General features: G+C 35.9%; 2 protein-coding genes and 2 pseudogenes across 3 annotated transcripts; 2 read left to right on the top strand and 2 right to left on the bottom strand.

The window, feature by feature from the left end:
- Positions 1-26076: 26076 nt before the first annotated feature.
- On the bottom strand, positions 26077-26800 carry LOC104610085 (vacuolar-processing enzyme pseudogene; annotated as a pseudogene).
- Positions 26801-27790: 990 nt separating this feature from the next.
- On the top strand, positions 27791-52802 carry LOC104610024 (serine/threonine-protein phosphatase PP1-like). Its single transcript, XM_010276482.3, has 5 exons — positions 27791-27931; positions 28077-28511; positions 48054-48613; positions 48715-48936; positions 52417-52802. Exons 2-5 carry the CDS (start codon positions 28337-28339, stop codon positions 52438-52440), a joined length of 981 nt encoding a protein of 326 aa, XP_010274784.1. The 5' UTR covers positions 27791-27931; positions 28077-28336; the 3' UTR covers positions 52441-52802.
- LOC104610081 (70 kDa peptidyl-prolyl isomerase pseudogene) lies at positions 35360-38677 on the top strand (annotated as a pseudogene). The gene is made up of 3 exons (XR_016081142.1): positions 35360-35398; positions 37272-37869; positions 37913-38677. The product of XR_016081142.1 is annotated as a 70 kDa peptidyl-prolyl isomerase pseudogene (transcript).
- A 10685-nt stretch (positions 52803-63487) lies between the features above and the next one.
- On the bottom strand, positions 63488-64075 carry LOC148804068 (uncharacterized). The gene is made up of 2 exons (XM_088899194.1): positions 63872-64075; positions 63488-63811 (listed from the first exon to the last, which is right to left on the bottom strand). Exons 1-2 carry the CDS (start codon positions 64073-64075, stop codon positions 63488-63490), a joined length of 528 nt encoding a protein of 175 aa, XP_088755320.1.
- Between the last annotated feature and the right edge of the window lie 8014 nt (positions 64076-72089).

Genomic DNA, 72089 nt, shown 5'->3' with positions numbered 1-72089 from the left:
AACTGCTGAATCGTTCAACCTAGGCAACGGATTGTGGGTCACAATTAAAACTAAGAAAAATTAAAAATTAGAAAGTGACATTTCAGTCCCAAGTTTCATTAGATAAGGTATTCTTTCTTTTTTACTTTTTGGCGTTAGAGGGTTTACCAATGAAGTTTCCCCTTTCTTTCTCAAGTCTCACCTCTTAGACTCAACAGGGGTGGAAGGAACAAGATTTAATATCTCATATAGAAGGTTGGAAATGCCACCATTTTTAAAAATATTACAAGAAATGTCCATTCGGTTTTAAGAAAAATTAGGAAGCTTTTCAAACAATTTTCTTTTGGCACTTTTGTTTACAACTCTCGACCTTTCACTAAACATGCTCATATTATACACTAAAAGGTTAAACTTCTAAATGAATGTTGTATATGAGAGAGCACCCTACTTGTGGGGCTATAAACGAATTGGATTCAAGTTGGATTGAGCAAAATCCAAATCCAGTCTAATTATTGAAAACTTGCATTCGAATATGATTCACTATTAAAATCTTGCATTTGAATCTAATCCAAAATCCAGTCGAATCTGGTTTTAATTTGACTTTGTGTTCATTTATAAAATAAAATATAAAAAGTTAATTACTTTTCAACTTTTATATATAATAAATTAATATAAATATAACATATTGAATTTATAAATATATATTTTTATAATTTTAAATATAATTATATAATTTTTATATATTAAAACCAATCAATATTACAACATAATCAATTTCTAATTTTAATTCAGGATCGGAAGGAGTCAAATTTGAACTCGATTTGATTATTAATTTGATGTACATTGAAAAATCTAAGTTATAGATGTGCTCAATATTTTTCTATAATTTTTTTATATTTCTATGTGCATAAAAATAATTATGACATGTTGCACTTTTTTTGTTTAATATGATAAATATACAATATTACATATGTACCCAATTGTTTTGCAAAACTTATGTATTTTTATTTTTATCTTTTATTAATTTTTATTATTTAAATATGACATTAAAGGTCAACATATTTGACCCAAAAGTATAACTACTAGTCTCCACCAAACAGGAAAATAATTTCATTTTTTGTTAGTTTTAGATTATGTATTTCATTTTCATAGTCAATAAAAATAACTTTTGTTTATTGCCATTATTTTTTTAATTTGATCAACAAAAATATCATAAATATGTCTATTTTTTTCTATATTTCTTATTTTTTATATTTATTTATATTTTAAAAGTTTTATGGTCTAACTATGACTTTATGGGTTAACCATTGGATTCAGACGCTGAACAGTTGAATTCTTTAGTCACCACTAGGGGTGGATTTGAGCTAAGCCGAGCTGAATACTTGGCTATTCGAGCTCAACTCGCAGGAATAGTATCAGGCTCGAGCTCAATTTGAGTTAGAGACTTGAGCTCAAGTTTGGCTCGGTTCATAGCTCACAAGTTTGAGCTCAACTTGTCTTGAGCTCAATTATAAGCCAAGTTTTTTTGAAAAATAAAAATTATATGTATAAAATTATTTTTTATTTTTTAGACAAAAAAATTAAGAATTATAAAAATTATTTACTATTATAACCAAAAAATAAACAAATATATATAATATAAATGATTATAAAATATATAATATTATAATGTTATATATTATACATACAAAAAAATAATTATAAAAATTATTTACTATTATACATACATACAAAGTATATAATAAAAATGGTTTATTTAATACTAGGCTTGTGAGCCTCACAAGTCGAGCTTCATTGGGCTCGAGCTCGGTTCGATTAGCAAATGAGCTTATATATTGGGCTCGAATTCAGCTCAAATCTCGGTTTAAACCGAGCCGAGCTCAAATAGCTCGTGAAAGGCTCGATTCGTGGCCACCCCTAGTAACCACTTAGATGAAAGATATTGTTAAAATGCATTGGTTTATATTGTTAAAAAATATTAAAATATATACCTAATTAATAGCATTTATTAGTGAAAAAATAACTTTAATATAGGATTTAATAAGGGAGAATAGGAGTTAATACCTTAATATAAAACTTAATGAGAGAGGACTAAATGAAGTGAAAAGTAATAGTTTAAATTATGTTTTCAACCCTCACAATTAGTGATGGACTAAATTCACAAATATGGGTATTTTAGTCTTGAAAAGTTCTATATCCTCATTCATCCCCTTAGATAACTCAAGTTAGAAGGAGCAAGGAGTGGGTTTTAAGAGATGAGGGATAAGGACACAACATTTCAAACACCTTGAGAATGGCATAGTGGTTTACATGACAAGTTACTATTTTGTGTACATATTGGCCCAGTGTGTGAGGGGGATTTAAGAACTACAAAGTGCGCAAAAAGCAATTTGAGAAGGTTAAGTTGAATATAGGTCCCCTTCACTTTTCCGTACATTAATTACCTAGGTAAATGCACTTACCCAGTAAGCGTTTCCTAGTTGCATTTATCCATGTTCTTTTATTTTCCAAGTAAATAAGACAATGACTATTTTAGCCATAAAAATTCATTATTAAAAGGAGTTGTATCAACTTTCCCCGGTGCTCTCAAAATCCAAAATATGTATGCACTAGTAGTGAAAAGTAGCGAGTCAACTTTTGTTCCCTTAGAAAGCAAGGAGTGTTGTGACCACTAGAGGGTACACACATCCTATGGACCGAACACTTCAGTCGATAGGATGCTAGTTCATTGACTCCCTCTGTTGTTGGTTGCTTCATTCCTTATTGTAAACTTGTGTTCTGATCCCATTGGATGTCCTATTCGACTCCGGATCTCCTACCCACAAGAACCTTACCAACGTCTACCCACAATACACTACCCCCGTGCATAATACTATGTAGGAGGATGAGATGTTCTCCATGTGTGGCTGTGATGTTATGTAGGTAGACGTGGGCAGAGTTCTTGTGGGCAAGAGATCTAGACTCCTAGGTGTTTAAGAGAGAGGTAGAGGGAGGGAGGGAGGGAGGGAGGGAGGGAGGGAGAGAGAGAGAGAGAGAGAGAGAGAGAGTTGTGGGTTAAGTTCAGGGATGGAGCTAGGGGACTCAGAGGTGCCATTACCCCCCTATGGTCCAAAAATTCTCACTTTTGTATAGTATTCTGTGTAAATTTCCCCCCTCTCCCCACTCCCCACCCCAATAGTTGTCTGGGTCCGGATGTAGTAGGCATGTTAAGTAAGCACAATGAGTGAACACCTAATAGCTGTGTGGCACCTATCCTAGTTAATAAGCCTTTCATCCAAACTTTTTTGCTCCGTTAGACGGTAATTATCTATTATTTTATTATCTTTGCCAAAATAACTAAAAATAAAAAACAATGAAAAAGGAAAACCTAAACATGTCGGGAGTTGGAACTCATTGGACTCTCTCCAACCTTCTTCCGTTTAGGTTTCTCTCTCCAATTCCGACCTTCAACAACTACAACGAGTGAGGACCAACCTCCATATTCCTTTTGACTATTCTGTTAGACATGACAAAAATATTTTACCTACTTATTAAACACACAAAAATGGAAAGAAAACGTCAATTTAACAAAAAGAAAGTAAATTATAATAATAAGAAATAGTATATAACATAGGCTACTATGGGAATGTTTTTTTCTTGAACATTTTGTTTGAAAATTATAAATTTTAAGTACAGAGTTTAATAAGTTTGATTTAAAATAAAAATTGGTTTTATCTTAATGTTAGATACGTTGAGGTAGAGGTGCAAAACGGGCGGCCCGCACAAAGTGCCAATCTTGGGCCATGCCGCCCTCCCCTGGGATAACTTGGGGGGTCGGCTCGGCACGGCCCACGGCCCAAGCCCGTGCGGGCCCATGCTGTGCCACGGACTAGCCCAGCCCATGGGCCAAGCCTTGGCCCAGGCCGAGCCGTGGACCAAACAAAAGCTATTTTTGCCTATTTATTTAAAAAATTGAAAAAAAACATAAAATTTTAATTTTATATGAATTTTGATGTATACAATTGCTTATATATACAATAATTAAATAAATTAGTAAAATAAAATTGAAAATAATTGTTTAATTTATTAATATATTATGTACTATATACTATTATATAATTATAATTTATATTATATATATATAATTCTTGTGCCGCGGGCTGGGCCGTGCTGACACGTGGGTCGCGGAAGGCACGACCAGCTCGGTCGTGCCGTGTTGGCCCGGCCCATGGACCTAAAACCCCACGCCCAACACTACACGGACCATCGTGTCGGGCCTGGCATGGCCCGCGTGCCATCATGTCGTACCGTGTCGAGCCAGTCCAAAGTCGGGTCGGGCTGTGGCGACACGACCCAATTTACACCTCTACGTTGAGGAAGAATGAAAAATTAGAGAATTCAATCTAGGCATAAGAAATATTCTATAAAATTGTAACATGTAATGCTTTATTATATATTAATTCTCTAAAATTAGAGCATTCACCAAAAATAAAAAATTTTAAGTAAATTACTAGATTTTGCAGAAATTGTTTATTTTAGGATACTTTATAATTAGCATAGATGAATTTTAATGCCTATGGTATTTGTCTTGTGGTTTTTGTTTATTGAGAAAGACATAAACTATTATAGTTTGACAAAGAAAAGACATGACAAAAAAGACATGATTACTTTTGAATCAATTTTCTAGGAACACGCATAAACTATTCAGACAAATTGATAGTCAATACACGTGTTTTACAATAATTGGTATAGTTCTCTTGCCCTTTTGCATGCTAAAAAGTAATGCCCATAGCAGAAGTTCAGAACCCTCTTTATAATTGCAAACACAACGCATGAGGAAGAAGATGGCTAGGAAAAGCTATGGTATGAGAGAACTCCGTTGTAGTTGGTCTGAATTGGAGAGAGAAACCTAAACAGAAGAAGGTTGGAGAGAGTCCATTGAATTTCAACACGTTTAAGTTTTAATTTCCTTTTTCATTGTTTTTTATTTTTAATTATTTTGCCAAAATAATAAAACAATAAATAATTCCTGTATAACAGAGCATAAATGCTTACTAAACGTAATTACTACATCCGGACCCTAGTTTTCCACCCTTATATGCCCATCCATATTTATCCCCCCCACTTCCAAATCCCTTTTGGCAAAAAGATTAGTGTTTCCGCCCCTGGTTGGGTTGCTGTAACTGTGGTTTGACAACAATATAAAACTCTTCTCAATGGACGGAGCAGCAACATACAACTATACAAGGGCCGGGGACGTACATTAAATCTAGCTTTTACTGCCTTATCTTAAACTCTCGGACATTGGCCGGTGGGAAAAGGGAAAACGACCACCGTCGCCCGCCTTGCTGGCCGCAGTTTGTTGCCATGTACACACACAGTTTTTCCATTACTTTTATTTACTTTAATTTACCATTTCTTTTTTTATGCACATTAATGGTTATACACTTGTCCAGTGGAAGTATACTACTTTATAACAAACGTAACCTTTTTTTTTATTTATTTTAACGCACATATATAGGTAATATAGTGATAATTCCGATAACATATAGGCCAGAGCTCCTTATAAAAAGCCCACCCCCTTCCCTTGTCTCTCATCACACCCAAAATAATCCAAGCTTAGCACAAGATGTCCCTCCTCATCACCCATTTGCTTCTCTTGCTCCTTGGAGTGGCTGCTTATGGCCCTCCCGAGAAGATGAATCCGAACCCGCCTATGCCCATTGACAAACCTCCTCCGTTTGAGAGGCCTCCTCCTGAGTACAAGCCACCAAACCCACCTGAGAGCAGACCTCCCCAGTTTGACAAACCAGTTCATCACGACGGTCCTGATCATCATCCAGGCCACCCTCATGAGGCTGAGGGTGCCACTGATTCACACAAGCCACACACCCCTGTTCACAAGCCTCCTCACCATTACCCTGGTCATCCTCCCGTTAACGTTGTTAATGAGGTAAAAGTTCCATACATGCCTCCCGATCCCGAGCACAAGCCGCCTAAAGGAGAGATGCCACCTGCCTATGGCTATGGTCACCCTCCTCCAGTTGGAGTAGAGCATGTCCAAGTTTCAACGAAGAAGCAACAAGGGCACATATCACCTAATAAAGGAGAAAAGCCACCTCCTCATCATGGTCACCCTCCAGTTGAGGACGTCGTTGAAGCTTCACAGAAGCCACAACCACGAAAGATGATGATGCCGTCTGCTAGCACCCCATTTAAGAAACCATCACCACCTGGAAAGAAGCCACCTCCCGGCCATCCTCATTAACAGATATGCACGTAGGCAGGTAGAAGATAGACTATAGATATAAATAAAGGGGCTGGTGTGACCATGTGAGCGTTCTTTTTTTTCTTTCTATATGTTGTGCAGTATTGTGCTATATGTTAAGGTAAGTGTTTGCTATAGATAACTTCTTCCTACTCATGTAATCCATGCATGGCAACCCAGTTGTATTGATCTCCTTATATAATATATAGTTACAGTTTGCTATGTATATGAAACTGTTATAACTGATACCGGCCACATCCAACAAACGCGTTCATGGGCCATGACTTACTGCTTCCTTCCCTGTATGGCTGGAGGAATGTTGTATCCTGAGCGCAACACACAGGGGATTTATTGTCTCCGTTTAATGGCCCAACCGAACTCAATAAAAGAAATATCCTCAGGCCCACAAATTTATCGAAGATGACTTTTAAGATCCAAAATAATAGTGCTTAACTGCACTTCAGCACTGGCATAAATGATAAATCCTTTTCTGTTGTTTTCCAAGCCCAATGCAGATGCCAACTTATTGCTGCCTTACATTCCAGCTATCTGGATGGGCCGAACCCAACCTAAACCTGAGGTCCAAAACTGCAGGCGCATTGTGCTACTGGCACGGCAGAGGAGCTCGGATGGGCTACCCACGGGAGATATTTGCATGAAAATGCAAATCGGTTGAGAGTAGTAAATTCTAGTTTAGCTTCAGATTTAACTGTCTTATTTTTGTGAAAAAGAAAATGATGCGGTTTCCGTCTTGAAAAACAGAGGTAGAAGGGTATCTGTGTGTGAATTAGGAAGCAAGATGATGCAATCCCCATTTTTATATGAGAGAGAATTAAGGTAAGAGGAAATAGTGTAAATTCTACTTCAGATTTTGAGATACAAAATTTGCACTGTCAATGAATTTAAATGAGACAAGTACAAATTTTGTGTCAAATAAGAATGCAAACAAAAGAGATGCAAAGTTGAATCAGATACAGATTTGTGATACAAACAAACAAATAGAAATTAAAAATGGGCCTTTTTTGCAAGGTATCAACTGGTTGATTGATAAGATCTCTGACTGATTGTAATAGACTGGTGGGTGGGTATGTTTGAAGCGGACTCGACTTGAATTTCAAGCGGCACAGCGCAGTGGGCTGGTCCTGGTGGAATCGCGTAAAGTCGAACTCAATATTTTAAAGGTTGGACCAAATCGGCTAATTTTAACTAATTCCACCACTAGTCTGATTTGACCTTGGATCAGGGAATCAGATAATTAGCCTAACAGAGCAAAGCTAGTGATACAAACATTCTTTTTTTTTTTTCTGGTATCGGGTACAAATGCTGAAATGCATCCTATACCACGCATATGTGTTAGCAATACGCCATTATTGATAGATCGATGTAAGAATAAACTAAGAGCCACTTGGAGTGACAAAATTAGGTGTGTTAGTCGGACTGTGTCGGGTCGAAGGTCAACCCAGACCCAGACACAATTTTATAGGTGCAAATCTTGGGCTTGGGCCTAGCTTAACCCGAGTCAGGCCTAATTTTATCAATTTAGACCCAATTCGAGCTTAATCCAATACAATTGGGATTGATCTTTGGCTCCGGTTGGGCCAGGTCTGGTCGGGTTTGGACATATTAACTGTATTTGAAAGAATTTATGAATATAATTGTATGCAGTTATATTTTATTGGATTTTATGGCCCAATTTAAGAATATAATTGATTAGAAAGATCTAATATGTACGGAGTTCATTTATATGTCAAGAAATATGTCTTTTATACAAACATACATGTATATTTTTTATACATACACATATACATCTACATATAATTAAGAAAAAAAAAAAGATATCTTTTTATAAATATAATGTATGCATGTATGTATATATGTATTTATTCAGGTGGGCTCAGGTTGGGTCAAATTCGAGTTGGCTTGAATCAGCCTTGGGCTACCCAAGGCCTCAATCCAACCTAACCGAACCCAAGTTTATGTTAGGCCCAAAGTTTTCTAGCCCAAGTACAGCCTACAGCTCAAAAACTCAGTTCCAATCCATGCAATATCTAAGGTTGGACAGAGTTGGACTTGTGTTGGGCCCACCAAAGTTGCAGGCTTAGACAAAATGTTCTACATGTATGATGCGTTGGAGAGTAGGGGTGTACACAGATTGAATCGAGCAATATCGAAATTCGATTCGACCAACAAATATTGAAAATTAATATTTGAATTCAAATTTGATTAAATATTCGAATATTCTATTTGATTTGAATTAAACCAATTAATTATTTTAGGTAATTAATAAATGTATAAAATAAATATTTTAGTTATATAAATTATTTATATAATTTAATTATTCTATATCTAAATTATATAAAACATTTAAATATTTTATATTATATATAAAAATTAGATAATCGATCAAATTTGAATATTTATCGAATCGAATCAGGTCATATATTTAAAATCAAATCCGATTAACTAATCAATATAAACAAGGAATCCGAATTCAGCCGATTATGCATATTCAAATTATCTGAATTCGATTTGATTATGTTAATCTCGAATTCCAAATCAAATTTTTGAATCTATGGATAATTTATATATACAATATGGTATAACTACAATCGAAACTAGTATAACACTTAACACTTTATATTACTTACTCGGGTGTAGCAAGCTAAAGTTACAGACTACAGGTTATAGGCTAAAAGCCTATTCGAACTATATTTGGACATACTCATTAGCCAAGTTTATCATCTTAAGGCCCCCAAATATTTTCAGCATTAAAGATTGTATTTTTTGGTAGAATTTAATTAAGGATTGTTACAATGTAAAACCTTTAATTTAATTTATTTATTTTGTTAAATTTATTAGTTCATCAAGTTTAGCATATCCAACTGGGTGATAATTTTTGAATGGAAGGAAAAGGTACAGGGTCAAATGTTTAAAGAACTTGAGGAACATACCTTATGGATAACCTATGTTAGTGATTTGACCACTTGTATTATAGATATGATAGATGACTTCTTTGATGTGGTTAGCCAAATTAGCAATACTGAAGAAAAAAAGGAAACAATATTGTAAAGAAAACAAGAACACCAATAATAAAACTTATTAATGCATATATTGGGAATAAAAGAGATGAAGTTGGAGGATATATACTTGGGTGGGCCTCTTCTCAATACCTCAAAGAAGCACTCAAACTGGAGATTTATTGTAGATAAAGCGAGGTCAAAACTTAAGAATGGAAATCAAGAATCCTCTCTCATGCAGGTAGATCTGTTCTCGTTAAATCTACTCTAACTTCCCTTCCCCTTTACCATATGGCAACCTATGCTCTTCCATCCTCCATTTGCAGGGAGCTAAAATCAATTTGCCGTGATTTTTGGTGCGGAAAGGCATTAAAAGAAAGACCCATCTACCTAAAAGCATGGAAGTCGTTTTTACTCCCTTTGGAGAAAGGGAGTCTTGGCTTTAGAGACCCAAGTTTGATGAATAGAGCTCTCTTACTTGAGCTGCCTTGGCATTTTCTCATAGAAATTGATTTTTATGGGTTCAAATACATAAAGAAAAGTATCTTACCTCATCAAATTTCTGGAAGCAAAATCATAAAAGTTCACACTCATTGTTGTGGTCCAACCTATTAGCTTGCTGGGAAGATCTCATTAAGGGTTGTAGATGGTTAATCTCAAACCATTGGGATGTAGATATTTTCAAAGATCCATGGATTCCTAATGGACTGATTGAAAAGCCAAATAACTGGGATCTTGCTTGCAGCAAGGTGGCCATGCTCATGAATCAGAACTCATGGACGTGGAACACCCAACTCTTACATATGCTCTTTGATGAAGACACTAACCAGATTACAAAGATTGTTATCCCTCAGGCGAATCCTTTAACTAATGACAAGCTGATTTGGTCATTTACTCCTCATGGAAGGTTCTCTTGCAACTCTGGATATAAACTGTTGTGTCAAGATGTTTCAGAATCTTCTCATGCTTCCCGGGTTTGCGAAAATCTTAGCTAGAAAGAATTGTGGAAAATGAAAACTTTAATTCCCCGTGTCAAGATGTTCTTATGGAGATGTAAGGGAGCTATTTCAGTTAATGCAGAGTTGGCTAAAAGATCAACTAAGATTGAAGCAACTTGCTACTTGTGCAGAGTTTCGGACGAGACTATAGATCTCCTCTTATTTCAATGTCCAACTATTCAGCCCATATGGTTTTCCTCCTTGGGTATCCGGACTGAGAATACTCAAAACAATAATTTACGTTATTGGTTATAGCATTGGAGACATATTGACAAAATAAGGAATCAACATTCTTGCTTTCCAATGTTTACTCGAGAGGTCATTGTAATGTGGTTCATTTGGAAGCATAAAAACAAAGCTATATTTGAGCAACACCCTTTTAATCCATTATAGACGCTTACAGTGATTGAAGCTCATTGTGCCTTACTTTCCAAATCTACTATTTCAGATTCAAACACTAACAGTGTTCACTCTCAAATTAGCACGGATCCTCAGCTGATTCAGAGGTGGATCAAGCCTCCTACTAGAGTCATTAAAATTAATACAGATAGGCATGGAGTGCTTCTCGCTTGGCTTTTAGAATTGTTATTAGAGATCACAATGGCTATTTCATACTAGGTAGATCTGCTCCCCTCCATTGTTCTTCCCCGGTAGAAGCTAAAGCCTTAGCAATTTTGGAAGGTCTGAGGTGTGCCATTGCAATGGACATTGTGGCTCTCATCATTGAAAGTGATGCAAAACACATCATCGACATTCTCTCTTCGGGTGCAGACCCTCCCTGGAGATTACATTCTACTATTCTAAAATGTAGGCATCTTGCTTCTGGCTTTGTGTCAACCAGTTTTATTCATACATCTCGATCTTGTAATCGCTTAACCCACGGGCTAGCAAATCATGCTGTCAGATACAATCATGCTATGACCTGGTCGACTCCTCTAGATTTCATCAGGTATATATTTCTGGATGAGATGTAACCTTTTGTTTTGAATTTTTTTTTTTTTTTGCCTCTGGCTTCAAAAAAAAATAAAACTTATTAATGACAAAAATACATATCTTAAATATCTCCAATAATGAAGCAAGACTCTAGGGCCCAAGCCCTAGGGTCTTTATTGGAGAATGTGTAGGGGAGATTCTACTCTTGTAGTGTGGTTTCCTCGATATTCCTCAATATTCCTTGTGGTGTGATTTCCTCGATATTCCTTTGTCCCTAGTTTTGCTTAATTGAGAAAAGGGTAAATTACTTAAACCTTCCTAGTGTTTTTTGGCAAGTGCTTTAACATATCCTACACTTTGACTTCTTTGAAATTCTCTATTGATAGTTTGGAGAAATTATACAAACAAATCCCTTTTGTTAGTTTAATGTAAGAACCTAAGTAGAAATGGAATTTTCATGCTTTTGAACACTATAAAATTTATAATTTATCCATGGATGATAATATTTGTGTCTATTTATTGAAATGCCCCCATAATGTTGAGCTCAAATGAGCCTTTTGGGGGGTATTTCAATCAATAGACTCACAAATATTGTCATCCATGGGCAAATTATAGATTTTAAAGTGTTTAAAAGCATGACCACTTCAAAAAGTAGGGGTGCTCACAAAAATTGAAAAATGCAATTAACCAAACCATTATGTTCGGTTTTGTTTCAGTATTTTTGAAAAATGGAAGAACCAATTCGGTTTTTAGTTAAGCTAGAAAAGATCAATGATTAACCGAACCCAATGGTATATATATCACATATTATGTATATATTGTATATAAATATATATGCATTACATATTATTTATAATATATAATTATTATAGATATGTTATATATATTTATAGTATTTATAATATATTATATATCATTTATTATTCATAATATGATAATATATTTATATTTATTTGTAATATATGTTATAAATATAAAAAACTAAAAAACCAAAGAACTAAACCACTAAAAATCAAAATCGGTCAAGCAGTTAACCAGTGATACTGGTTCAGTTCCAAAAAATAGCTCATAGTTCAGCTAATTGAACCGTGAGCATCCCATCAAAAAGAGAATTTTTGGGGGTATTTTGGTGAATAAACACTCTAATATTTTCATTAATGCACATAATAGAAAATTTAAGTGTTTAAAAGCATCGTCATTTTTTATTGGGCTCTTAACATCGAACTAACGAAAGAGGTTTATTTATATAATTTCTTTGAAATGTTGAGGGAGAAATTTGCATATTTTAAAGCATTCTTTACATAGGGTAGGTTTAAGTAATTACCCAAAAAAGATGGGGAAATATGTAGACAATGGCTTAAATTTTGGTTCCTTATTTGTAGGAAAACTCTAGATTTGGGAGTATATGTGGAGGGCGATATTGGGTAATGTGATATAATCTTGATTTTTTATTTAGATATTGAGTCATAGAAAGTTAACTATTTAATAAGACTAATAAACAATTAATTAAATGATAAATAAATAATGAAATTAATAACAAATTATGAATGATTAAATAATTATTTTAACAAATAAGTAACTATCAATTATAATTCATTAATGAATAAAAATTAAATAACTAAGAGAATTTCTTAAAAATTAATAATAAGAAATGATAAATATTTAATTTTTAGATAATTAAATAAGTTGTAAATAATAATTATTAGATAATTAGTATCATATAATTAAAATAGATAATTAATAAAATAATTTGATATTACTAAAAAATAATTATTGATAATGGCTAAATAATTGAGCATGTAATGAGTAGTTAATTAATAATTACAAATTGATTTGTTATTTTACTATTTCTAATAATAAATGAAAAGGGAAGACAACGGTAATGATAATGATATTATTATTATTATTATTATTATTATTATTATTATTATTATTATTATTATTATTATTATTATTATTGTTGTTGTTGTTGTTGTTGTTATTATTATTATTATTGTTATTATTATTATTATTATTATTATTATTATTATTATTATTATTATTATTATTAGCATTCGTAGTGCCTTTTGGCCACTATGAGTGGAATGTAATGCCTTTTGGGCTAAAAAATGCCCCATTTGAATTTCAAAGAATTATGAATGAAATCTTCACCCCATATACTTAATTCATAATAGTATATATTGATGATGTATTGATCTATTCTTCATCCATAAGAGCCCACTAGAAACACCTGAATATATTGCTCCGGGTGAAGAAAGAAAATGGATTAGCAACATTTGCTAAGAAAATGAAACTCTTCCAAACAAAAGTTAGATTTTTGGGATTCTAGATATCTAAAGGAACCATAGCGCCCATCTAGAGAGTAATAGAGTTTGCTGTTAAATTCCCTGACAAAATCAAAGATAAGACCCAACTTCAAAGATTCTTAGGCAGTCTAAATTATGTGGTAGACTATTATAGAGGAATAGCCCAAGACTGCCAATTACTCAAAAAATGACTAAAGAAGAATCCTCCAAAATGGAGCGAGTAGTTCACTTAAATAGTAAGAAAGATTAAACAAAGGGTAAAAACCCTTCCCTGGCTCAATATCCCTCATCCAAAATCCCCAAAGATAGTGGAAACCGATCCTAGTGAAATAGGATATGGAGGAATTCTAAAGCAAACAAGAGATGGGAAAGATGAGATAATTCGGTTCACCTTAGGAACTTGGAATGATACCCAGAGAAAATACTCTATTGTCAAAAAAGAAATGTTCAGCATAGTCCTTTGCATCACTAAATTTCAAAGTGATTTGGTAAACCAACATTTTACTCTTCAAATTGATTGCAAAACAAACAAGAGATGGGAAAGATGAGATAATTCGGTTCACCTCAGGAACTTGGAATGATACCCAGAGAAAATACTCTATTGTCAAAAAAGAAATGTTCAGCATAGTCCTTTGCATCACTAAATTTCAAAGTGATTTGGTAAACCAACATTTTACTCTTCAAATTGATTGCAAATCAGCCAAAGAGATTTTGGAAAATGATGTGAAAAACCTGGTTTCAAAACAAACTTTTGCTAGATGGCAAGCTATTTTGTCGGTTTTTTATTTTGATATTAAATATATTAAAGGATCTGAAAATGCTTTTCTAGATTTTTTGACCAGGGAATTCTTGCAAGGTTATTTAATTAAAGATGACTGACAAAAGACTTCATCTTCCTTTAAGTTTTAATTCCAGGCGCCCTAAAAGGACTAATGAGTCCAATTCGAAATCTAATTATGAAATTGGAGCAAGTTCAAGGACTAATCAATCCCCATTAATATCTCCCTTAATTAGAGAATCATCTTCCGCTATGGAAGAATCTAATTCCAGTCAGTACATGCCTAATTCATCAGATTTCGTGGTAACTATCTCACGAAAAGAAGCTATTGTCGTCTCCACTCAGGTCAATCCAGAAGGAGCTCTTCAACACCTTGCCCTCTCTATCCTAGATGAGCATCATTTCACTATCCATGGTCAAAATAAGGACCAGAAGTATTATGAAGAAATTTTTCTTCATATGGGATCTACACGAATTCAGCACTATTTTAGAGATCTAAATAAAACTAAACTAGCTTATTCCAAGCTTGTGATAGTCAAGTTCATCTCTCTATTTGCCTAGGGTGATGCAAGCAAGCCAAAATTCATCACCAAGCCTATTGATAGAATTCCATTTTTAGATATTCATGGTTCATTCGTTTCTCTGAAGACTTTCAAGGCCCATACCCTGATTGGGCATATGTTTAGTGGACCTCTTGGGGAGCTTCTGATGATATCTTCCCTTACTAAGAGCTCATGGACAAATATAGAGCCTTTGGTAAAGGAAGAACTTATCTGGAATTTGAGCATGTAAAACAATTCAAGTTCTTCAAAACATTTCGTCTCCCCTGGATTCTAAAATGGAGTTATCACCTGGATATTTCTTAGATGCCTCCAGCTATTGAAAGGAAAATTGTGCCGGAAAGTTGGTCACTCACTAAAGTAGAGCCCCCTAGCCCTATCGAATCCATTGAATTAGCCATCGTTTAGAATGGAGTAAGCAGTTAACTCAAATAGTAAGAAAGATTAAACAAAGGGTAAAAACCCTTCCCTGCCTCAATATCCCTTATCCAAAATCCCCAAAGATAATGAAAACCGATGCTAGTGAAATAGCATATGGAGGAATTCTAAAACAAAGAAGAGATGGGAAAGATGAGATAATCCAGTTCACCTCAGGAACTTGAAATGATACCCAGAGAAAATACTCTATTGTCAAAAAAGAAATGCTCAGCATAGTCCTTTGCATCACTAAATTTCAAAGTGATTTGATAAACCAGCATTTTACTCTTCAAATTGATTGCAAATCAGCCAAAGAGATTTTGGAAAAGGATGTGAAAAACCTTGTTTCAAAACAAATTTCTGCTAGATGGTAAGCTATTTGGTCGGTTTTTTATTTTGATAATATTGTAGGGGGTCGAGAAGTTTCTACTTAAGACCTACTAATCAGTTCTCTATAAGAAATTATATTCTTTTCATCCAACAATTGTTTAGGTTTCTCTTTGTAGGGTTTTTAACTCTCTTTTGAGTTGGTTGACTTCTCCCTGGATTCTAAAATGGAGTTATCACCTGGATATTTCTTGGATGCCTCCAGCTACTGAAAGAAAAATTGAAATAAAATGGTGGGATAAATTTGATCTCACAGACGTCCTCAAGCCTACCGCGGAAGAAGACGACATCTTCCAGTCCATCTTTGAATCCTACATGGACAAGCTTTGAAGTTACCAGACTTGGACTCATTAGAAAATGCAGTCTTATGTCTATCTTTTTCTTCTATTATAATCTATCAATAACCTGATTTTAGGTTGAATTTTGAGAATATTTCTGCATTATACAGGTGGTTTATCAGGTCCTGCTTATTAGGAATGGAGTACCTGATCCATCTCAAAGCTTTATTAAGGGGTTTGTAATTTATTACGTGTCTTGATACTCCTTTTTCTATTTCTGTTGCATTTTCTACATAGAAGGCAAGGCAGCTCCACGGGGACTTGCTTGGTCTGATTAGTCCCTTCTCCAATAAATCTTGAATTTCTTTCTTTTAGATTTCCAATAATCTATTATTCATTTGGATTGATCTGGATTTTGTGGGAATTTGTGACTCTAAAATTTTCTTCATATGGTAATTCCACTGTATGCTTTTTCCTATACCAAAATGCACTAGGCATTTCATCGCAAATTTCCTTCATTAACTTGGTTTGTAAGTTTTCAATTTCTAATTGCAATTTAGGTTCTTCAAGCTATTTAATTAGCTATCTTTCTTTTATTTTAGTCTGTAATTCCGCTATAAGCTTGACTTTGCCTTTTACACTCTCTTTTAGAGTGTTAATGGTTGAAGTTCTAGGTTTTTGGCAAAACTTATAAGTAACCGAAATTTCTCCTATTATTGTCGTGATTCCTGAATAATCAATTTGGCAAGGGAGGATGGATAACAAGAATGGAGTTCTCAGAATGACTTCTTGTCTTAGGTCCTTTACCATAAGGAAAGTAGACTTTAGACAAGTTCCTTGGTTGCAAATATGAGCTACCGAAATCTTATATTTTATTTCAAGTTTCTTTCCATCCGCAGCATTTACTTGCTGGGATGTTTTCTCAAAATACCTAGAAGGCACAATTCCTTCTTTAATACAGTTAATATCTATGCCTGAGTCTATTAAAGCTATTACTGAGAAATTGTAATCTTTGATTTTGATGGTAATCTTAGAATACCATTTTTGGTATTTAATTTCTTCTATAGAATATATATAAATTCTTCGTCGTTTTTGACATATTCAGCGAAAACCTGTTTTGATGATTTTTTTGATTGATTTTCCCATAATTTTTTGACTTTTAATTGGTCGACCCTTAATTTGAGGGTTTTTAACTCTCTTTTGAGTTGGTTGACTTCTTCCCCTAAATCTTGTATTGTAGGGGGTTGAGAAGTTTTTGCTTGAGACTTTCTAATTAGTTCTCTATAAGAAATTATATTCTTTTCATCCAATATCTGTTTAGGTTTCTCTTTGTTGGTTCTTTCTACTCTACTTTGTAAGGTTGTTAACAAGTATTTTTTTTTCTTTGATTCCTCATTAGGAATTTCATTAAGTATCTCTAAAAGATATTCTTCATCTAAGGTTAATACATTGAGTTCTTCTGACTCTTCCTTAGTAGTATCTGTTTCACTCTTGCAGGTGCATATATCATTAGCACAACATTCTTTTGAAGAGGTAGAAGATTCTCTTGTTAAGACTTCGGGCTCTCCTTCTTTGTCTAATTCATTGAGTTTCTCGGTGGTGTTTTTATTTTTAAAACATTTGTTAGCATAATGGCCCTTTTGTCTGCATTTAAAACAAGTTGGGGTTGCTGACTTTATGATTTTAGAAAACTTTTTAGGGTTCTTGTGAGGCTTCTTTTCCTTTTTGTAGAAGTTTATTTTCTCTTTCTTCTAAACCATCCAAGGAGAGGGAGGTTCAGTAGCCATTTCGAATTGATAGCAAAAGTCTCCTAATTCTCTTCTAGAATTAAGTTTTTCTTTTTAAACTTGTCTTTTTAGTTTCAAATCATTAGATACTTTCCAATCCTATTTGATTAGTCCGGAAATAAATTGTTCTTTCCAGAAATCCTGTCTGGAGTTGGTTAATCTATGTACTTTGGATAGAAATATATCTTTATACCATCTAAAATCAGATAAGGTTTTGCATCTGAGGTTTATTAATTGTTCTCTTATTATTTCCCATATCTGATGAATTTCCTATGAACTGGCTTAGGATGTTGAGAATTAAAGTCATTACTGCACCAGATACTGGTTGTTCGTGAATAAGGATTCTCTCTCCATCTTCATCTCTTGTTACAGCATTAAGGATGTAATCTCTTTCTTCTTCCATGAGGTAATTATTTCACCAACCTTTTAATTGTCCTGCAAAGGATTTAGTGATAACAGTGGCTATCACCTTTTCATCATTACAAGCCAATTTGCTGGCACAAGCATACATAGTCATGTGTACTATCATATCGTGAATCTGATATTCAAATTTTCCATCTAAATTCCATTCATAAAATGTATTCCAATTATATCCAACTTAGAGTTTCATTGGTTCTTCGAATAAAAGATCAACTGGGATGTGCCTAGAATAATAAGGCTTTCTACTTTGATAGGAGAGTTTATTTATCTCCAGATTTTTAATGGATTCATTCTCAGCTACGGATTCATTATTTGAATCTTCTCCCATGAAATTTACTTATCTGGAGTCTGATAAATCATCTTCCCTTTTGGTTTTAATAAATTTGGAAATCAATCTGACTGATAATTCTTGATAGCTTATTTTTTACAAGTTTAATGGGTTTGTTTTGATTTTCATATTTTCGGGGAAGCTTGGCATAATCGCCATTGGTCTTTCTTTTTTGATTATTGCTTTGGATTTAGAGATTTCTACTGAGCTTAATTAAGATTATATCCTGTTGGTTTGTTTTCCTAAGACATTTAGGCATATGTTCGTATAATTATTTTGTTATATTATTTGAGAACAATATTTTGGCGAAACCTTTTTAGACTCTTTTATTATCGTTGAGTTTTTTATTGGGATAGCTATCAGCTCATCCTTTCTATCTTTACAGCTTCTAAAGGTGGATGTGTTGTTTCCACAATTTTCTCGGTTGTTGTTGTCTTCCAAGCTTTAGACAGCTTTTCTTTAACACATAACTCTAATTCTTCAAAGGGAGGTTGTATAAACTAGTTCTATTTCACAAACCAATCCCATAAAGGGATATTTTCCTTGGCTTTCATCATGTCATCGTACCACACTTCTCTGATACGATATCTTTCTTCCATAGTAAATTTTTTGAAGAACCATGTTTTCTTTAAGGGTTGCGAATTAAAATCTAACCTAATAAGGTCTTTATCTATTTGGATTTCATTTTCTAGTTCCAACATATTAATTTCAAAATCTGCCTCTATAGGCTCATAAGACTTTAGAGACGAATTTTCTCTTCGGGTTGTATGGTAGTCTGATGGTGAATTATTTGTTATTGGCGTTCCATAGGTAGCATAAATAATTCCTGGGGGAGGTCATGATAGGTCTATCGATCTTCCGGATCTTGTGTCCATCAAATCGGTGTCTCCTGATCTCCTGAACCTTGTGTCCATTGATTCGGCATACAAAGGTCATGAGGATGTTGAGGTTCTTCTAAACCTGAGTTCTATAGATCCATCTTGTTCACTGAATATGGAGGCTAATTCAGTGGATTCGATAGAACTAGGGGGCTCTACTTTAGCGAGTGACCAACTTTCCAGCATATTCACTTCATTCCAAGTGATTTGCCTAGGAATCGTAACATTATTCCTAGCGTTGGTTAGGAATAGGGTATCCATTCCCCTATTTCCTGTGGTCCTGGTATTAGGACAAATAGTATTCATAGTCTTGAAGTAGACTCTATACACTAACGCTATATTTTCTGATCCTGGTTTCATATCGAAGCCTTGGGTCTAAATCCTAAGAGTTAAGGCTTCATGGATTCCCGAATCTATTAGTGACATCGAAAAATTTGGGAAGGCATTGAAATAAATTGTCCCTTGATGGAGGCTTCCTTCTATTACTCCTAATAATGAGTCACTAAATTTGTTATGTCTAGAATCAGTCAGACAAGCTAGAGCAGTTGTCAATGGTTTGATGGTGACTTGTATTAAGCCAAAATATATAAAATTGCAGTCAGATCTTTTCTTATAAGTTTCTATTATCTTCTTATCCACAAGAGAAAAGATTTCTACTTCGTTTCCTAGGGCGATCGTTCTTTCTACAGTCCTAATATTCAGGTCTGTTTTTAGGCTGAATATTCCTTTTTTGTATATTTCAGATGGTGCAATCTTAGGGATAGTCCAGTTGTGTACAGATTTTTCTATATTATCGTAGTTTACTTCTTCCATATTTTTTATAGACATGGACTTGGCTAAAGATGGCCTGCTACTACTTTCACCAGAGTCTTTGGGGGAACTAGAGGAGGTCCTAAATATCTTCTTCACCTTATCCTTTTACTTCACCAAATACGGTCAGTCAACTTTCACGGCCTTCACTCTCTTCGGCCTACAATGCGATTACGACCTTGGCTCAAGGGTTCTAGCCTTGGTAAAATTGGCAGGTGTCTAGGCTATCTGATTAGGGTTCTAGCCCAGTGATATCTCCGAAGAAGCTACAGTCTTTGTGTTATAGCCAAAGATTCTAGGATACCTTCTAGTGACCAGAGATCTGAGTAAGGTAAAAACAGGTTTAGATGTTGAAGGACGTATAGTCAATATGGAAGATAGAACATAGAGGGTTTATTTGGCTCTGATACCAATAGGGGTAAGTAATAGTAATGAAGTAGATCAACACTGTAATGAACGGTAATGAATGATGATAAACGATGATGAACAGTAATAATGTGCAGAGAGCTAAACAATACTTGGAAAATTCTATTATGAAAGTATATAATTATTGAAAAACTTCTTAATAGAAATCTAATAGTACTTACAAATATATAGCACACACAGGTACAACATCAGATAATCTTGTAGTAATGAAGTAGATGAACAGTGTAATGAATAGTAATGAATGATGATAAATGATGATGAACAGTAATAATATGCAGAGAGATAAACATTACTCGGAAAATTCTATTCAGAAAGTATATAATTCTTGGAAAACTTCTTAATAGAAATCTAAGAGTACTTATAGAGATATAGCATACACAGGTACAACAACAGATACTCTTACAAGATTACAGAAAATCTCTTAGAAAGAAAGCACTCAAAACGCCTCAGAAAAAACACTCAAACAGGACTTAATACTCTAAGAACTTATAGACTTCTTTCTTAAATCTTACACCCAAAGTCTTGCATACCTTATGCTTGAGAAGAGAGTGATTTATATAGAGGTGCCCAAGCTTTCCAAAGCGAGATCACTTTATTCGATCTTATCTTTAGGGCATCTATAATTGAGATACCATTTATCTTTTCTTATTGCACATCTTTTCCTATATGGACAAGCTTCAAAGTAAGTTCCTAGACTTAGGCCCACTAGATCATCATTTAGAATGGAGCGAGCAGTTCACTCAAACAGTAACAATGAAACCCAAGTCGGATATAATTGAAATACATTCTAGGAATGGAATTTAGATGGGAAATCTGAATATCAGATTCACGAGGTAAATCTTGTATTGTAGGGGGTCGAGAAGTTTCTACTTAAGACTTTCTAATCAGTTCTCTATAAGAAATTATATTCTTTCCATCCAACAGCTGTTTAGGTTTCTCTTTGTTGGCTCTTTCAGCTCTACTTTGTAAGGTTGTTAGCAAGTATTTTTTCTTTAATTCCTCATTAGGAATTCCATTAAGTATCTCTAAAAGATATTCTTCATCTAAGGTTAATACACATAAGCTCTTCCTTTACCAAATGCTCTATATTTGTCTATGAGCTCTTGGTGAGGGAAGATATCATCGGAAGCTCCCCAAGAGGCGCAGTTAGGGTATGGGCCTTGAAAGTCTTCGGAGAAACGAATGAACCATGAATGTCTAAAAATGGAATTTTGCAACAGAAAGACTCTGTACTAAGCGTCTTGATAATCCCAGTAATTGAATATTTTGGGTCTTCTATCAATAGACTTGGTGATGAATTTTGGCTTGCTTGCATCACCCCAAGCAGACAGAGAGATGAACTTAACTATCACTAGCTTGGAATAAGCTAGTTCAATTTTATTTGGATCTCTAAAATAGTGTTGAATTCGTGCAAATCCCGCATGAAGAAGAATTTCTTCATAATATACTTCTGCTCCTTATTTTGACCACAGACAGTGAAATGATGCCCATCTAGGATGGAGAGATGAACTTAACTATCACTAGCTTGGAATAAGCTAGTTCAATTTTATTTGGATCTCTAAAATAGTGTTGAATTCGTGCAAATCCCGTATGAAGAAGAATTTCTTCATAATATACTTCTGCTCCTTATTTTGACCACAGACAGTGAAATGATGCTCATCTAGGATGGAGAGGGCAAGGTGCTGAAGAGCTCCTTCTGGGTTGACAGGAGTGGAGACAGCGGTGGCTTATTCTCATGAAATAGTTACTATGAAATCTAATGAATTAGGCATGTATTGGCTAGAATTAGCTTCTTCCATTGTGGAAGATGGTTTCCTAATTAAGGGAGACATTAATGGGGATTGATTAGTCCTTGAACTTGCTCCGTTCTTATAATTAGATCTTAGATTGGACTCATTAGTCCTTTTAGGGCGTCTGGAATTAGGACTTAGAGGAAGACGAAGTCTTCAGTGGTCATCTTTAATTAGATAACCTTGCAAGAATTCCCTGGTTAGAAAATCTGGCAAAGCATTTTCAAATCCTTTAAAATAAAAAACTGAATCTCTCAAGCGACGCCAACCATTAACTAGAACGAGTTTACAGACAACTGCTCTAGCTTGTCTGGCCGATTTTAGACATAACAAATTTAGTGACTCCTTATTAGGAGTAATAGAAGGAAGCCTCCAAAATAATTAAACGAACATATGCCTAAATGTCTTAGGAAAACAAACCAATAGGATGTTTTAAAGAAGGAATTGTGCCTTCTAGATATTTCGAGAAAACACCCCCTCCTATTTGCCTAAGGTAACTCAGCTACATAATTTAGATTGCCTAAGAATCTTTGAAGTTGAGTCTTATTACGAACATATGCCTAAATCTAGAGCAATAATCAGAAAAGAAAGACCAATGGCGATTATGCCAAGCTTCCTCGAAAATATGAAAATCAAAACAAACCCATTAGACTTGTCAAAAATAAGCTATCAAGAATTATCAACCAGATTGATATCCCCCTCAATTTGGGAAAAGGGAGAAACTTCCAAATCTATTAAAACCAAAAGGGAAAATGATTTATCAGACTACAGATCAATATATTTCATGGGAGAAGATTCAAATAATGAATCCATAGCCGAGAATAAATCCATTAAAAATCTGGAGATAAATAAACTCTCCTATCAAAATAGAAAGCCTTATTATTCTAGGCACACCCCAGTTGATCTTTTATTCGAAAAACCAATGAAACCCCAAGTCGGATATAATTAGAATACATTCTATGAATGAAATTTAGATGGAAAATCTGAATATCAAATTCACGATATGATAGGCACACATGTGCTATTATTATTATTATTATAATTATTATTATTATTGTTGTTGTTGTTGTCGTCGTAACTACATGGGGTTGACCACATGAATCCTATTTCTCCATTTTGTTTGTTTAGTGCCATATCCAAATTTCTCTCAAGATAAACATGTACAATTTTTATCTAAAAAGAGTATAAGAAAAGTCATTGAATGTAGAAATTTGAATATCAAGAAAGCATAATTTTAAGAATCATGTCCACCCGTACAATTAAGTTAGAAATTATGAAAAGGGCAAATTTCTTAAAGTACCTCTATAGTTTAGGAAATTGACTAATTCTACCCTTACTGTTTATATATTATCTTACAATATTCCTAGATTTTTTGACAATTGACATTACCCTCAAGTATTAATAAAAAATAAAATATCAAATTTACTTTTATTATTTCTCAAATTTTTAAAATAAAACCTAATTAATAAAAATTTTCAGAAAAATGAGGAAATGAATCGTGGCTCAGAGATGAATTGAACATGGCCTTGGCCATGGGCGGTGGGGGTTTGTCTCATTCAACTTCAACTTTGATTGGGCAAGTCGGTGGGCACTTACCCATGTTATCCGAACAAGCTGCAGCAGTAGTGGCTTCCACTCAGTTCAATGTTTATACAAATTGGTTACTAACCTATTAATCACTTACTATCGATTGCATTATCTATAATAGTCCATGTTGTGTTTCACTTTTTTCTTCAAATTATTGATACAAATGCAAGGAAAAGGCATTTTAGATGTAAGTAAGGCAGAAAACAGTTTTAATCGAAGGATCCTAATTTCATCGCTTCTGGACAGAACAATGATTGGCATAAAACATATAAACTAAAATTCCTCTGTTTCAATATTATTATTATTTTTTATACAAATTAAAGGGTAAATTACAGATAATAAGTACCTTGTACTCTTGGTAGCAATACATAAATACTCCAAACTTTCAAAAATAAACACTTGGGTCCATTTTTTAACTCATGTTACAGATTATTGTAAAGTTATCAAAATACCCACAATTTTTTAATTGTTTAAATTATAAATTTAAAAAGACTAAAATAACCCTGATTAAAAGTTGGGTTCTATTTGGTCTGGGCACCACTGTTGCTCATCATGGAGAGAAGAAACTATTGTCACAGCGGGTAGAAAAACCGTTGCCGCCGCCTCAGCAAAAATAAGTTTGATAGAAAATAACTTGACTCAATCTCCTGCATCACTGTTGCTCATCGTGGAGAAAAGAAACTATTTCCACCGTGGGTAGAAGAAATCAATGTCACCGCCTATGAAGAAATCCTCAATCGTCGTCGATCCCCTGTTCTCTATCGTCTTCTTCTTTTTTTAAATAAACCAGAAATGCACTACGCACAGGGGTAGTGTATCCAAGAAGAAGAGAAAGGGGGAGGGAAGAAAAACCAAAATCTAAAAAGTCTGAAGGAGAGATCTGCACTTTGAACAAGGATCCATCGAAAAGTCAATTATCTTGTCAGTCTCCCGGTTACAACCTTGTTTCACCTTAGGTATTGGAATCTAAACGGAAAAAAATTAGGCCAAAATACGACCATGTAAACTTTATTATCATTCCATGCATTCCATTTTTCTTTCTTTCTTCTTTCATTTTCATGTTTTACCGATTTAATTCCCCTGCATTTTGCTATGGAGTAGTCGGGATCCGATTGGGGGTAGTAAGCGGAACTAGTGATGAGTTTCCGTTGCACCAGTTCCATTGGAACTTTTGATGCCAACCTAATCTCGACATCAATTTTTTTTTTTTTTTTTCTGGGTTGGGATTTCCATACTGATATATTATTGATTCGTTAGTTACTCAAAGAATCAACCATTTTTTTGTCACTGTTTTCTTTTATCTATGAATCAGTTTCTTCCCCGCTAATTTCATTAGTAGTTTGCCGCTCATTTTGTCCTGTTTTAGCTTTCCCTTCTATGAGGACTAAGCTCCATTGAATGTGAGGATTGGTCAGTTTTGAAGCTTAATTTAGGAATGCTTTTTAGTCATAGTTGATCTACTTGTTTGTGATGTTCAAAACGGATGTATGATATTTGCCTCATTGAATGCTGATATGTTTTGTTTATTTTCATTCTCAAGTATGAGAATGAAACCCCTTGTCTGTTTTAGTGATTCATCCAGTTTTGCTGTAGTTGAGGCGTAAGAATGAAAAAAAGGGAGAAAGGGTTTATATATTAGAAGGGCAAAACAGTCAAAAAGTACATAAAAAAGGTAATTTTGGTTTATAAAATGTTTTAACTGGCAGAATACTAATGAGTGGACCCAATTGTCTATTTGTGAAAGTTAGGGGGTATCTAAGTGTTACTACCCCCAATCCCAAAGCACAGGATACTTATCTGTAATTTACTCTAAACTAAACGCCTGACATTAACAAATAACAACCACATGCTGATAGGGGTCCGTTACAGGCAGCCTACATGCTGCCTCCATTGCATCCTCCGAGATTTCACTGTTGCAAAATGTTTGCAAATGCACAAATGTGCCTCATGCCATATTGAGTCAATGACTTGCAGTGAGGTTTAAACAACCGAACCATTGCTTTTGCTTTTAGGCAACCCCAGTCATCAACCAAGGGCAACACATATGGCCTCATTGCATCGAGGATATAAGCAGCTCTTTCTGTTCGAAATAGAATATTGCCATCCACTTCAACACTACCATCAATAAGGGTTATGCATTAATACCTTTGCTATTTGCTTGATAGCTTCTTTCTTCTTTGATCCATCCCCTGACTTCTTGTACTATATATATATATATATATATATATATATGGGTTAAGGGTATTCGGATGATTATAGTTGGAAGTTCGGTCTTTTGCATTATGATATTGTTGTTGTAATGTGTCTCTTCTTCAGATTGTGAGTTTCACTATCTTCCATTCATGCTATGCTGTACAATTCCCCTAGCCTAATAAACAAGTTAGGAATTCTAGGGGTGGAGAAGGTTCCATTCCAGTACAATAAGTGCCAAAGCCGCTCTCCTCAGCATAAATGTTGAGATCTTCAGGCATCATCATACCTTCAAAAGTACTCCCACTCTCACAAGCTAGCTTCTACATATATAACTATATCTTTGTAAGTTCGTGCTACATGTTTCTTCTTCAATACCTCAATGAAATCAACAACATAGAGAGGAAAGGCATATTAGGCATTCTAAGCACACCTGGGCCTCTGTGGTCAGAGTAATACAGGAAGATTATGTCATTTGGTTTGCTATCAATATAACCTTACCACTTCCACATTGTACAACATTAATTCTTATCACCAACAAGTACTGCATATAGGTTATTTGCAGTGACATGCTTTCTAGTATAGTCCTTAGGAACGCCTGCATAGATAGACATTGAGACCTTGGGGATGGTTGATGATGACACTGTAGGCAACGAGAATGGAACGGTCCACCTGTTTCAACATCGTTAGAACCTTAACCCAGATCCGTCCGTACTGTTTTAATTGAGAAAATCAATTTTTTCGAAAATGCTATATAATGTTACATGTAAATGGAGTGTGATAGAACGATAAGGGAGATTTTAGACAATTGTCAGAAAATTTAAAAGTATTTTAAGAAATTTGTTCTATGAAATTTATTTATTTTTTTAAATGAATTATGAAGCTAAAGAATTAAATTTCACATAAAGAAACAGTTTTTTTTTTTTATTTATTTGAAATAGAATTTAAACCAAACATGGCCTTATTCACCCATTGTGTGCACATTTTACGGTAAGATCTGTACAGAATAAATTAATACATCATATACAATTCCAATCAGAATTGAACATGCACCCAACTCATTTCATGCCTTAATTGGTGGCCCTAAATTTAAGAACAAATTAGAGTAATCATTTACTAAACAAATAAACAATACAGTTACAGAGAACTGGCCTAGAAAGATGGTTCAAGAACAAATCCAATTGAACTGACCATCTTCTTAATTAAATTAATCAGTACAATTCTTTTTTTTTTTAAATGAAAAAGAAGACGGAAGTGAGTCAAACCTAGGTCGCTCTAACGATAAACCATTGTAATACCGAATGGACGGACCCATGCTAGCTTGAAACAATTAATGTTATAAAAAATATCTAAGTAATTTTCATTTATTTCAACTAAAATATTAGCGCTCGGTAATATAATTCCGTTTGACCAATCCAAGCAACATTCCATTATTGCCCATGGTAAGTAATGCATTTTCTAACTTACCATGGGCAATGGTGGAATGTTGTAGAAATATAATATTAATATTAATTGCGACAAATTCCAAGAGTATTTCTTGCTTTAAAATTTAGTAATACAATTAAATGTGGGGGCTGTTTACGTCATTCGAGAAAATTCAACAACTCTAAACAAGGGCAATTCAGTAATTTCATCAGTCTTACTAAATAAGACCACAGACCATTCTTGTGCAGTTCCACACAAATAAAAGCATGTGGTAAGGTTGCCGGCCCCGGTTTCAAGGGTTCCAGGGCCTGACCGGCGGCGGTACCACCATCGGCGTGCGCACTGCGCACTTTCCTCTTGAGCTTTCCTTCTCTTTCTTTCTCAATCGAGGTCAGCAGCAACTTACCACCCATTCTCTCTCTCTCTCTCTCTCATCGGTTCTGCCTTTAAAGTCACGAACAAAATTCGTTCTATACCTTTCTTAATCAGTCGCTCTCTCTGCTGAAAAGAATATCTACTCTTTGCCTTAAACCAGCGATCCAGAGGAATGTTTCAAAAGCTCTTCGATTCTCAGACAGGAAGAAAAGCCAATCCAAAGATAAAGTAAGATAAAGGCTTCTCACCTCCAACGGATGTAAATTTTCTCGAAAACGGGTTGAACAGTCAGAGGAGCAGAAGAAGAACAAAAGAGGGTTTCTGTTTTCTCTTTGAATATTTTTCCTTTTTTATTTTTGAGAGATACTTTTCCATTTTTGGGTTGGTAATCGAGAGGTTGAGTTTAGGGGTAACTGAGAGATGGACCCTGCTGCTCTCGACGATATAATTAATCGGCTTCTGGAAGTTCGATATAGACCAGGGAAGCAGGTCCAACTGTCGGAGACGGAGATCAAGCAGCTCTGCGTCGTCTCTAAGGACATTTTCATGCAGCAACCCAATCTATTGGAGCTTGAAGCGCCCATCAAAATTTGCGGTAATATTATGGCAACACATCGTTCCATTTTATGAGTATCTGTTTTATGTGTACATTCAGTTGCCTGTGCTGAATTTGGGTCTGCTCAATTTGGGCTTGGAACTATAAAATCATGTTCCGGATGTCGGCCAAATTGCATGTTTGCAAATGGATTGTGCTCAATTTCTAAGTTCTACCAAGAAATGTCTTTTAATGGTACTGATTAAGTTACTTTCTGGAAATTAGTTTTACTTAAAAAGTTCAACAAGAAATAGGATTGGTGATTTGGAAATGTTTGTACTCCCTTTTATTTGGTTTTCTGGTCGGGCCAAATAGGTTGGCCAATGAAGACTGAGGTTGAATTCTGCTTTTGTTTATCAGCTCATCCAAGTGACTTATTAATCTATTCTCCTCAGAGACTATATTCCTCTCCCTGCAGTAGTTCATGCTCAATTTGCAATTAGCTAAAATAATTAGATATGGTTATGGGTGACATTGCTTATTTTGAAATGTTTAGTCCACGGTCTCCACATTTGACTTTGAAAATTGCTATTATTTGTAACTAGTAGTAGTGTTCATATTAGTGTATGCGGTGTCATTAATCATATCCTCATTGTTTCATCATTGGTATAGCATTTATGGGTGGGTTTGATGGAATATTGTGTCAGTCCTGTCATAGTGTATCACTGTATCTGGAAGAAATTGTGATGTGAGGTTTATCTTGATCAGTAAATTGAAGTAGTTGATGAAAATGTCAACCAATGTAACCATGTTGGGTATATGTGCTCAGTCATTAATGATGATGGTTTATCTTAGTAGTGAGCAAGGTTCAAAATTTGTCACGTATTGGTGGGCCACCGATACACAAAATATGGGTGTTTTGGGCTTTTGACCTATTTCTGGGGGTAGACAGGCCTAAAACCTACCCTCTGACCTATTTTGAAAGAAAAAAACTTAAAAAAGGGGGGGGGGGGTGCAAGGTTCAAAGTATCGATACATCCCTCATGCCGAATCCGGGTGTATCAATACTTTGAACCTTGGTAGTGAGACTGATTGGGGTGCTATTTATGCAAATCCATATTGATATGATGTTAGTCACATGTGCAATTTGGCTTGTGATTTCTACTACAATGTTGCTTTATGATGGTGGAGGTTTTTCCTTTTTAATTCAAACTTTTTCTTGGTTTTTGAAATTAGATGAGTATATTCCAGTTATATGACATTTGATTGTGTTTTGGCTTAGTGTGCAAGAAATAAAATAAGAGAAAGTAGACTTAGATGGCTAGGTCATGTGCATAGATGGTTATATTCCATTTATATGACATTTCATTGGATGGAACCTAGGAGTAGCTCCAATAGGTGATAAAATGAGAGAAAGTAGACTTAGATGGTTAGGTCACGTGCATAGGAGATCTTTGACAGCACCCATAAGAAGAACTGATTTGTTGCAAGTTGAAGGGGCTAGAAGGGGTAGGGATAGACCAGAAAGGACATGGGTTGAAGTAGTAAGAAATGATTTAAGTGCTAATAATTTAACAATGGATGTGGCGTTAGCTAGAACCGAATGGCGAATGCTCCATTCTAGTATGTGTCTATGTGATAGAAGGGAGCATTGCTTGATATGATGGTAAAATCTCAGGCTAACATGTGTGTGAATATGAGTTTGAGTCTGATGGTATCTACTTCTTGCAAACCATGCCTGAGATTAGAAGTTTACCCAATTCCCCCTTTATCTCTAATGTGTTGGAGACTTGTGTTGTGCCGTTTGTTGGTGTGATAGTAAAATCTTGGGCTGACATTCTGTGTGTGAGAATGTGAATTTGAGCCTAATGGTGGCCACTTTGTGCAAAATATGCTTGCGGTTAGGGATGGGCCATGGCCTTTATCTCTAACATGTATTGGAAGTTGAAATCAGTGATTTAGAAGGCACACCTAGGTGCTTCGGTGAGGCGCATTTTAGGGTATGCGCCTCACCTAGGTCCTAGGCGTAGTACTTTCAATCAAGGTTCAAAGTGTCGACACAAGCCTACCTATCGGTACTTTTTTTTAGGTTTTATTTATTTATTTTTTCGAAACCGATTTAGAGGGGTCGGTTTAAGGCCATCGACACGATACGTATCAGCCGATATGGGCCGATACATATTGATACTTTGAACCTTGCTTTCAATAGGCGCATGCCTGGTGCACCTATGTGTGCACCCGATGTGCCTTGCGCCTCTGCCCAGGTGTGTGCCTAGTGGCTGGGTCGGGGGCTTGGTATAAAGGCGGCTCGTAGAATGAAGAATGCAATATGTTTTAGTGTTTTACATCGCATTAGGTACTTGAAGTAACACAATTAAGGAAAAAAAGAGATTGTTGGTTTTACATGCTTGAGAATGTTTTATATGTTTGATTTTATTTTTAGATTTCATTTGAATATGCTTTATATGTTATGTTTATGTATTTTAATTTTAGATAACAGGTTTTTTAAGACATTTATTTTAATATTCAAGTTTAGATTTTTTATTAATATTATGTTTAATATTTTTTGCGTTTTTTTTTGAATTTTTTGATTTTTCTGACATTTGTTTTTGATTTTTTGCCTTTTTTTTTGTATTTTTGTGCCTTTCTTCAAAAAGGGTCACTAAAAGCCCAAATATTATTTCTCTCTTCCATCAAAATGACTCCACTAATCTCACATATGTAACTCTCCTGGAATTGCCATCAAAATGAAGGATGAAGGCATACCAAGGCCTTGGCGAAGGGAAATATTAACATGGGGATCAAAATGGGGGGGGGGGGTTGCAAAAACTCCAAGAGATTCCTATCATGACCACCGTAGTTAATGTTTGAAAGTTCTTTTCTAATGATTATCCAAAAATTGACCTAGGCCAAGATGCACTTCTTTAAACCTTACAAAGAGCTGAACTTGTTATCAAAAAGTCTTGTTTTGTTCTTCCCAAATACTCCACATGATGGCATGAATTAAAGCTTTTTTCAATGGCTCTTTGCCCAACTTACTTTCCATTGAGCAATGAAATCACAAACAACATGGGGGGGGGGGGGAACTCACTGGAAACTGCCTTATAGATAAAGTTGAGAAAGAATTGCCAAATTGTACGAGCTGTCATGTAGTTGATAAGTAGATGTCCAATGGATTCCCCATCCTTATAATACATGACACAAATACGAGGGGAAAAGTATACCTGCCCTATCCTCTTGCAAGTTGCCATAAGTATATATATATATATATATAGCCACAAGTAGCCTCCCAAATGAAAAGGGAGATTCTTGGGGAAACCAAAGTAAGCGCAACAAGTATCCTGTCTGGAAAGATGGATGATGAGGATCAAACAACTAGCATAAGGAAGAATGATTTGGAAGTAAAATTTCCGTTGAGGTAAGGGACCAAACTAACTGGTTAGGTTTGGAAGGAGAGATATAGACCTTAGAGAGGAGAAGGAGAAGCGAGGAAATGTTGAGATTCTGCCCTACTCAGTTGGAGGTGAACTAGGCCATCCTTTGTGAAGTCTGGTAAGGAGGTAGAAGTTGATATCTGGAAGCCTACTAGACACATGAAATAAGGGTGGAGTTGGGATGAGGTTGACAAGTCTAGTTTAGACACCAATGGACAATGCGTTGTAGGACTTTGTAGCAAGGATTTAAATATCGATATGATACATCCAATACGAGGCGTATCATATCGGTATCGTCTAGAGGGGATACGGGATACGCTACGACTAAACCCGTATCCCCTGAATTGCGCATATCAGAGTGATACACATTCGTATCAGCCCGTATTGTGTTGTATCGACCGATATGCACCGATACGGATCGACGTGTTTCTCGCATGTTTATTTGTAAAAAATGCAATTGGAATGATTCGAACACAAATCACCCAATGTTAAAGCCTTATCCGTGCGCTTGATCCACTAGGCCACTTTTCATCTTATGGAATTTAATGAAATAAAATAACTTTTTTCTATTCTAGTGTCTACATGTAATGCAGACAAATTACACTTGTGTTTAACAATTCCAACAAAATAATAAAAAAATAATATTCAAAACTAATATTTTATAAACTAATAGAATAAATAATTTCTTAAATTCACATTTATATAAAAAATTTGTTTAATCTCAAGAAATTTATGCTAATAAAGATATTAATAATACAATAATTATTTTAGTACTTAATATTTATAAATTTGAGCATGATATGTATCATAAAATTTTATTAATTATTAATTAGTATTTTAATCTGAACTAAATAAAAGTATATATAATATTTAAAAAAACCTCGAGAATATAATATAAATTGAATTTGTCAAATCCATTTATCTACATTTATATCAACAAATGATTTTTTTATCTCAAAATTTATGGAAACAAAAATATTAATAATGGAATAATTATTTTAGTAGTTAAAAATTATGAATTTGCATATGATGTGTATCTTAGAAATTTTAATATATTTGATATATTTTAAGTTAATATTTTAATAATTTTTTGATTTATATTTTAATTATATTTTATAATAACGTGTTTATTTTTTACAAAAATAAAAATATTGTTAACTAATCATTTGAGAATTAGTTTTAGTCGACTTTCGATTAATATTAAAAATTAAAAATAGTAAAATAGAAAATAATCGATATAATAATTCACATATAATAGTTGCATATGTTTTGTGCCTTGAAATTCAGTAGAAAATAACATAATAATAGCTTTATGCATGTATTAATTTGTAAAAAATGTATAATATGTTCTAGGATTCTTGATTGATACATAATCAATAAAATTTTATGATTCTTATGCATCCCGCTATAAAATAAGTGATATAGTAATTCACATATAATAGTTGCTTATGTTTTGTGCCTTGAAATTCAATAGAAAATAACATAATAATAGCTTTCTGCATGTATTAATTTATAAAAAATATATATAATATGTTCCAGGATTCTTGATTGATACATTATCAATAAAATTTTATGATTTCTATGCATCCCACTATATTAATTTTAGTATATTTCTTCACATATACCTTTAGAATATACATTTTCTATGTATCTATACATTAACTATGGCTATTTTGATCTTAAAAATTATGTTATTAATATATTTATGGAATTCATATGCATTTTTCGGCATATCCATATTTTTTCGTTCGTATCCATGCGTTTCCAAAGCGTATCCGTATCCGTATCCGAGTGGTCTGATACGATACCCGATACCGATACTTAAATCCTTCCTTTGTAGGGACCATATTACTGAGGGGAGAGTTTGAAGTTATCTCGTTGCTAAGAAGACTGTTTGTAGGGACGTAAATTGAGATAGATGAAGTCTCCTAATGATATTCCAGAGGCCCATGTTTCTTAGTATTTCATGCATTGTTGAGCCTGCTCCAAGTTTGCCTTGAGATATTTAATAACAACATCACGAGCAGTAAGCTGTTCAATGTCAACTGCATTGGCTGATGATCCACACTCGTAAGGGAGAATGAAAGGGGGGTTGGGTTATCATCATATAGGGATTTGAAGGATGTCATACCTGCAGAGACATGGTAGGATGTATTGTAGCAAATTAGCAATACTCAACCCAAGGAAACCACAAGATCCATTGCTTGGGCCTATCTCTGACAAAGCACCTCAGATATGTTTCGATGCCCTTGTTCATGACCTTAGTCTGGCCATCAGACTAGGGATGATGGCTAGTGGAATGGTTCAGTTTTGTACCTTGCAACTTGAAGTAATCCCACCAAAAATTGCTCATAGATGTCAGGTTCCAATCTGAAAGTATAGCTCATGTAGTGCCATGCAATCGAGTAACTCTCGAATGAAAGCTTCTGCAACCAAAGTTGAAGTATAGTCTTGTGACAATGGGATGAAATGTCTGTATTTGGATAGGTGATCAATCACCACCATAATAACCGTTTTGCCCTTAGAAGATGGAAGACTTGTAATAATTCCATAGAAACTTCGTCCCACACTAGGTTAGGGATCTTTTGGGGCTGTAGCCGTCCACTTGGCATCTGAGCTGTGACAAAATCCTTGACAGTCCACCGCTTGCCCACCCAAAAATAATGGGCTGATAACCTTTGATAAGTTTTAAGAATGCCAACATGACCTCCCATTGCCGAGCTGTGAAAAAGGGTAGCAAGTCAGCAATATGGGCCGAGTGGGTTGGGATAACCATGTGGCCTTTGTAGTAGAATAGAACTGAACTATCGACTGAGTAACCGAGTGTTGAACATGGGTCCTGTGTCCATTTCTCACGTATCTGAGTAAGTGCTTGTCATCATGGGCTTCATGCTGGATTATGTCAAACAAGGAATAGTTGGGCTTAGAGATATTGAACTGGCCCAACTCATGAAAGAAAGAAAGAGCATCTGCTATCCTATTTTCAGGCCTGGGCTTCTATCCAATAACAAAATCATAGCCCAGTAGCTTATATACCCAATGCTGTTGCTTCAGAGTGTGAAGTTTTTGCTCCAAGAGATGTTTCAGACTTTTTGATTAGTGTGAATGACAAGTTTATGTCCCAACAAATAGGCACACCATTTAATAACCACCAAGACTACTGTCATCATCTCCTTTTCATAGGCTAATGTGGCGAATCTGCCATCCTATTTGCAGGCCTGGGCTTCTATTCAATAACAAAATTGTACCCAATGCTGTTGCTTCGGAGTGTGAAATTTTTTGCTCCAAGAGATGTTTCAGACTTTTTGGTCAGTGCAAATGACAAATTTATGTCCCAACAAATAGGCACGCCATTTAATAACCACCAAGACTACTGCCATCAGCTCCTGCTCATAGGCTGATGTGGCTTGGGCCTATGGAGACAACTGTTTGCTGAAATAAAGCAAGGGGCTGGCCTTCTAGCATTAAGATAGCATGGCACTGATCCCACTTCCAGATGCATCACATTCAAGAGTAAATATTCTTGGAAAAATCCAGGAGGATTAGTGTAGATACAACCTTCTTTAATACCTCAGAGGCTTGTTGAGCATAATCATCCCAGTTGAAGGCTTCCTTGCACAGAAGTTGAGTAAGTGGTGCAGCCAACACCCCATATTTGGGTATAAAATGTTTGTGGTAACTTGTATGGCCCAGGAAGCCATCTAGGCTTTTAACAGTTGTGTGTATGGGCCATTTATGTATGCTTTCAATTTTGTCTGGGTCAGCCATCACCTTCTCTGCTAATACTACATGGCCCAAATACTGAACCTCGGTCTGCTCAAAAACACATTTTGAAGCTTTTGCATACAATTGATTGTCTTAAAAGATCCAAGGTAGTAGTGAGGTGCTGTGGATGTGAACATGATGGCTTGAAATGTGGACGGTGTGTTGGTCAGCCCAAAGGGCATGACTAAAAACTCATACCGCCCATCATGCATTCTAAACACCATCTTGTGGACATCCTCCGGGTGTACTTGAATCTGATGATACCTGGAACGTTAGTCCAACTTGGAGAACATTGTAGCTGCTTGTAGGTCATCTAGTAACTCATCTATGAATGGGATTGTAAAACGATCTCGGGTCTTCTATAGTGATTTGATTTGAAGTTCTGTAGTCTGCACAGAACTTCTGTCTATGACAGGATTCCAAAAGCTGATATTTCTAGAATTATGGGGAGTCCTAGATACTTCATTGGCCACTGAGAAACCTCACAGCCCAAAACAGAAGCACATTCCTGTATCTCTCTCTCACTCATGTTGATTCCCACCACACAACTCTTGCTGAAATTTATTTTGAGATTGGACACCCTCTCAAATAGCTGTACTACCAACTTCAGATTCCTAACCATGCTAGTGTCATCTCTTTCACAAAACAAAATTGTATCATTAGCAAACTGAAGATGTGTCACTGAGACCCTATCTCTTCCAACTCTCCAACTTCTCACCAATCCTCTAACATCAGCTCTGTCAATTAACATCCAAAGTACCTCTGCAATCGTGGTGAATAGGAATGGGGAGAGAGGGTCACCTTGTCTAATACCATTAGGGAAGTGATGCACTACTGTTCCATTCACCAGGACTGAACAATGGCATGACTCAAGGCAGCCCTTAGTCCATTTACACTTCTCACCAAATCAAAATTCTTCAATACCTCCAAAAGGAAAGACCAATCCACTAAATCATACGCCTTTTCCAAATCAAGTTTACACACTAACCCTTTCTTTCTATTTCTTCTGTATTCCTCCAAGCTCTCATTGGCTATTAGGATTTGATAAATGATTTGTCTATCCCCAATGAATGCCCCTTGGTTCAAGGATATTAAGAAAGGAAGCACTTCATTTGCTTCTTAGGAATAAGAGCAATAAAGGTAGAGTTCATCCCCGGGTTAATCACGCTTCTTTCAAAAAACTCATTGAACACCTTTTGGACGTCCAACTTTAGAAAATCCCAACAATCCTGATAAAATGCCATTGTAAACCCGTCTGGCCCTAGAGCCTTGGCTCTATCCATAGGAAAGATTGCTTCCTTTATTTCCTCCAACTTGAAAGGTCTTTCCAACCATATCTTAGCATCCTCCGAAAGTGTTGTCCACTCCAACCCATCTAAGCTTATTCTTTGAGAAAGGGGCCTTGTAAAGATTGATTTGAAATGATCCACAAAGGCCCTAGCTATTTCCCCATGTTGAGTCAGAGATTCTCCATCTACTTCAAGCTTAGAAATGAAATTCCTTCTCCTCCTGGCATTTGCCATTGCATGAAAGAATCTCGTTCCCTTATCCACAGGTATCTTGACTTTTGTCTCCAACTGATATTTTCTTTGTCAAAATATATCTTCTAGTTTCTTTCTAGTTGCTGTCTTGGAGTAGTGTGAAGGATATTGCAAGGACGGAGGCATTTTTAAGAAGATCCTTACTGAAGGGGAGAAATGGGAGAATCCTAAGGACCTGGATGAAGTGTTTGTTAAATATGAAGCTAAGCTTGAGGATGGAGCTGTGGTTTCAAAATTTGATGGAGTTGAATTCACTGTCAAAACTGGGTATTTCTGTCCTGCTTTGGCAAAGGCTGTTAAAACAATGAAGAAGGGAGAAAAGGTTCTTCTCACAGTGAAGCCACAATATGCATTTGGAGATAAGGGCAGACCAGCCTGTGGTGATGAAGGTGCTATTCCACCAAATTCTGTGTTTCAAATAACATTGGAGTTGGTTTCTTGGAAGACAGTAACAGAGATAACAGATGACAAGAAGGTGCAAAAGAAGATCCTCAAGGAAGGGGAGGGCTATGAGCGCCCCAATGATGGGACTGTTGTTAAAGTGAAATTAATTGGGAAGTTGCAAGATGGAACAATCTTCTTGAAGAAGGGTCATGACGAAGAGGAACCATTTGAGTTCAAAACAGATGATGAAAAAGTAATTGATGGACTTGATAGAGCTGTGATAACTATGAAGAAGTATGGTTTTGGTTCAAAACATTTGAGCTGTGATGGACTTGAGTTCAAAACAGGTTGCTCTTGTGACAATTGCACCGGAGTATGGTTTTGGTTCATTCGAATCAAAGCAGCAATTGGCTGTGGTCCCTCCAAACTCAACTTTAATTTATGAGGTTGAGATGGTTTCCTTTGTAAAGGAGAAAGAGTCATGGGACATGAACACAGAGGAGAAAATTGAAGCTGCTGGGAATAAGAAGGAAGAAGGAAATGTTTTATTCAAAGCAGGCAAATATGCAAGAGCATCCAAGAGATACGAAAAGGCTGCAAAGTTTATAGAATATGACTCTACCTTTGGAGAAGAGGAGAAGAAGCAAGCTAAGGTGTTGAAGATCACGTGTAACCTAAATAATGCTGCCTGTAAATTGAAACTCAAGGACTACAAGCAGGCAGAAAAGCTTTGCACTAAGGTGTTGGAGCTTGACGGTAGGAATGTGAAAGCACTTTACAGGAGAGCTCAAGCATATATTCAACTGGCAGATCTAGACCTGGCTGAGTTTGATATTAAGAAGGCTCTTGAAATTGAACCAAATAATAGAGATGTGAAGCTGGAGTACAAGGTTTTGAAGGAGAAGTCAAGGAGTACAACAAGAAGGATGCTAAGTTTTACGGTAACATGTTTGCTAGAATGAGCAAATTAGAGCAGCTTGAGGCCAATAAGGGAGCAGCGAAACAGGAGCCTGAGCCCATGAGCATTGATAGCAAAGCATAAAGTTGACAAATACTAATTGGAGTTGGCGAGAGGATGGGTCTGCTTTTTATGGATTTCCTAGTTCTTTTACTCTTACTTTTTTATTTCCTAATATGAAATGGTTTCTTGGTTCTTGGCAAGACTAGGATTTGGGAGTGGGGCTGTTGCTGATTATACCTAAGTTAAAATCAATCCAACTTTCTTAGAGACTACCTTTCAACCCTGTCATTTTCCCTGAAGGTTCCTTCCCCTTCCTTAGCATCTAAGATCTCAATTTGATGTATAAACTCTTGCTTCCTTTCTTCAAATCTGCCAAACTGATGGGTATTCCACTCTTTGATTTTTTCATCTTTAACTCCTTCAGCTTTCGATTAAATTTATACCCTTCCATAAAACCTCCGGATTGCACTCTATCCGCCATTACTTAATTTGCTCAACATTACGGTTTTGCCTAGAACAAAAGATCCCTATTAACCTCTTGTTTGTTCGGTGAATTTGCCATCCCATTAGCCACTCTGTGTGTATTTTTAAAACCATATTACTGGTTAACCAAATGAATTTCCTCATTAAGCCCTTGTCTGCCCAGATGAATGTCTTTGATTTCTTTAACCATCCCAACACCAATTTAGAATCCCCTTCAATGAATAGCTTCTCCACATTTAAATATTTTGCAATATGAACCCCTTGGATAATAGAATGAAATTCCTCTATGACAGAATCCCTCACGCCCATTTATGAAAAGCCTCAAGAAATCCTCAGGTTGATTGAGATCTATGTAGGCAAGATATCTTTTCAGGCATGGTTGATGACTTCCATTGAAGTAGCCTTGTGGAAGGAAGCTCAAAGGATGGAAGATGAAGTGGTAAAAGAAGGGTGCTTACATGGCAGGAGAAGAGTGGTTATTTCTAATGAGAATGGAAATTATACCAAAATAGTGGTACAAAGGTTGGAGAGACTAATGGATAAGGATCTAGGTGCAATAAATTAGTGCATGGGGAAGGAGGATGGGTCAGCACATGGTTTGTGGTATGCTTAGACCTTAACAAGTGGAGTTAATGAAAGTGGAAAGGTGAAATGGAGTCAAGAGAAGAATGGGGAGCAAAAGAGGCCCATAGAAGAGGTTGGGTTGGACTTATCTAGGGTGGAACTGACAATTCAAGGACACTCGCGTGTGGTATCTTTAAAAGTCATGTGGGGGCTTCAGTTTTAAATGAAAACGGGCCAGTTATCTTGATTCTGACAAATGACGATTGAAAGGGGGGGGGGAGAAAATAGGCCAAGTGGGTCAGTCTTTGGTATTAAGCCAAAGAAAGGTGGGCACATGACATCTATCAAGGAGCATGTGAGTCTTAATGGGGGTGATGGACAGCAATCTCGGTCCACCATCATCTTCAAGAAGGGTGGTGAGTTTGAAGGGCGTTTAAAGTAGATTGGGCATAGTTGGTGGTGTGAAGTTAGGGCAACATGGGGGAAGAAAGGAATCATCTTCGAGAATCAGAAGAGGGTTTTATCTTTAATAAGGGGAAAGGTGAATGGTGACAAATGGGAGTGGGTTGTCACTAGGTTTGTTCGGAATGATGAGAAGGGTTCGTTGTAAGCTAGAAGGGGAAGTCCTCCTTGTTGAGGACGGGTAGAAAGCGGCGAAGTTAGGGCAACATGGGGGAAGAAAGGAATCATCTTCGAGAATCAGAAGAGGGTTTTATCTTTAATAAGGGGAAAGGTGGATGGTGACAAATGGGAGTGGGTTGTCACTAGGTTTGTTCGGAATGATGAGAAGGGTTCGTTGTAAGCTAGAAGGGGAAGTCCTCCTTGTTGAGGACGGGTAGAAAGCGGCGAAGTTGGATTGCCACCAAGAATCATACTATGTCTACACGAGATGGGGCGGTTCCTTAGCATCAATGCGATAAGGTTGTTCTTGGTGAATAAACGTTGCTAGGTAAACAATGAATCTTGAAGTTACAGAAATGATGGTTGGGGTAACAATAGTCCTTTCTTTTGATGGTATTTTAGAGGAAATGCTATCAGTCAAGGCTGTTTCAATGAGAATGGAATGGGTTTTGCAGGTACAGAAATGCTATCAGTCAAGATGAGCTTTCTATGAGTCAGAATTGGATCGGTGTGGTAATGGATTTTCATCTAATGGAGATCGATTCTAAACGTACTATTGAGATTGGCTTTGTAGAGATGGAGAAAGATTGTAATGCTCAAGGCAGAAATGAGAAAGTGACAGTGGGTCTGTGAATCTAGTGATTTGGAAGGAGAGATAGAGACAATTATCTCAGAAGATGTTATTAAGGTGCTTGTGGGCAAACTATGGGTTGATTTGGGGCAAAAAAGGGTTGTGAATATAGTTGAAGGGGCTAGCATTGGTGACAACTAATTGGAGAACTTGAAGAAAGCCCTAAGGAACAAAAAATGCATAATTGATTCATGTCACTAAAGTCTTCAATTGTTTGAAGGATGGTCTTCTGGGGGTGGGTCCCTATATTAAGTTTGAGAAAGTCTATAAGAAGGGTGTGAAGATCAAAAATAGAATTCAGAAAGGTGCTATGAAGAGTAACTCCTTTGATAAAGTGTGGAGAAAGATTGATAAGAGCAAGATGGAGACAACTTCTGATTCTTGAGTAGAAGGAAATAGAGTGTGGAAGAGATGGAGGAAGAGAGTGAAGATGTGAAGGACAATATGAACTGAGAATGTTGATTTGGAAAAAAAATGTTGACACAGAGGTCCAAGTGAGTAAAGCATTAGTTTTTTTCCCCCTAGGAAGGGGAGATTTGCAAGAAAAGCTTTCATGTAATTGGAAAAGAAATATGTTTTGAGTGTTGATTAATTGATTGTAGAGATTTTATTTCATTTGTTCATTGGGCAGAGTGAATATGGTGTTTGGTGCGTCTTTTGGTCTGCAAGAAGCTCAAAAGAACAAAAATTGATCTTTTCCCGTTTGGCATCGTGTAGACTAAAAGACTCAAACACACCTGTGGAAAAGCCAAAAAAGCTGAAAATTGGGAAGCTTCAAATGAAGCTTTTGGGTCTTTCCATCCTAAAATAACCTTTTCAGCTGTTTTAAACAGCCCAATAGACCAAGACTATCCTGGCCTTTAAAGACAAGACCTCAAAAGCTTGGTATATCTTCTTGTCTACTGGACTGTTGAAAGATCTACCTAGAAAGACTTGCCAAACGCTGTCTTATTGGGTGGTTTTGAGGGCTTGTAGGGAGGCTTTCTTTTTGTTGAAGGTTTGGGTGGGGGTTGAATTTATACTTAAACAGTTTGTTGGAGGGTGGTGAGCTTTGTCTTTTTCTTTGGGTGATAACACCTCTTCTTGTAATCTCTTCTCTTCTTAATAAATTTTCCTTTTTATTTACTACCCAAAAAAAGCAACAATGTTGCTAGAGGCATCAAACTCCTACTACCAAAGGGTTAGGATTGCCTTGCCTGCTCTCATCAAAATTCAGTTTTGTGAAGTCCTCCTTTATAGGAGGTGACCAAGCCATATTTACCACCTTTTTTGAGGAACTTCTTGCTACTTCACCCCAATTTCATGGAATATCATCAAGAGAAACGTGTGCAAAAATTCTTCCATTGTTCTAGTTACTCCATGTTTGCTCAAAATTCATTCTTTGCAAAATGTAATCTAGAATTTTCCGGTTTACATGCCTTCTCTAAACCCACCTACATAATAACATGTCTTGCTGTCCACTTGTCCCTTGGGAGGCAGAACTGACTGTAAGGAGAACCCTCGTTTGATTTTCTAGTGTCTTGAAAAGAATTTTATAAAAACTACTAATCAAACATTACCTATTTGAAGTCTTTTAGTTGCAAAGCTCCTCCCACCTTCAGAATTGATGTGGTATAAGTGGCATTTTTGCTTGAAGGAAGTTTTTGTGTGAGTTATCAAAAGAAGGGAGTTTTTGTGTGGAAATTTCTAGAGTCCAAAAAACACCGGATTATTTTATAAAACAATAATGTAAATCTGTCATGTCCCCGGGCTTTGTCCTCATCCATGCTTGCAATTGCCTCCCATACTTAATTTTCAAAGAAAGGCTTATCTAGTTCTTGTTTTTATGCATTAGTTAGCATAGTTTTCATGGCGCTAGGGGGCGCCTTGTCGCCTAGTCGCCTAGGCGAAGGATTTTTTTTTTTTAAAGTAGAAAACATATATTCTATGGTAGTTTCTAAGGTTCCATAACCATATTCCTTGATAATTATCCATAATTTTCATAAGAAAAGTATACAATTCATGTTAAAGTATATAAAATCAACATATTCATGAGAAGAAAAAGAAAGGAAAATAAATTAAAAAAACATAGGGTCTGGACCCCTATTTTTGTTATAGGAAAGAAGAAGAAAATGTGTTGATTAGACAAGATTTTAAGTTCTTCCTTACTTATTGGTTCAGGTTTTGAAGTCTTTGAGGGTTCAATACAGCATAATGTCAGTGTTGATTAAACCCTGATAGATAAGAAAATAATATAAAGAAATTAGTATATAAACACAAAATGAATATTTTATTCTAAAAATGTCTATCTATAATTATAATCTCAAAAAATTAAAAATATAAAAGTATTTTATGACACAATGTACAAAATTGCTTGGCGATTAGGCAAGGCGAGCCTCCAAAGAGTACCTTGTTGCCTAGGTGTTGCCTTGACAACTATGTTAGTGTATCAAACTGTAAGCCATTCAGTGTTGGTTTGATTTGCCATTCCACCTTGAACAGTTTCATGTACAACTTCAAGATTTCTCTCTTCAAGGCTTCTTCCGCTTCTATCATTTGATCATTCACCACCAGTTGTTTAAATGTATGATCTGTTCTCCTTGTGTTTTCCATTAGATAGAAAAATTTGTATTGCCTGTCACCTTCTTTCAACCATGTTCTTGCCATTTGTCTCCATTTTATCTCCTCTTGGTAGGATACTTTGTGAAATGATACTTCACCTTCTGTGTATATTTGCTTTCTTCCAATATGATGCCCAACTCTTCTTTTCTATCCATTACGACTATCATTCCCAATAACTCCTCTTTCTTACGGTTTAAAAATTGACATTCTCCCAATTTTTTGATCTTTTCTATTAACAACAATTTTTTGGGGGTGAAGATGTGAGGATTTGTCCCTTCCATATCAAATGACTTCCACCACTACTTCATCATACCCACGAAACTCTTCTCTTCTAGCGATGTATGCTCAAATCCAAATGTGTTTGGTTTTCTTGCCCATCCTCCCCTAACAATTGGTTCATGAATGGATGGAGTTTGTTCTAAAACTACTTGATGTATTTCTAGAAACTACTCCACCCATTCTATGGACACAACATATCTATCCAACTTTACTAACAATAGGTGAATGGAATTTCTTGATTGTTTGTCTATGCATGCTTTGCTCTAGATAACAGAATAAATAGCATTCCATGGCAATTCATGAAGCTAGTGACACCTCTTATTACATGAAGTAATTTGGGGCCCCCTTTCTTTTGATATGAAAGACATCGTGTTAAAAGCACCACTCACAAACCATGGTAATCGGGAGATTCACGACCTATCCCTTATTTTATCTAACTTTTGCCCATAAATTGGTTTCTATCTCCTCATTTGGAGGTTACATTTTAATAATTATGCTTTTAAGACCACCTTCCTATCGAACTTCAATTATGATTAGTGCTTGCATGCACTGTTTAGAAAATCAGACTGGACCAGCTGGTTGGACCGGTTGAACTGTGACTTGCCCCCTGACCAGTTTGGTCATACCTTGAAAACCATGGTTCAGGCCAAAACTGGCTGACTGGCCGGTTTAACTGGAAATCAGTTGAATCAATCCTAGTTTTATGAAACCGCCTGGGTCATAACATGAATAGGAACTTCAAAACGGTGATGAAAAGACTTGAATCCAAGACCTCTTACTTGTGTGTATTGTCTTGTTACCTTAAATCCATCTATTTTGTTTGCATTTATTTGTGCTTCTTTATTGCATTTATTGCTTTAATAGATATTTTAAAGGAAATGTGTGTAATAATATTTGTGAAGTGTAATAATGAGCCATTTATCTACCAGACCACCACATGCAAATGTAATAATATTTGTGAAATATATTATATGTAGTATTTATATGACCTGTAAAATATGTGTATGCCACCTCATCATGATTCAACCTCCGCTTTGATTGCTACTGAATCTTTGACTAGTTAACCTCTCCCTTTTTCAGTTCTATGCTCGATCTGGTTCTCTAAAAATTGCTTGTTAGTAGGGTTGGGTTTAAGGTCAACCTAGGTCCAACCCTTAGATTTGGGCCTAAGGTTTGAGCTTTTAGACTGAGCCAACCTAAGCCTAGCTTGAACTAAAATTTGGCAAACTTGGGTTGGGCATGGCTTAGGTAGGTCTATTAGGCCCATTGTTAAAAAACATCAGTAACTTATTTAGCACCAATGATTTAAACCATTAAATAGAAAAATTGTACAATTTGTATACATGCCTGTATGCATGTGTAGTTGGGCCAAGTTCAGGCTGGGTTAGGGCTGGGCTAACCTCATTAGGCTCATGCTATGTAAGGGCTAGGCCTATGCCTAGCCTACTAAATAATTTTGGGCCTAGGCCTATACCAAGGACTGAAAATCAAGCCTAGCCCTTGTAAAATTTCAAGTTGGGTTGGTTTTGGGCTCATGTTGGGCCTAGGCCTATACCAACAAAATGCCACATTATTATGTTCCATTTGCTACCTGTCCTCATCAATCACATTGGCCATTGTCCCAAACACTTCTTACCAAAGAGGCTTATTTTGCAATATTTTCTCCTGTATCATTATAGGACTTTGCTTCCATATGTAGGAACTTGTTACCACACTTCTGCATCCTGAACACAATCCTCAAACACTCCACAACATGGTTTTAAATTGTATCATCTGAAACATATCTGCGAAAGATGTTCAATTCCTCTTTTTCCTTGTCAACTTCTCCAAGCATCTGACTCCATCATTTAGTCCCCATTTTACTGAGTCCTGTTATTGTTTTCATTGTCTTGTCATTTGCTCAACCTTTTCCCTCCAATACCTTTGTTCAATAGTCATCAACAATTTCTGGGTTTCCATTTCCAACTTGCATTTGATACTGCCAAGAACTCCCCAAATTTCAGCAATTTGGACAACACCTAGCTTGATGTGATGTTAGGTTTATACTCGTTTGGGCCTGTCCTCCCATATTCTAATGCTTGGGGCGTTTAACATTTTGATCCTCATGCACTTACAATTGGTTGCAGTGCTGGTAGTGCCTTGATCCTCATGCACTCCCTGTATTAGCCATTCTTTTCTCTCTTTGCCATTAACTCTATGCTCATAAGGGCTGTCAATGGTTGGATTCTGCCCAACTGATTATGTTGGTTCTGGTTCCGGTTCCATGATTTTGTCCCGATTAATAATTGGGACAACTGAGTCAGACCCAATTATTAATTGGGATGATTCTGGGTCCGTGATTTTGTCCTGATTAATAATCGGTTTGGGACTGGGACCACCCTGTCCTGACCCAGACCTGACCCGTTGACAGCCCTGATGCTCATGTGTATTATTTTATTACCCCTATTGGCTGCTGTGGTTGTAGTGTCTAAAGTGGCTAGATATCTTCAATTTGCAATTTTGGGGTCTTTCCTTCTCTTAGACTTTTTACCTCTTTTAATCTTCTGCTCTCCCTGTCACCTAGTTTTGACTTGATGGGTCTCCCTCTAAGACCAGACACCCCTGATAGTCCCCCTGTTGGCTGCTAATCAGTGCTAGATATGGCATCTAATTGTTGGGGCTCTGTGGTGCATTCTTTTTCTTTCCTCGTTATCCCATTTTTGATACCCTAAAGCACATTGCAAACTACTTGTAATACCAAAAAGCAAAAATCTCTATTGATTTTAAAGTTGCAGAAGTATACATAAATGCTCCTCTAGATCCAAAACTCTTGGAAATTAGAAAATTTTCAAACTACTGATCCTCTCAATATCCTAACATCATCGATGTCTTAGTTAGGAGCTTCCCAGATCATCTAGGTCAGTTGGATTTGTAGGAGCCTCATGGGCCATCATGGACAAAAAGCTTAATTTTTTGGGGACCTTTAGTTGCAAATCTGGCTCTTCATCTTCTTCCTCATGATCTGCCAATCTGCGTCACTTGATGACTGCCATAAACTCCATGATGGCAAAAACAGTGAAGGGCTTGCTGACAATGCTCATTTTCTCCCTACTTGTGCCATTGGCTCCAATGTACGGTTGAAAGGATGGATCCTTTGTTTTTTTTGATGAATAGGATGGATCCTTTGTTTTGCCATATAACGGAGCAGGAAGGCAGCATCTCTGTCCAAGTTATTGTAGATGGAGATTATGATAGTGCAAATTTGATTGCTTCTTTCTCCCTCCGTTCCCTCTTTTCAACCCCTTCCCATTTCATGTCTCTTCTAGAATTCAAAACTTTCAAATTTCATTCTGATTTTTTCCTGGTACTTTACAGTTTATAGTGTAGTAGTTAATTCAAATGGTCTTTTTCCCCAAAAATCAATCCAGATCAAACAAGTCAACCCAGTTCTTCTATCACAGCAGTTCAAATTTTAAACTGTGCTGAACTTCAAGCTAACTTTAACAATGATTAGGGGGGAGTATGCTTTTAAAATTCCACCAAAATTCTTCCACTTGCCATGGAAGTGCTTTAAAAGGTTAAAGTTTGCCATAAAATGCTTTAAAAACAATTAAAAAGGATAATTTCTCCTTAAAAATTAAGAAAACCAGCAGACTAAAACAGAAATATTTGAAAAATAAGAAACGAGAATTTTGTGATAGATGATGGGGGTTGCATTTCATGATTATTGATTGTTTATTTATGGTTTGATGTTAAGAGTATCAGACATACATTACTTTCGATATTTTGTTTTCCTGTTTTACATGGTCATGTTTTTATAATGATCCTTAAGTAAGATTGATGTTTACTTTTTTTCTTTTTCTCAAGGTTCATTGTAGATTTTTAACAGTTTCATAGTGTTTTCCTAGTGTATATAGTTATACTATGTTTCTGTGATCTTCCACAAACTTCTATGAATTGATTCCACTTCTATATGGACTGAGTTTACATGAAACCCAAAGTTGAGGGGAACATAGTAGGATCTGTGACTGTTCAATGTCAACATTTCTCATTCTTCTCCCTAAAGGTCTGAAACTTAATTTACCATACTGAGCAACCCAAGCCAACCCAACTGAGTCGAGCCTGGGTTAAGCAATAACTAATAAGCATATCAAATGTCAGGCTTGCTCGGCTGTCCTTAGACCCAACTGACCTGAATAACAATGCATAAATTTTTTCATAAGCAATTAATTTTTGTTACCTATGGGAATATTATAGATGTTCCCTTTTTACAGTTCTGGTTCTGCAGTAGAACTTGATTGTATGAAAAGGAAATTCTGTGTATTTCTCCCTGACATGTACTATGTATCTTGTACCCAGGTGACATTCATGGCCAGTATTCTGATCTTCTAAGGCTTTTTGAATATGGTGGATTACCTCCTCAAGCCAATTACTTATTCTTGGGGGATTATGTAGACCGGGGCAAGCAAAGCTTGGAGACAATATGCCTTCTCCTTGCATATAAAATAAAATATCCAGAGAACTTTTTTCTCTTGAGGGGTAATCATGAATGTGCTTCCATAAACCGTATATATGGATTTTATGATGAATGTAAGCGAAGATTCAATGTTAGGCTATGGAAAGTGTTCACAGACTGTTTTAACTGCCTACCTGTGGCTGCCCTGATTGATGAAAAGATTATCTGCATGCATGGAGGACTTTCTCCAGATCTTCATAATTTAGACCAGATACGAAACTTACAACGACCAACAGATGTCCCAGACACTGGGTTGCTCTGTGATCTTCTCTGGTCAGATCCCAGTAAAGATATTCAAGGTTGGGGGATGAATGACAGAGGAGTTTCATACACCTTTGGTGCTGATAAGGTTTCAGAGTTACTTGAAAAACATGATCTAGATCTTGTTTGTCGTGCTCACCAGGTGTAGATCACCTTTTCAATTATGCATTATTATTAATTTTTTTTTTTTGGAAGCAAACAATACCAATATTTTTCAACTAACTAGTACCTTGATACTGGCAGGTTGTGGAGGATGGCTACGAGTTCTTTGCTAACCGGCAACTTGTAACAATATTCTCGGCACCCAATTACTGTGGAGAGTTTGACAATTCCGGTGCCATGATGAGTGTGGATGAGACTCTAATGTGCTCCTTCCAAATATTAAAACCTGCAGAAAAGAAAGCAAGGTTCGGCTTTGGGAGCACACCTACAACTAAGCCTGGAACTCCTCCAGCTGGAGTGAAGGTATATTTAACTTTTGTTAATCTAATGAAGTATTGGGGTTTTTTGGTGGACATGATTAGAATAATGGAAGAACAAGTTTTTATTTATTTTTTCCTTTTCTTTTCCCTTTTGACTTGTTTCTTCGAACTTCATGGATCTAGTTGGGCATTAATTTGTGTAATACCAATTAAACATCATAGTTTTCAAGGCGCCAATGTCAGGCTAGTGACAGCGGGGTGCCTTGTTGCCTGGGTGTAGTTTTTTTGTTTTTGTTTTTGAATAAAATCCATGAATCCTAAGTTAGTTCCCTAGGTTCCATAGCAAGTAGCAACCATCTTCATAGAAAAAATGTATAAACTTTAAAACATAAAAAAATCAACATATTCAATAAAAATGGAAGAAAGAAAATAAATTTGAGAAAATAACAGTGTTTTAAATACTGACCCAGAGGATGAACCATTTTTGCCTCCGGGTCGCAGGTCAACAGTTCAATCATCTGGGTCTGACGGGTCAGACTGGAACATCATCAATATACATATAAACATAAATATATGTATATGTATGTATAAATATATTATATAGAATAAATAATATAATTATATTCTACTTGTAATATATGTATTATTTTGTCAATTTATATTTTCTTATTTCATTTTTTAAATTTTTTATAAATAAAAATTTAGAAAAACTGGAACCGAAAATGCAACTGGGTGATGGCTCTAATGATTTGGACATCTGGGTCAATGGTGGGTTGAAAATATTGGAAAAATAGGGGCTGAGCCCCTATTTAGAAGAAGATGATGTATATCAAAAAACCATGGTCCATGGAAGCTATCTTTTGCATTGAGATGAATGATAATAATGCTTAGAGAAAAAAGTAGATAAGATCTTCATATGGTATTCATTAATATAGAAAAGCATATGATAGAGTTCCTAGAGAGATAATATGGTGAGTTTAAAGGTGCAGCAACCAATGTTAGAACACCTATGGGACTGCGCTAAGGCTCAACAAGTCTATTTATTTGCACTAGTCATGTATATATTGAGGAGGGGGTCCATCTTGCTTGTTTGCTGCTGATATAGTATTAATTGATGAAACTAAAGAAGGATTAAATGCAGAATTATTTATAGACAAATGCCTTAGAAACAAGATGTTTCAAAATAAGCAGAACTAAAAGAGAATATAATCAATGTAAATCTAATAATAATGGAAGCAGAAATCAGAGTACTCTTAGCATTGGAGACAAGAGATAACTCAATGTAGCCTCTTCCATTGCCTTAGTTTGAGAATCCACAGCTGGGAGAGATTGAGAAAGGTGTTACTCGTAGAACTATAGCAAGTTTGGCAAAATGGAAGGGTGCATCCAAATCTTAAGTGATAGGAGAATACCACTTAGGCTAAAAGAAAAATTCTATAGAACAATTGGAAGGTCAACAATGTTCTGTGGAGAAAAGTGCTGGGCAGTAAAGAAACAGTATGTCCAAAAAATGTGTACCAGTGTTGAGTTGGGTGAGTGGGAAAAGTAGAAAGGACAGGATCTGTAATGAACTTATTCGAAGAACCTTTGACTAGCTACAATTGGGTATAGAATGAAAGAAAGTGGACTAAAATGGTTTGGTCATGTGCAGAGAAGACCATCTACAGTACCTGTAGGAAGTGATCTATTACAAGTTGAAGGGGGCTAGAAGAGTTGGGGGAAGACCAAGAAGGATGTGTTGAAGTAGTGAAAAATGATTTAAGGGCTCTTAGTTTAACATAGATATGGCTTTAAACAGAATGGAATGGCAGAACATGATTCATGTAGCGTTTGGAGTCAATTCCAATGATATTCAAGATCTAAATATGCTGATCTGTGGTGGGAATGTATTTCTGAATTCTTTATGGATAATTAACTGTCACATTTTTCTTGTTTATGGAATGGAACTTTCCTATTGGGCTGTATTTGTTTCCTTCAGAAAGTAAGCAAGCCAGAGAATAGTTTAATTACAGGATATAGGAATTTCCTATTGGACTTGAAAGTTCTTGAGATAATTACAGGATATAGGAATTTCCTATTGGACTTGAAAGTTCTTGAGATAATTACAGGATATAGGAATTTCCCACAGTATCCTCTCTCACTCATTTTCTGAGGAACTAAAAATAGTTTAATGAGAGAAGAGAAGCTTCATTTCGTTAATAACTAGGTCTTCATGTAGAATGTTATAGTTCTCCTTTTTTGTGAATGCCTGTAAATTTGGGATTTTTTTGGATAAGCTTCTTCTATTGAGCTTTGAGCTGTGGATAGCAACATTTAACCAAAAAGTGTGTTGAGCATTTGGTAAAAGTTGCTCACTTGCTTGTAAAAACATTATTGTCTAAAATTGGGCCTTTTTGTTTTGGGGCTTTAAAATCACAAATCCTGAAGCATAAAAAAAAAAAAATCAAATGCAACTTGTAATTTTATCGATATTGTAAAAAAAAAGAATGATTTATAATAGAAGACATGTGCTTCACACCCCTTTATATAGACCAGACCTAGCTGCTTATCTTCTCACTCGATATCTATATTCATGATTCATGGGGAATAGCCCCCAATACAGATTTCTTCTAGTCACTGCTTGCCTAGATAATGCATCAGCTAGGTTGTTGGCTGATCTAGAGTCCATGAGAATGTGGCTTGAAGCTCTCTTTTCAGATGTAACACTTTCTTGTCAGGTTTCTGTAAGTTCAAAAACAGGAGCAACTCTAATAATTCCGTATTCAAGAAAATTACAGGAAAGGTGTTTTCTTGCTTAGTCATTCACAAATTGTTAAAGGAAAGGTATAGAGGCTTTAATTCCTTTTTTGGTATATGATAATCTTTTTTGTAAAGAATCATGGGTTGGGGGTATAGCAATACTGGGAAGTAACTATACATTCCCTGTCTACAACCCCTTGTTGTACATGGATCTTTTTGTTTATTAATGTAATACTTTACCTTTTCCCGAAAAAAAAGATAAAAAACCCATAACCACTCTTGAGTCCCCTTCTCTTTGCACAAGGGTTTTGGCCGGTCTTAACCCTTGCAAAACCACCATTATTTCAGCTCTCGTGGAGTTAGTTATCATAACCTATGAGGCCAGAGATGATCACCATGATATTCTCATATTTTAGCACATTCCAAAGCTCAATGGCAGAAGCTTATTCAAAGAAAGCCTAAATTTACAGGCTTAAGGGTTTTGGAGTATTATTTTATTTTTGGCGAATGGTTTGACCACTTCTGTAATGAAATCCATGATCTCTATTGCCTGACATATTATATGTTAATTGAACCTCGTTTGTTTTCCATATGCTAACAAACCAAATCTTTTGAAGATATTATTTGTGTTTATACTTTGCTCATGCAAGGTTTGCTCTGTATTTTCTTGAAGATATTGTGTTTTAGATTACCTTATCTTATTTTTTTCCTTAAAAAAAAGATATTATGTATTATTTAAAACGCAAGCTCTTTTCCTCTTGTTAATTTTAATGTTCCTGTGCAGTCTTTCCTTGGTGCCAAAGTATGAGAATTTGGTGGATGTGATGGGGATGACTCATTTCAAGTGTGTCATGAAGGTCAGACAAGGTTTATCCAGGGAGCATGGGGTTGGTTTCAATCTATTGCAAGAGAAGTGTATAAAAGAAGGCCTTAATCTCGAAAGAATGCGAGATGAAAATTTCATTTGACCTTGGTATTAACTTGGCCTCAGTCCCTCCATGTACACTAGAATCTGTCTATTGCTGCTATGAATGATTTAGCTTGTGAACTTGCAAGTGTTGATTTTTCTCGTTTTGGACCTTAGCGGAATGTCGTAACAGTTTAATATATTATACTCTTCAAGTTTCAATCCCTCATGGGAAAAGAAGTGAGAACCAAAAGTTTTCCAAATGTCTTTGTTATCTAGGATGTTCACTTGAAGAGTTGAAGTTGACGTCATTATGGTTGGGTTTGTTTGAGGGTCGCAAAAGATTTCATCATCGATGCCCTGCGATCTGCAGCTCGATGTGTTATGGTTGCAGGGTGGACCACTTACTTGGTTTTATATTTGGAATGTATTACTATTATGGTCACAGGTCACATAACCAGTGCAGTCTGAAATCTGAACGTTTTTTTGTGCTTGACTTTGTTGTTTTTCCCACCCTGGGTGTCGATGCTATCCTATCCTCTAACAACTGCTTGTGAGGGGGTTCAATTGAACATGTCTTTATATGTAAAGCCGGGGTGTAGCGCGTCCCCAGAAATCAAAACAAGCGATTACACTTGAGAGGCCTAGGAATGGAACTGAAAGATGCTTCGTTGGTGTGTGCAAAGTTAGCTAGCCAGTCTGTGGTAATATTTCCTTCTCTGTAGATGTGATGATACTCATTCGATCCCTCTATTCTATCCCTTAAAGTGATGCACTCTTCAATAATTGGACGCACCTTTCACGGGGGGCTGAAAATCCTTTTCAGACTATCAATAATTAGCTTCGAATTTCCTTGGATGATGATGATATACTATTAGGAAAGTTAAAGACTAGCTTGTCATGAGTTTGACACTTCATGCACCCCCTGACGAATTTATTACACTCTTGATCCGTCATATCCTTTTCGAATGATCTTTTTAGCGAGCATCTGGCTGTTGACATGGCCTCCGCAAACTCCCGTGTAGAGCTCTCACGAATGGCGTGCTGAGCTTCTTCTTTATCTAGACATCGCAAAAGTCTCCTTTCGAATGATCGCTTGTAAAGTACGCCAGCTAGTAGCACGTAGCGGGTAGCCAGCTGTCGAAATACTTCTCCAAAATATGATCCAGGTGATCCCTGGCAACACAAGCAGCTGAGCAGTCCCCATCCAGGATGGATTGCTATATGATACGTTGTCGGGGGCAATCCCTTTTTAAAATACCAACAACACAATGTAAAGTTGGGGAATGTTTTTGCATCATTGCATCGGCATCCTTGAGAAAGAAATCAACTGCCACATCAGCAAAATTAATGGTTTTTGTTTTGAAAAGCCAAACCAAACCTAACCATATTGCCGAATACCCCCCTAAATGAATTATCCCATGAGAAAGAAATCAACTGACATTCCTGAAATGTTGTTGGGTAATCATGGTCAAGTTTGTTTATGTGGAAAAATCGTGAATCTACTACATATGAGTTATGGCAGCTTGATTTTAGAGGTGCCGGTTTCTTGTACCTATTAACTATGAATAACATTTGAAAGAGAAGAAAAAAAAAATCGATATTGCAACCCAGTTGAGCCATTCAAGTAGGGACTAGAGAGAATTCAATAAAGAGCAAGCACTCCTTGCTCTCAAATGTTGAAATGTTCAACTTCAACAGGCTTGCTTGAAAGTGAAATTGAAGTGTCACCAAAATCCATTGCAAATGCAACGGATATACCATTGTGAAACCAATTCCTTCTCAAGTCGAAACTTGCTGTTAAAGATGTTGATCTGTGTCTGTGTGGGCTCTATTTACGAATTCCAACGATTGTTTTGTTGCATTACTGTTGATGGATCCCAAATCTGAAATGAGTGAGTTGAGAGTGAGAGTATCACCATCAGGGGCTCCTCCTTAGTCCTTCCCCACCACACTGGCACTTTGGCACTTGGCTTGCCGCCACATCTAATTCTGTGTTGAGCAGCTTTTGCTTTTGTTTTGTTAACATGTTCCTTCCTTCAGAGCCAGAGAGGCAAGGATAGGACGATCGAGTATCCACATCGTTGCGGTTGCCTAATCCACACAAGGCCAAACCGGCAAACCCCCTTTTTTAAGTGGGCCTCATGGCATAACTTGTGATTATATATGTAAGTGTTTTAAGTAAGGAAGGCTAGCAAAGAGTAAAATCAGTTGCTGTAATTTTGGGACTCCATCCACTCTCCAGGATCGGTGTTTGTTTAGAAATTAGAATGGACCAACCCCATGTTCTTAGTCTCCTCATCTTCTTTTTTATTTCTTTAAGTTATCGGAATATATATATATATATATATATATTGTCCAACCACCCCAATCCAGCACTAAGTGTGGAAGGGTGTAGAGACCATAGCTACAAGTAATTTATTTACCATAAAGGCTTCTCATTGTCAAGACAAGACTTTTCTCATTCCATCTAAATAATGGCGTGCATTGTATTAAAGAAGGTTTAATCAATCTAGGTTTTTGACTTTTGTCGTCGGCCCGTTTAAGACTCTCAGATCTGGGTCCAATATTACTCCCGTGCCTGACAATAACGACACGGTGACACTTAGAAAGAAAATCGTCAACACTCAAGTGATGAAGCACCGGCCACTCCTGTTATAGTCTTATCTCTATTCAACACCTCAACATATTAAATGTGTTAAATCGATAGCTAAATAACGAGTTAATTATTGTAATTTTTACAACCACATCTGTCCATTGAATTTATAGAGAAAACTTTGCTTCCCACTCCTTGTTGTAATTTTTTCTTGGCAAAGAAGACATGGGAAATTTAATTAGATGTCTCTCCAGTTTGTTCGTTTCTCTCTTGTCAAGGTCAGAGTTGATGCCTAGGCCCAGTTAGCATTCACAAAAGATAGATATACCGGTTTCGCTTTTGACATTTAACTGATAACGACAGAGGAGAGGAGTGAGTGATGTCCCTTTGTAGGGTTGTAAGTTTACAAAGGCAGGAGGATATGGAAAGATATCAGGAATTGAAGGATAGTGAGATATTTCCAAGGCAAAGATCTTTGACATTGATTTCAACACTTCAAATTCTCGATTTCTACTTGCTTAGCTATAGTGGGGTAGGTGCATCTGCAGTCCATAAATGCTCTCTCCATCGGAATGGTATTCGGAATTTCTCAAGAGAAGAGATTGGCCTTTCTGCCTTCTGCTAGGCGATGCGGGCGTTGGACCAGCACCCTTTACTGACTTTTACTGAAGTTTTTCTTTCTTTTGTTTGGTCTTTTCCTTTCTTCCGGTCACAAGTCACATCACGATTAAGACTTATAGTTGTACAACTAGAAAATGACCTCTATTCTCATATATTTTTGTATGACACCTAATTTTTTTTTATATTATAAAATATAAATTTAAGTTATTGTTTTATTTGAAATATAAATTCGTTATTTAATTTAACACATTAAATCAAATTTTATTTTTAAATAATTACCCATTTTATAAATCCTATATTATTTGAAATGAACTTTTTTGTTTTCTCTTTTCAGCAAATGTATTTGTTATTCATCACCTTTTCGTTAAGTGGGTAGAAGACACAGCTGAATGCTTTTTAGGTGTTGAGCGGACTGTGGACATCAAATGGTGAAACAACGAGATCCAATTCAAGTCACTGAAATGGGTAGGTTAGTGATGGATAGAGGATATATAGCTCCCCCACATGTTGAATTTGTATAAAAGAAAGGGAAGAAGGTGGTGAAGACTTTCAAAGAAGCAGCTAGGACCATGTTCTAGTCTCTAGCAGCTGATACGAACTCAAAAAGGCACTATCTAGCTCTTCCATAAACACAATTAATTGTTTCAATTAACGCATAAAAAAGTTGGTTTATCGTCAACTTTGGCCTTAATTAATTTACTCCATGCATGTACAGAAAGAAGGGTGTGGCGGGGTGACCCGGCCCATTTCATCCTAGCAGAGCCTATAAGCTTTAGACAAGATAGGACTTATTATACAGCAGTTGACTTAAAAGATCAATAGTGGTTCTCATCAACCATTTGGCCTTATATGAAATTAAGAAGCAATTAATTCAATGCTTGCCCATGCCAAGTTTTAATTTAATTAATGCAGCAAAGACAAAGAAAGGGGTACGTGCATGGTTGATGAATCCCTGAATAAACAGGGTACAGGGTACAGGGTATCAGTATCAGGGCTTCATTCTGATCACTCTAGTTACTCTCTCATCACTCTCAGTGCTGACAATATACGCCCCATCATTTTGTGATACTTGTCCTCTCCACTGTGACCGACTCCATACGTCGTCGGTCAAGTAGTAAGCTCTGAATGGACTGCATGCTGCAATATATAATTCAGTAAGAATCCTACCAAATTAACTACACCCACAGCGTATAAGGTATAACACATTAATTACAGGGTTTAGACACTACTTTTGCTATTGCTCGCTCTCAGAGTTTCCAGGAAGCACGTATATACATACATCTCTGAAGAGGCAAAGTGGAGAGAGTGGGTGCAGGTCAAATCGTGCTGTTATGCTAGTTTGTGTGGCCAATTAAGTTATCAGTTGCGTTTGAAAGGAACCATTCTAGTGACAATGGGTCGGTTGGGTTGTTCTAATTCAACATTTTTTTATTAACCACATGAAAATGATCCGACAATCCCAATGACTCTTTTTCTTTCTTTTTATAATAATAATAAAAACGTTTGGTTCCTTTTATGAATAAACAAACGTTTAGTATAAATTTTGTCTTGAAAAGAGGACAAAATGTTTATTTTCACTTTATGACAGCTAGGCATCACATAAGCCAAAGCCAAACGATAAATAAGTATCTTACCATTGAGAGAAATCGATGTAATATGTCTCTCACATAATCTTAGGAAATATTTTCTTGCTTAATCAAACAAAATTTTAAATTCTATTGAAAAAAACTCATTTAGAGCTAATCTAGAGTTTGATTTTTGATAAACTGCAATGACAAGCACAATTTGTACACCTTCCACAAGGCATTAATATGCTTCTTACAAATAAATAATGCTTCCTTTGGAACCCTAGCTATCTCCTCCCTCCCTCAAGAATACTTACTTGTTTGGTTATATATAATCTGCTGTTCATATTCGTCCTAATTAAAACATGGCCCACCGTCCACCAAGGTGGTATTAGTCACTCCATGATTCTCAATAAAATGTAGCCCACACGATTGATGCCTTTTTGTTACTTTTTAGGATTTGGAATTAGTGATCATCTATATATTTCTTCCTGCTCGCTGTTTCTTTTTTATTTATAGTACTGAACTCTCTTCATTGTTTTATTTTATTTTATTTTTAATGGCTTTTGCAGACAAATATAATGACAGCAAAAGTATTTAAAAATAAAAAGAAAGGGAGTCCACCTACAATGGCGACAAGTTTTTCTTTTTCCCCTTTCCACTTTTTTAAATCAAAGATTAGCCAATCTCCTAATAATACGGTTTCTTACTTTAAACAAAATAGAAATTGTCAAATACCTTTTTGCATTTCGTGGTAAAAAATTGTTACCTACAATTAATGAGCGCCACTTGAAAAATAGGATTCAATTACAAGAAATTTCATGAATTTGGCACAACAAGTTTCGCCTTTTTTTAAGCATATGTTAGTCACTTAGTTGCCTAGTTGGCCTCCTCATGGGTCTTAACAAACAAAATACTCACAATCCTTGTTGAAAAAATTCCGACCTTATCTCCAATTGGAGTTGGCAATTTATGTTTGTATCAATGTATCGTGTTGAGGTTGAATTTTCAAATACAAATACGGCCTGTTTATCATATGTGTAACAAGACATGACCCGCGTAATTTGAATTATTATTTACTAAATGATACATATAATCTAAAATTTATTTTTATTATTATTATTATTATGTACCTATTCAAGCCAGTTTGCGAGCCTTATGAGTTGAGTTTTATTAGTCTTGTGTTTGGTTCGATTAATAAATGAGCTTGTGAATTAGGTTCGAGCTCGGCTTGAAGCTCAATTGAAACCGAGCCAAGCTGAGCTCGAATAGCTCGTGAAGAGTTTGGCTCGTGGCCACCCCTAACCCAAATTAACACAAAATTAACACGATTAACATATTCAAATTAAATAATAAATAAGTTTAAATAATAAAATAAATATTCAATCATTCATTATCTAAACAAATTCATAAAAACCATTCAACGTCATATTTACCTACCATAATAGTATTTTATGTAAATATGCTTACATACAATGTTTTAAAAAAATGATACGGAATTGGAACCGTTCTGGTCATTGGTTTCTAGGTCGACAGTTTGACAATCTAGTTTGAACAGATGGCCCATCTTGACAAAAAAAAAATTAAAAAAATAACTAAAACAAAAAACGTCAAAAAACTGTTGAATGAATAATCGACAGTTCAACTGCCTAGCTCAATAGATCATTGATTGGTTCAATGGTTTTTGGCTAGAGACTAGGTTTGGAGTAAAACAGAACTGGTTGCTTGGACGGTTCTCCGACTAAACGGTCCAATTGTTCAGGTCAACCGTAGTTTGAAAACCATGCTTACACGATCTTATAATTGAAACTTCGGATCATAAATGTATCATTTTCAAGTTAAATGGGTTAATTCGAGTTAATTGTGTTAAACATGTTAACACAATTTTAACATTAACATGATTAAGATAAATCCAAACCCACTAATATCGTGTTGTGCTTGAGTCATCTTTTCTTGTATAAAAATATTACCAATTCTCCTCCAACCGTTGGTTTTTAAAAAATTGACCAATTGATCAGCAAGTCTAGAATAACCCAAGTTTAGCTAATTAATTCATATCCATTCTCGTATGAATAAATATCATTCCCAGCCCAATTGCTATTTATCACGATTATTTGTTTGCTCAAAAAATTAATAGATATGGCTCTGAACAAAAATGAATAGATATGGCTCTTCACAGAACAAAATGGTGGGATAAGATTCATATAGCTAACCATAAAGTTGGGACAACGCTTAATGTTATGTTTGGTTTGAAGGATAATGTAGGGGAAGGAAGGAAAAGGTAGGGAAACCTTTATAAACCTTGTATTGGCTTTCCCTATTTTTTTCTTCAAACCAAACATAGTCTAAATGAATGATGATAAAGTTGCAAAAAAAAAAAAAAAAAAAACTGAGAAAATATCTGGTGAATGAAAACAACTCACTGCTTAATTTCATTAAGGAATGGTCTTTAAATAGGCACCTACATCAACAAATAGAAGCATAAAAATAGGAACCAGTAACTACTAAGCTAAAGACTTGGTAAAATCACAACCACTTAACAAACTTGCTGAAGATTAGTTCAGCAATGCTCCAACTAATAACTATCTTCCTAAAAACTAGGACAACTGACCAACAAATAACAAAATAAAGATTGTTTTAACAAACCCTCCCTTAAACTGATGTCTACAGACATCTATTTTAAAACATTCAGAATCCCCTCAAACTGAGTCTACCTGCAAACTCCAAGTAATTTCCTCAACTTCAGAAAAACAGCTAATTTGAGGGGCTTAGTAAAAACATCAGCAATTTGGTCCTCACTTCTACAATAAACGAGATCAATGACTTCATCCTTTGTGAGATCACGCAAGAAGTGATACCTCACGTCTATGTGCTTGCATCTTCCATGAAGAACATGATTTTTGGAGAGCTTAATTGCTGAATTATTGTCATAGCAAATCTGGGTAGAACCTGGTTGCTCAAACTGCATCTCCTTGAGAATTTTTCTCAACCAAAGTGCTTGACAAGCATAAGAATCTGCTGCTACAAGCTCAACTTCTGTTGTTGACAAAGTAACTAATGACTGCTTCTTTGATGACCAGGAAACAGCTGCAGAATCCAACATAAAAACATATCCAGATGTGCTTTTTTGTCATCCAAATCTCCAGCATAGTCACTATTTGTAAATCCAGTCAAGCATGATTGTTCACCCTTCTTGTATAAAAGCCCGAGTTCAGTAGTACCATGCAAATACCGAAGAATCCTCTTTGTAGCTAGAAGATGAATTTCCTTTGGTTGCTCCATATACCTGCTAATAAGACTTACAACATACATTAAATCAGGTCATGTTGCTGTCAAGTATATTAAACTTCCAACCATTTGCTTGTAAAGAGTGCTGTCAACCCCTTTTCCTACAAGCTTCAATCCTGTCTCAACTGGTGTAGTGGCTGAGTTACAGTTCTTCATATCAAACCTGTCCAAAATTTCTTGGGCATATTTCTTTTGAGACACAAAAATTCCAGCATCAGATTGCACTACTTCTATGCCAAGAAAGTAATGCATTATCCCAAGATCAGACATTTCGAATTCAACCATCATGGATTGTTTAAAGTTTTCAAACATTGCTCTATCATTTACAGAGTATATCAAATCGTCTACATATAAGCACACAATAAGCAATTTTCCTTCATTTTCATTTTTTGTGTAAAGCGTATGCTTGTATGGGCATTTTTTGAAACCTTCATTTAAAAAATAAGAATCTATACGACTGTACCAAGCTCTAGGTGCTTGTTTTAGTCCGTATAGAACCTTTTTTAATTTGTAAACTTTATGCTCACTGTCGAGTTTCACATAACCAGGAGGTTGATCAATAAATACCTCTTCTTTTAAATCTCCATGTAAAAATGCAGATTTCACGTTCAATTGGAAAATGGGCAATGAGTTTTGTGCTGCTAATGCAATCATCAATCTGATTGTATCATGTCTGGCTACAGGAGCAAATACTTCTTTGTAGTCCACACCAAACTCTTGCTTATAACCTTTGACCACCAAACGCGCCTTGTACTTGTCAACTTTGCCATTCTCCTTCAACTTCGTCTTGTAAACCCACTTAACACCAATCGTCTTTTGTCCCTTTGGAAGGTTTGTCAATTCCCAAGTTTTATTTCTTTCAATAGCTGCAATCTCTTCATCCATGGCTTTCTGCCATTTTTCTTCTTTGACAGTAACTTCAAAAGCTGTAGGATCACAATCTGAAATGAGGGCAAAATGTGTAAGTGGATTATCAATATCATTTATGTTGGGTACCCCATAGTTTGACATCCATGCTGGTCTTCTTCTGACACGTTGAGAACGAGAACCTGCTGTAGCATCAAGTTGTTCATTAGATTCTGTTGTTGGTGGTGAAGTTTCAGAGGCTGTAGGGATGTCATTTTGAGTATTATGAGGGGCTAGAATTGCTAGAGCATTTTGTTGTTGCTGCTGTTGCATTTCATCTGCATCTCCCTCATCAAAATCTGTTGGAAGTTGCTGTCCACCTGTATTGTTGCTCCATAACCATGTCTTTTCTTCATAAAAAATGACGTCACGACTAATAACAATTTTCTTGGTGATAGGATTATACAATTTGTAGGCCTTTGAATGATCACTAAAACCAAGAAAAATGCATTTTTCACCTTGGCATCTAACTTTCTTCTTCTTTGATCTGGAACATGGGCGTATGCTATACACCCGAACACACGCAGATGATCTACAACTGGTCTATTCCCACTCCATGGTTCTTCAGGAGTTATATTTTGAGCAACTAGTGTGGGGCTTCTATTCAAAATATAAACACTCCAACTGACTGCTTCAGGCCAGAAACTCTTAGGAAGACCACTTCTTTGTTGAAGGCTTCGCAACATATTGAGAATCGTTCTATTTTTCCTCTCGCTTACACCGTTTTGCTGAGGTGTATAAGCTGCGATCAACTGTCTTTTAATTCCATGTATGCCACAAAAATCAGCAAACTCTTGTGAGTTGTACTCTCCACCTTGGTCAGTATGTAAAATCTTAATTGGACTGCCAACTTCATTTCCAGCTAGTGCTTTAAACCTTTGAAAGGCTGCGAAAGCCTCCGACTTTTCTTGCAAAAAATACACCCAGGTTTTTCAGCTAAAGTCATCAATAAATGATATAAAATATCGTTTACCTCCATTTGATGTTGGTATAATTGGCCCACACAAATCAGAATGTACTAGTTTCAGTGCCTTCTTAGCCCTCCAAGATTTTCCTTTTGGAAAAACATCCCTGTGTTGTTTGCTAACAATACATTCCTCGCAGATTTCTGAAGGAGACTCAAATTTGGGAAGGCCTGCCACCATGTTTTTTCTGCTGCAAGGTCTTCAAACCACCAAAACTGAGATGACCATAGCGAAAATGCCATAGCCATGCTGTGTCTTTTAGTTTTGCAGCGAGACATTTGTGGGTAATGTGATGGAGATACAAAGGAAACATCCGATTTGCTGTCATCTGTACTTGGGCAATTAAACCCAACTTGTCATCTTGGATTCGACAAACTCCATCCTTAATTGAGATCTCATATCCCTTTTCTTGAAGTTGGCCAACACTAAGCAGATTAGTTTTTAGATTTGGAACAAATAACACATTGAAAATAGAATGAGACTTTCCTTTGGTTTGAATTATAACACTTCCTTTTCCCAAAACAGATACTCTAGAGTTATCACCAAATTTAACAGTATCTCGGAATGATTCATCCAAATCAGAGAAAATTGATTTGTCTCCACACATATGGTTGCTGCAGCCCGTATCCAAGTACCATAAATTCGAGTGAGTTTCCTCCATAGTATGACACACCATTAGGAGAGAAACTTCTTCATCTTTTTCCTTTTCTGCAAAGTTAGACCTTTCCCCTTAATGTTTATTTAAATTTGTACGGCATTCTGAGCGATAGTGACCATACCCGTGACAACGATAACATTCCACCTTGGATTTGTCAGCTGACTTTGGTTTAGATCCTATTGAACTCTGAGCATCACGAGCCTTCTAGTTTCCTTGAGATTCAGCACCTTTCTTGTCTCCTTGTCTCTGGTGTGTATTCTTGCCTTTCCATCCACCCTTTCCATGTCCTCTTGAGCTTGTTGCTGCCTGCAGTGCTTGTTCTTCATTGTCTTGCTGGGTTATTTTCTGCTCATGAACCAACAAAGAATTTTGCATCTATTGAAAGAGTATCGATGTCTTTAGACTCTTCAATAGAACAAATCACAAAATTAAACTTGGATGTTATTGAATGAAGGATCTTTTCAACAATAGTCACATCCTCTAGCTTCTCTCCATGAATCCGCATCTTGTTTGTAATTGCCCTTGTCCTCGAAAAGTACTCTGAAATTGACTCCCCTGACTTCATTTGAAGAACCTCAAACTCTCTACGAAGAGCTTGGAGTTGCACATGCTTTGCCCTTGCGTTCCCTTGATACTTCTTCTTCATGGAGTCCCATATTTGCTTGGAGGTGTCCTTGCAAAGAATTGTTTCCAGGATTGAACGATCAATAGCTTGAAAGAGCTAATTTTTTGCCTTCAAATCTTTCAGCTTTTGTGCCTCCTGTTCTATCTTTTGTGCATTTGTTAAAACAACTCCAGTTGCTGCCTCTTTTATGCCACTTTCAATGACCTGCCAATATTCTTTGGACCTCAAAAAATTCTCCATCAGCAAGCTCCAATGATCATAATGACCATCAAAGCGTGGGATTGCAGGTTGAACAAAATTTTCAGAAGCCATAGAAATTGCTGCTGCAATGAAAGAAAGAGTTGTTGCTGCACTCTTCCTGTTTCACTCATCAGCTCTGATACCACTGATAAAAAAAAAAAAAAAAAAAAAACAGAGGCAATACAGTAGGAAATATCTGGTGAATGAAAACAACTGATAATGGTGGTGGTGGTTGTTTGTTATAAGCTTAATTATCAATGTCAAGAACTTATAAAAACAGACTGTAGGTAGGTAGGATATAGTTAGTTCTGTTTTGGGTAAGTTTCACTTCGAATCTGATTGCTTCTAATCGAGTCAAAATACACCAAAGTGATACCAGATTCAAAAGATTAAGGGTTCGTTTGGTTCAATTCAGATCCGGAATCAGAATTGGAATGATTTATTCCCATAATCTGTTTAGTTCATATAAGAATAAAAATGAGAATTGGAATCAATAGGAATGAGATTTCATTCTCAAGGGAGGGACAAGTAATATAATGGATCATTCCCTCAAATGGGGGAATGCCATTCCAACAGGAATGTGACTGGGATTCTGATCTGTTTAATCATGCAAACAGTTGAAACCGAAATAGTCCATTCTGATTCCGATTCCAAACCCCTATTCCCGCAAAGCAAACGGAGCCTAAATAATAAGAGAATATTACTGATAAATAATAATTACAGAACGTGATTGTTCTCTAACCGTTTCTCCGGCCTTTTTTTTTCTGTTGAAATAGATCGCCACTCCCTCTTTTTTACTTTGCATTAACACACTGAAATTTATCTAATGGAGTCTTGGAGAGTCAATTATTTTCTTGACCCACCAAACGAGAGAAGGGCATTTTGGGCAAAAATCTAAATGTGAAAAATTCAAATTTTAGCCAAATAACAAACAGGGGCAATCTTAGCCAGTTTTAAAAGGTGTAAGAAAGTCTGATTAATTTTCCTAAATAACAATTCATCCATAAAACAACATCTCCTCACTTCCAAGCCAAAACAAGAATACAGACAAAATGATTGATCAAGTAGGTTAAATTTGGTTTGACAAAAATAAGAGTAACAGAAAGTTAGAGGGAAAGTAAAGTTATATGTGATTTCACAAATGCCCGCAATAACTTGTAAGACCTAAAACATGGATAACATAACTTTTGCTCAACTTTCTATTTCTCTCTTTATATTTTGTCAAACCAAACAGCCGTAAAGAAATATAACTCAATTTTTCATTGTCTTTGTCTTATCGTCCATTCTTGGTTGTTGAGTGAGGGAATAGCTAATCAAATTAATCAAGAGAGGAAAGTCGATGTTACCATGCATTGATCGAGGTTCTCAATAGTCCTTCAAGAAAGGGAGAAGTCGTTTGCGTAAACTATAGTTATTCAACAATGTGACAATATATAGACAGGACAGGACATTATGCGTATAGGATTCATTGAATTGAGTGATAATTTGTAGTACATCTACATGATCTACTCTAAACTATAAGCTTTGAGTTCATAATAAAATCTGTATCTATACATGTAGGAGCATCACATATCCATCAACTAGCTCTACATGGATCTTCTATCTGTTACAACGAAAAAGACGATGGATCTTAACCCTAAAATTAATTACTTGGTTGCATGTGCCTGAAGCAGATAATCCACTACTCCTGTGTGAATGGTGTAAATTTGAAGTTGTAATGGAGTTGTACTGTTGTAGATCTTTGGAGTTTGCAAGCACACACCATACTAATTGTATCTTTGTCTCAATTTGGAAGGAGCACAAATGCAAAGATGTATAGTGCCAGTCTTATCTTTTGTATTTGTAAACCTTGTATTTGCATTCTATATATTTGTATTTGTACTTCTTCCAAACTGAGCCCAAGTATCAAAATACGAATACAAGTGATACCCAATTGGCTGTGTCATCGCCGGCTTAGCTCTAAGGCAGCGGTCAGGGGCGCTCGCCCCCTAATTGGCTGTCGGTCTAGTCGAAAGTGGCAGCAAGATAGAACTGCCGGCTTAGCATTAATAGAGGCATCGGTTTCAACAGCCACCTCAGGTTTCAAAAAACCTTTATAGCGTTTTTAGGTGGCAGTTGAAACCGCCGGAGTAGATCCGATATGACCACCGTCTTAGGATGTGCCAAACGTTGTTTACGGTTTTAGGTGGCGGTCTGAACCGCCGATGTATGTCCCAAATGACCGCTGCCTTAGGTTGGACCATATGTTACTTACACTTGTAGGTGGCGATCTGAACCACCGACTGAGGTCCCATATGACCTTAGGTCTATGGCTAAACCAGCAATCCAATGACCACCGGTTTAAATGTTTTTCTTTTTCTTATTTTTATATCAGATTAATTCCAACATTTTTTTTTACACATTCACTTTTTATTGATTCATCACTTTAATATATGCTTAAGAAAAATCTCATGACAATCGATACATAAAAACAAACTTATTACCAAAAAACAAGTTAAATAAAAATATAATTAAAAACAAAATTTATTAATTTAAAAATTAATTATTATAGTATTCAAAACAAATTGTTCAAATACAATATCTTATTAACATATAACAAGTAAAGGGGCTTAAAAAATCAATTTATCGAACAATATAACACATCTGTGTCATCCCGTTTCATGTATGAAGTCCAGAGCTTGATTCTTTACTTCAATTTTTGCAACCGTATGGTTTGGTTTGGCAGAGGCACATAATTAACTTATCAGATCGGGCTAGCATTCTCCAATCCCTTATTAGTAGTAGTTACTACTCCTTGTTGCTGTATAGCAACTATATATATGGCAGAGATCCTGTCCACATGAAGTTGGAGAGTTGATGACAAGGGCTGTTTTCTTTTCAGTTCACAAATCACAACCCAGAGGCCAGAACCTAGTTTCAAATTACCAATCACCAATCTCATATTTATGTTGGAATGCACTCCTGTTTTTGTTTCAGTGAGTACCACTGTCCCGGTTTATATTTATGTTGGAATAATTAATCAGTAGTACGTCCTTGGTGATAAGCCATACCATGCAATTAATTGGTCAAGAATCGAAATTGAATACTTCCTAGCTAATGGTGCGTAAGTACAAACAACACTTAATAGTCAAACCTTCAAGTGCAAAGGCAAAAGTACAATCCATCTTCAAATTGCAACTTGGGATAAGTACCCCAGAAATCAGAAATTATAGCCCCCTCCTCTACTACTACTACTACTACTCCTCTTATGAACCGCATCTTTTTCATAAATTTGTAAAATTCAGATTTCTGGAACAATAAAACACCACGTTAAATGTTTATACTATTATATTAGTGATACCACTACCTGGTTTTCCGTGCAATATGCATCGATTCGAAAGGATAAAGGGGTTTATCACTTCTCGGTGGACAATAGACAAAGCTATCATCTTCTTAATAATATAATGGACGTGGATAGCTCAGCTCAATAAAATTCCACCAAAGAGTAGACCACGCATAACGTAATATGACAAAGTGTAAGAAAACACCCCATCCCCACTTAGACCACCCACAATTTCATCATAAAGGATTTGCTTTATAGGTAGGTAGTGTTTGGTGCTAGGAAGCACATGATCACACCACTTCAGTTTGCTCTCAATGGTCAGGAGAGAGTTCAAATACCAATTTTGCCGTTATGTAGTTTAGCCGGCCGGCCAGCCAGCCATCTTGAGGTTTTGATTATGCCTCCACAATAAGGAGAGGCTATGAATTATATTGCGTCTCAAAGCAATTAATGAGTGAACCTATCTAGATGTTGGGGAAAAGTGAGGAAAGAAGTAACGATAAGTTCTGCTTTAACCCTTAGCCCTACATAATGCACTGCGCACTAATAATGAGCAGAAAGAAGTATTTGATTTACGTACCTAGTGGAAAGGAAAGGGAAAGCGGTGAATAGACCAGACCTATTTGTGAGTCGGGCTTAAATTTGACTTTTTGTCAAAATTTTAATGGATTTAGCTTCAAGTTCGAGCCTGAGATGGTGTAGAGTTGGACCCGAAACCCGAACTGTTACAAGTCTAATGGTGAGGGAGAGGTATCCTTTACTTTCATTACGCTATATTTGGGTTGAAGCTAGGAAAGAATAGGAAAAGAAAGAGAAATGCGGAGAAATCTATACAAATTAGTATATATGTAGTTGTTGTAGTATTGATGCCATCATGCCATTGAGAATATAAATAGCCCACCCACACGGCCACACCACACCTTCAAGAATCAAGACTAGCGCATACTCAACACAAAAATGAAAAATGCGTCTCCACAAAACAAAGGTACCCTAGACTAATAAAAATTTTATTTTTTTGTTTTTCTCTTAGTTTGTCGAATTTCTTAATCGGTCACATGCACCTAGTCCTAGTGTACTGAATGCATGGCTCACTATCTACAGTAACAGAGAGTTGGCCACCACCTGGGTGGCTGGGTCAATATAAATATATATAGTACAGTACAGTGCCACGGAGGTTTTATATATATATATATATATATATATATATATATATCACACAATTAAACACCGACGACATACATAGACTTTCAAGTTTCAAAGACTATAAAGGGACCATGAATTTATTCACCAATCGGATGATGATGATCAGTGTATATGTCGCATTATATTTAATGGGCAACCTCCTAGTGGGTTGGGTTGGGACTTGGGAACAACCGTACGTGAAAAGCAGTACCAATCCACACCAATCCCTCTTTTTTCAGTCTTTTTCACCTTGGTTTAAACTTGCAAGCCTAAACAAACCAAGCAAGTGATCATGGAAAATTAAGTTCGGTGAATACAAGATGTACTTGTTTGGCACAACAAATTATATCTTTTTTTTCTTCTTTTCATTACCGTACTTGTCTTGGGATAGTATTGGATCAGTCTGCTGCTGGATTCGACCAATAATTCCCCCAAACGATACAAGGAGAATTGTACACGGTTTAGTTATTGGTTTCTTCCATGACTGAACCCAGATTCAATAGATTAATTAATTAATATTAAAGTACTGAGTGGCATGTCTCTTGTAAAGAATTTCTTCCTTTCATTACCTTGCACAAGCCTTTCTTTTAATCACTTTTAGCTAGATAGGGTCTTTGTACATGTCTTCCAAGGACTGATCCAGACAGATTAGAAGTTAACACCCAGCACTTTTATGTGACGTGTCTAAACAATAAGCTACCAAGATTGATGTATACCACGCGCCTTTTATCCATTCCTTCAATTATAAATTAATTAAAGAATTACACTTCTAATCACAGCAACTTTTGGCTTCATCTGAATTAAAAACACCACAATTATTACGTTTTTTTTTTTTTTTTTCTTTAAAGCAGACAATCTCTTATTTAATTCATCTTTTTATTTTTTATTATAAATGAATATTCAATTAATATAAGATGCCTGATTATGTTCGCAAAAACATGGCTTTAATGTGGGTATAAGTATATCTAATTCGCAAGTTGGATTCTTAATTTATCGCAAATGGACAGGTCTAACCAATGGGTCGGGTTTGGTTTAGCTATATAAACAAAAAATAAATGTGCAGAATAACCCCCGAATCGGATTCTAATTACAGAACCAGATCCTAATATAACTGCGTTGGTTTGATTCAATTTGCTAGGTTCTGTCGGGACTACAACTTATTCATACCTCTACTCGTCTATGATTAAGTATTAATTGTTTATTTTTAATGATTATCTTCTTTTCTCTCTCTCTATATTTATATGTATGTGTATTAGTTAAGAGAGAACTTGCAACAAGCTCAATATAAAAATAAAAAAATATTGTTTTAATTTTTAATTAATGTGACAACTAATAGTAGTTGTATATAAAATGAAGTGAAAGCATACAATTTATCTTCTCATAGCCTGCGCATGTGATCCCGAAGAGATAAGTTATTTGATTTTTTATTTCTTTAGTTTTTGATCAGCATCTTCATTCTTCATTCTTAATTCATGTCATGCATGACACACTGGTAATTAAAACTTGTGTTGGATTCATATGTGTGCATAGACACTTAGAAACCTTTTAGTTAGTCAATTACGTTAAGAGAGAATTTCTTTTTTTCTTTTTTTTTTTTATCATTTTAATATATTTATATGTAATTATGGTTATTGGAGACTCCTAATTTTTCCATTTTACAACATATATATTTTTGTTATTATGGTTATTGGAGACTCTAACTATCTATGTTGCTATCCCCCTCTCATTGACATTTGACAGGTGGGATATACGTAATATGGCATATTGACTTCTACAAATATAACATAAAAGAAAAAAAAGAGTTATCTGATGCTTCTAGCAGACAAATGCATGCACCTTGAATCTTTAACTCCATGGACCGTAAAAGAAAAGAAAAAAAAGTTGGATTAAGATTTTATCCAAATAAAAAAGGGCATTACCCAGTGCTAATCCTGTCTGTCTATATATTCCTTATTAAGATGGATCGAGGTGTTGAGTATGTAACACAAATTATCAAAGAATTCTCTTCATCAAACCAAGCAATGTAAATTTTAGGATCAATTTAATTAATCAATATATAAATGGTTCCAAGAAATAATTAAGCAATTAATTTGCGGACTTAATGTTTAAGCAAGCTAATTAAAACGGCTATATAAGAGATCCTTATATAATAATAAAACCAACAAGTATAATTTACTTACTACTATATGAGGAAATTAACAAGTATCAAAGGAATATTCCTAAAATCCCTTGCTTGTGTTCATCTCATCTACATGCATCATGCATGCTAGCTAAGTTTAGGAGTAGTGCACCACTCTGCATTACCAAAAATAGAATAGTAGAAATATTGATAATTTTAATGGAAATGCTAGAGTGCGAAAAAAATAGTTATATTGTTAAAGTCAAATGCGTTCACTAGCTAGCTATGCCTATTCATGACTTTGACAAATCACGTGCTTTCTCTCTCTAGTTTCTGCCTTTTCACGGGTGCAGGACAGGCATCAGGTAGTGGTATGTTAAATTGTTACTCCACCGTCATTGTGTCATTGAGACTTGGGAAATGGTAAGTAAAGGTAGTGGTACCCCTTGGCCTCGTATGCGGCGAGTGGAAAAAGTTCAAATTTACTAATTTAAACAATAAGTAGATTGTAAAATAAGATTTTTTTTTTTTTGTAAAATAAGTTGATTGTAAAAACTTTAAACTCAAAATCTGCATTGGGCCTGTCTGTAATTCTTCCTTTGTTTTTTTTTTAAATATGAATTATAACATGTCAACTCCGTTGAAACGTTATACTTACGTGAGAGAACCTACAAATAGGTCTAATGTAAACTTAATTTTGAGTTTGAAATATTTTTCCTGTGTGTATGATGAGGTGCCAGGTGCGTGAGTTTGAAATATTCTGATCTGATCTGATCTGATGGGGACCATCAGCCATGGGGCCTTGTCACGTCTCATGTGAGGTGAGATGATTCTCATTTGTGACATGTTAGTGACAGGCAATCACAGCCCCCAGCTCTTGATATTGTTGATTGATCAAGGAAAGATTTAAGGTTGTAACCGTTTGGGTGGTGAACAAATTGACATTCAACCTTGGAGCTTTTGGTTGAGACTTGAGAAAAAATGATATGTATAAGGTGATTTCACGACAGCAAGCCTGTGACTGAGGGCCCAAGTCCCAGGGCGTGGCATTTATAATTGTCAACCGCATTCAGAAATTAGAATAGAAATGCGTGGCCACAATTTAGGGTCTGTTTGTCTGTTTTAAAGTTTGATATTGGTGAGTTTTTCTTCCGTCTGAAATTTGAATACAAAAAATATTATTCTGTTCTGACAATTACCAAATATTTATTCTGATGTTATATATAAAAATTATTGTTTATTTTTATTAAACATATAATTAAAAAACAAAAAATTGTGTGGTTATACTTTTAGAAATAAGAGATAAAAAAAATGAACAACCATTGACCTTTGGTTTGTAATTGGTGGAAAGTGACAAGGGCTGGGGCCTAATGCTATGGGCCCTTCTTTGACTTTTCTACACATAGGTGGGGCCATCCAATCCATCGTCATTGAACACTAATAATTTATTGGTTTAATTATTT

Source organism: Nelumbo nucifera, chromosome 1 (genome assembly GCF_055504915.1).
Source record: "Nelumbo nucifera cultivar China Antique chromosome 1, China Antique-T2T, whole genome shotgun sequence".
NCBI lineage: Eukaryota > Viridiplantae > Streptophyta > Magnoliopsida > Proteales > Nelumbonaceae > Nelumbo > Nelumbo nucifera.
Note: the sequence above shows the minus strand (reverse complement) of the source record. Positions and strands in the feature narration are given on the sequence as shown.

What these genes read in the sequence shown, in the direction of transcription:
- LOC104610024 (XM_010276482.3), top strand. Translation starts at nt 28,337, where the DNA reads ATGGACCCTGCTGCTCTCGACGATATAATTAATCGGCTTCTGGAAGTT. An exon ending in TTGTTTGTCGTGCTCACCAG is followed by an intron (nt 48,614 to 48,714) that starts GTGTAGATCACC and finishes TGATACTGGCAG; the next exon opens with GTTGTGGAGGATGGCTACGA. An exon ending in CTCCTCCAGCTGGAGTGAAG is followed by an intron (nt 48,937 to 52,416) that starts GTATATTTAACT and finishes GTTCCTGTGCAG; the next exon opens with TCTTTCCTTGGTGCCAAAGT.
- LOC148804068 (XM_088899194.1), bottom strand. Translation starts at nt 64,075, where the DNA reads ATGGCTTCTGAAAATTTTGTTCAACCTGCAATCCCACGCTTTGATGGT. An exon ending in AAAAGCTGAAAGATTTGAAG is followed by an intron (nt 63,812 to 63,871) that starts GCAAAAAATTAG and finishes ATTCTTTGCAAG; the next exon opens with GACACCTCCAAGCAAATATG.